The sequence below is a fragment of the Lolium perenne genome, chromosome 3, assembly GCF_019359855.2.
Source record: "Lolium perenne isolate Kyuss_39 chromosome 3, Kyuss_2.0, whole genome shotgun sequence".
Taxonomy (NCBI): domain Eukaryota; kingdom Viridiplantae; phylum Streptophyta; class Magnoliopsida; order Poales; family Poaceae; genus Lolium; species Lolium perenne.
This window is the reverse complement of record NC_067246.2, coordinates 34,558,232-34,630,320: the sequence shown is the minus strand read 5'-3', so window position 1 is coordinate 34,630,320 and position 72,089 is coordinate 34,558,232. Positions and strand designations below refer to the sequence as shown.

At 44.2% G+C, this 72,089-nt stretch overlaps 1 protein-coding gene across 1 annotated transcript; it reads right to left on the bottom strand.

The window, feature by feature from the left end:
• Positions 1-24,984: 24,984 nt before the first annotated feature.
• LOC127340765 (U-box domain-containing protein 9) lies at positions 24,985-28,606 on the bottom strand. Its single transcript, XM_051366514.2, has 2 exons — positions 28,227-28,606; positions 24,985-26,148 (listed from the first exon to the last, which is right to left on the bottom strand). The coding sequence occupies exons 1-2, from the start codon at positions 28,505-28,507 to the stop codon at positions 25,347-25,349; spliced, it is 1,083 nt and encodes a 360-aa protein (XP_051222474.1). The 5' UTR covers positions 28,508-28,606; the 3' UTR covers positions 24,985-25,346.
• Positions 28,607-72,089: the final 43,483 nt, after the last annotated feature.

The following is a 72,089-nucleotide window of genomic DNA, read 5'->3' as shown; positions in this document are numbered from 1 at the left end:
TTTACAAGATTCCTTTTCATAGGAAGTGGGTTAGACTTAAATGTGTTTTGAATTTGCTTTTTGATGCTCTCTTTTGCTTCAACTCTTATTTCTTGGGAGTGCATCATTAAAATTGCTGAGCCCATCTTAATGGCTATAAAGAAAGAACTTCTTTGGAGATAACCCATGTTTTTATTTTTCTACTGTTTTGTTGTGTCTTGGAAGTTGTTACTACTGTAGCAACCTCTCCTTATCTTTATTTTATTGCATTGTTGTGCCAAGTAAAGTCTTTGATAGTAAAGTCAATACTAGATTTGGATTACTGCGCAGAAACAGATTTCTTGCTGTCACGAATCTGGGCAGAATTCTCTGTAGGTAACTCAGAAAAATCTGAAAATTTACGTGCGTGATCCTCAGATACATACGCAACTTTCATTCAATTTGAGCATTTTCATCTGAGAAAGTTAAGTGCCCCTGTAAAATTCGTCTTTACGGGCTGTTCTGTTTTGACAGATTCTGCCTTTTATTTCGCATTGCCTGTTTTGCTATGTTTGATGGATTTCTTTGTTCCATTAACTTTCAGTAGCTTTGTGCAATGTCCAGAAGTGTTAAGAATTATTATGTCACCTCTGAATATATGAATTTTCAATTATGCACTAACCCTCTAATGAGTTTGTTTCGAGTTTGGTGTGGAGGAAGTTTTCAAGGGTCAAGAGAGGAGGATGATACAATATGATCAAGAAGAGTGAAAAGTCTAAGCTTGGGGATGCCCCCGTGGTTCATCCCTGCATATTTCAAGAAGACTCAAGCATCTAAGCTTGGGGATGCCCAAGGCATCCCCTTCTTCATCGACAACATTATCAGGTTCCTCTAGTGAAACTATATTTTTATTCAATCACATCTTATGTGCTTTGCTTGGAGCGTCTGTTTGTTTTTATTTTTGTTTTGTTTGAATAAAGTCGGATCCTAGCATTCTTTGTGTGGGAGAGAGACACGCTCCGCTGTTTCGTATGAACACATGTGTTCTTAGCTTTATTTCTAATGTTCATTGCGAAAGTTGGACTATTTCATTCATTGATATATGGTTGGAAACGGAAAATGCCGCATGTGGTAAATGGTATAATGTCTTGAATAATGTGATACTTGGCAATTGTTGTGCTCATATAGATCATGTTTAAGCTCTTGCATCATGTACCTTGCACCTATTAATGAATAACTGCATAGAGCTTGTTAAAATTTGGTTTGCATGATTGGTCTCCCTAAGTCTAGATATTTTCTGGTTGAGGTGTTTGAACAACAAGGAGACGATGTAAAGTCTTATAATGCTTACAATATGTTCATATGTGAGTCTTGCTGCACCATTTCATACTTGAGTTTGCTTCAAACAACCTTGCTACCCTAGCCTTGTATTGAGAGGGATTCTTCTCGTGCATCCAAATCCTTGAGCCAAATCCATGCCATTTGTGTCCACCATACCTACCTACCACATGGTATTTCTCCGCCATTCCAAAGTACATTACTTGAGTGCTACCTTTAAACTTCCATTCTTTGCCTTTACAATATATAGCTCATGGGACAAATAGCCTTAAAAACTATTGTGGTGAAGAATATGTACTTATGTGTCTTATTTCTTAATAAGTTGCTTGTTGAGCGGTAACCATGTTTCTGGGGACGCCATCAACTTTTACCTTTGTTGAATATCATGTGAGTTGCTATGCATGTTCGTCTTGTCTGAAGTAAGGGAGATTTTCATGATCAAATGGTTTGAGTATGCATATTGTTAGAGAAGAACATTGGGCCGCTAACTAAAGCCATGAATCATGGTGGAAGTTTTAGTTTGGACACTAATCCTCAATCTCTTATATATGAGAATATTCTCTGTTGTTGAATGCTTATGCATTAAAAGAGGAGTCCATTATCTGTTGTCTATGTTGTCCCGGTATGGGTGTCTAAGTTGAGAATGATCAAAAGCGAGAAATCCAATGCGAACCTTCTCCTTAGACTCTTGTACAAAGTGCATAGAGGTACCCCTTTGTGACACTTGGTTGAAACATATGTTATGCAATGATAATCCGTGTTAATCCAAGCTAATTAGGACAAGGTGCGGGCACTATTAGTATACTATGCATGAGGCTTGCAACTTATAAGATATCTTATACATAACTCATATGATTTATTACTACCGTTGACAAAATTGTTTCTTGTTTTCAAAATGAAAAGCTCTAGCACAAAAATAGTAATCCATGCTTCCCACTGCGAAGGGCCATTCTTCTACTTTATTGTTGAGTCAGTTTACCTATTCTTTCTATCTTAGAAGCAAACACTTGTGTAAGCTGTGTGCATTGATTCTTACATGTTTACCTATTTCACTTGTTATATTACTTTGTGTTGACAATTATCCATGAGATATACATGTTGAAGTTGAAAGCAACCGCTGAAACTTATATCTTCCTTTGTGTTGTTTCAAAGCTTTCTACTAAGAACTTATTGCTTATGAGTTAACTGTTATGCAAGTCTTATTGATGCTTGTCTTGAAAGTACTATTCATGAAAAGTCTTTGTTATATGATTCAGTTGTTTACTCATTATCTTCATCATTGCTTCGAATCGCTGCATTCATCTCATGTGCTTTACAATAGTATTGATCAAGATTATGATAGCATGTCACTTCAGAAATTATCTTTGTTATCGTTTACCTACTCGAGGGCGAGTAGGAACTAAGCTTGGGGATGCTTGATACGTCTCAAACGTATCTATAATTTCTTATGTTCCATGCTACTTTTATGATGATACTCACATGTTTTATACACATTATATGTCATTATTATGCATTTTCCGGCACTAACCTATTGACGAGATGCCGAAGAGCCAGTTGTTGTTTTCTGCTGTTTTTGGTTTCAGAAATCCTAGTAAGGAAATATTCTCGGAATTTGACGAAATCAACGCCCAGGGGCCTATTTTTCCACGAAGCTTCCAGAAGTCCGAAGAGGAAACGAAGTGGGGCCACGAGGAGACGCCACACTAGGGCGGCGCGGCCCAAGCCCTGGCCGCGCCGGCCTGTTGTGTGGGGCCCTCGTGTGGCCCCCTGACCTGCCCTTCCGCCTACATATAGTCTTCGTCGCGAAACCCCCAGTACAGAGAGCCACGATACGGAAAACCTTCCAGAGACGCAGCCGCCGCCAATCCCATCTCGGGGGATTCAGGAGATCGCCTCCGGCACCCTGCCGGAGAGGGGAATCATCTCCCGGAGGTCTCTTCATCACCATGATCGCCTCCGGATCGATGTGTGAGTAGTTCACCCCTGGACCATGGGTCCATAGCAGTAGCTAGATGGTCGTCTTCTCCTAATTGTGCTATCATGTTCAATCTTGTGAGCTGCCTATCATGATCAAGATCGTTTATTTGTAATCCTACATGTTGTGTTTGTTGGGATCCGATGGATATTGAATACTATGTCAAGTTGATTATCAATCTATCATATATGAGTTGTTTATGTTCTTGCATGCTCTCCGTTGCTAGTAGAGGCTCTGGCCAAGTTGATACTTGTGACTCCAAGAGGGAGTATTTATGCTTGATAGTGGGTTCATGCCTCCATTAAATCTGGGACAGTGATAGAAAGTTCTAAGGTTGTGGATGTGCTGTTGCCACTAGGGATAAAACATTGATGCTATGTCTAAGGATATTTGTGTTGATTACATTACGCACCATAATTAATGCAATTGTCTGTTGCTTGCAACTTAATACCGGAAGGGGTTCGGATGATAACCTAAAAGTGGACTTTTTAGGCATAGATGCATGCTGGATGGCGGTCTATGTACTTTGTCGTAATGCCCTGATTAAATCTCATAGTACTCATCATGATATATGTATGTGCATTGTTATGCCTTCTTTATTTGTCAATTGCCCAACTGTAATTCGTTCACCCAACATGCTATTTATCTTATGGGAGAGACACCACTAGTGAACTGTGGACCCTGGTCCTATTCTTTACATCTGAAATACAATCTACTGCAATACTTGTTCTTTACTGTTCTTCGCAAACAATCATCTTCCACACAATACGGTTAATCCTTTGTTCACAGCAAGCCGGTGAGATTGACAACCTCACTGTTACGTTGGGGCAAAGTACTTTGGTTGTGTTGTGCAGGTTCCACGTTGGCGCCGGAATCCCTGGTGTTGCGCCGCACTACACTCCGCCACCAACAACCTTCAACGTGCTTCTTGGCTCCTCCTGGTTCGATAAACCTTGGTTTCTTTCTGAGGGAAAACTTGCTACTATCTGCATCACACCTTCCTCTTGGGGTTCACAACGGACGTGTGTTAATTGCACGCATCAGCCACCTTACCCCATCATTAGCCCCTCCTCTGGCCGCCTCTCCCTCCACCATACGCTGCTCCGGCTTAGGCGAAGCCCTGCAGTTTTCTTCCTCCACCTCCACCACCACGCCGTCGTGCTGCTGGAATTTGGAGGAGATCTACCACACCTCCGCTGCCCGCTGGAACGGGAGAGGAAGTTGCTTCATCGACACCGTACGCGCGACCGAGTACGGAAGTGCTGCCGGATTGCAGCACCGGGGACGATCGTCTACACCAACAACGAGATTAATCTCGTAGGCTTTGGAATCTTCAAGGGTTAGTCTCATCTCCATCTCGTTGCTTCGATCTTGTAGATTAGATCTTGGGTGTTCCATAGATTAGATCTGTTGGTTTTATTCGTCTTGCGGTAGGAAATTTTTTGTTTTCTATGCAACGAACCCCATCACTAGCGCAACTCCAAGCTAGCCTCCATAGGACCACATCTCCAACAGATCCCACAATAGGAACCCTAATGTGGTGACCCTGCATACCACTGCATGTTGTAGTATGCCAGTCGTTGATATAACATTCGCGAAGTACCATTCCGCAAATATTACATCCCTCAGAGTAGTACAACAGAACATAGCAAGGTCCATAACTCATTCACATATTATTACAATCAGCATACACAAGTCGTCTCGGAGCTCCTCTTGGGTCCTAAGAGGATAACTCCTGGGTTCGAGGCGAACCCAACTTAACTTACAATACCATTGTCTCATTAAACTAAACATTTATTTAATCGAGCAGCTCTGTAGTAAGAGTTTGTGCTGCTCGGCTACTACTACTCCTCAGAGATCTCTAGGCTTGTTCTCCTCCGGAAGCCTCCCCGGATCCGTAGACGATGATGTAGTCTACGCCTTCCACTCCTCCTGAGAGGTCTGGTTCCTCGTAGCCGATGATCTCGGCTCCATCATTGCTGTCGTAGTCCTCCTCCTCCAGACGGTTCAGACAATCTAAGCATGGGGTTTAAGATTGGTATGAGTACGAGCGTACTCAACAAGTTCATTTTAGATAAGAGGTGTTTTATGCACTAGCTACGATACTAGACCAGAAAGTCTAATACCAACGCAAGTTTTGATAAACATTTCTTCAAGAGATTGCTTTTATTTCAAAGAGCTATGTCCGTCAGCCTTCACCGGTTTACTAGAACTTCATGGAGCTCCTTTCCGGCCGCGTTCGCAGTTCCTCAATCCCGGAACAGGGAGTGACAGGTCACAGTTCTTTACACTCTGCAGAGGTGTGTTGCTTTACCCATAAGAGATCTTAACCTTGGTGCCAACCGGGCAGCTTTCCCGTCCACACTTCCTTTGGTGTGAGGCCCGGTATAAGGTCTAGCCAATCATGTTCCTCCGCTACCTCGCACACCCACCCTTTGTTGCATACCCCGACCCTGGGTCCTCGTCGGTCCTCTTATACCACTTAAGGATGGACCCCGACCACGACAACAGTTTGGGACTCGTTAACCAAACTCCTTCGCCGTAGTCGCAACCCATCATAGACCACTTACCGTGGGGAATTAGAATGGGATCCCCACCCCACCGCTTGCCCAACCTGGGTCAAGTGTCTACGGTAAGCGCATCCGTTGATGTACGAGAGGTGGAAACACTTTTGACTACTCCGTCCCACTCCAGATCTTATGGTTAACACGGGTATTACGGCACAAGAATCACTGGCAACATTTGTTGTTTAATCCTAGATGGATATAAACCCTTGCAATGGAACCTCCACCATATCAACACAATCCATGGTTCCATTGCCCACCACATAGTCATATTCATAGTTATGAAAATAGTGGTTTTGGTTTTTATGCAATAGTGATAATCATAGTACTTTGCAAGTAATTTGATAAAGATACTCAAATGACATGAGCAAGTGATGAACTTGCCTGAACACTGCAAAGTTCTGCAGTTGGAAGGTATGGACTGACCCTTGTCCTCTTGTTCTGAAAAATAGCATCATTGTCCGATAAGGGCAATGGTTAAAGAAGCAATTTATGCATGATCCATTTTTAGGGTTTGTTCCCCCCTTCCGACATCGTTATTAATTCATGTAAGAGGTTAATACTAAGAATGATTTGGGAATACTTGATTTAGGGTAAAATGCAACCTTGAAATGTTGTCAAGGTGTTTTTGAAGTCCAAATGCATTAATGGACTTATTTTCATTATTGAAATTAATATGTGTGATTTAAATGATTATTTAAATCCTCAAATGAGGACTTATTTTTAATTTTCCTCAAAAACTCTCTTTTGTATTTTATTATGATAGATAATTTTATGCTGATCTGTTTTCATATTTTTAATTATTTGTTTAGAGTTTTTATCAATTTTCTATTGAATTTCCAATTTTCTGGTTTTTAATGGAATTTGGAAAAGTCTGTTTGCCCCCGGCCCACCTGTCAGGGGAGCCCAGTGGTTTGGCTAGACCAGCTCGGGTCCAACCGACCCGAGCGGTCGGTCGCTCACTCCCTCGCCACGCGCCGCTCGTCCTAACCCTAATCCTCTCCCGTGCTCTGGCGACCCGTGGTCGCCGCCGCCGGCGCCGACCAATCCGGCCTACTCCGGCCACCGCCGGCGGTGAGATGGGTATCAATCGAACCGCCGTTCGACGGCGCTTCGATTGATCCGCGTCGATCTGCTTTTCCCCGCCGCCGCCGTTCTTCCTCAACGCCCCGGTGGCATGGCCGCGGGCGAATCGCCGCGCTCTCGTCGTTGCCGACGAGCCTGACGCCTTGGCGTGGCCGTGTGCCCCGCCGTGGTGCTGCTGGGGTCCCTGCGCCCTGACGACTGCCTGGCTTGGCCATGGCCTGGCACCGTCGTTCGCCCGACGCGTGCCGCCGTGCCGCCATGGCCGTCTTCCTCCGTTACTGGTAAACTTGCACCGCCTCCCTGCTGCTTTACTTCTTGTTCTTCCTCTCTCCCTTTCCTTCTAAACTAGCTCTGGCCATTGCTTGTGGTTACTGGTGCCCGTGCTGCTCTGCCTGCACGCGCCATGGCTCCTAGCTAGTGTGCTTGCTCTACAATTATGCGTATGCTGCTTACTGTGCTGTGATTACCATGCTTCTGTGTTTCCTAGCTCTTTCTGTTCATTTCCATCTCTGGCTATGGCCCTCCTGTGATTGCTCATGAGCATCCAGTGATGCTCATGGCCTATTGGCATGCTCTTATTCTTTTTACTGTCACTAGGGCATACTGTGTGTGCTTAATCCTGTCCCTGGCTTGATTGTGGTGGTTAATCCTTGCATACTTGCAAGTGCCAGTGCCTCTGAGCTAGTTCCTTTAGTTCAGATTCATGATTATGCTCACTTGAGCATTACTGTTGGCTTAGCAGTGTGATCCAGTGATGAATAGATATGTGTTTTTCTTGTGTAATATGATCCTTTGGTTCATCAAGCCTTTGATGTGCTTCTGGATACAATTATAAAGCCTGATGCCCTTATCTGTGATGCAATTATTCAGTTATTTAATTATCTGTTCATGTGTTAATTGCTTAGAATGAGTTCTAGCATGCAGTAGCATGCTCTATCAAGCTTCTGGTGATCATATGATCACCAGTTGCTTGTAAAAGCTGCTCTTTGGTGTCTGTGGCTCACTGTTGCTCACTCTGTGTTGTGTGTGTATCACACAGGCTTAACCTGGTGTGTATTGTTGTTGGCTTAAGCAACTGCTGTTGCTTGCACTGATCCATTGGATCACTGCAAAGCCCTGGTGCTTTGATTTATTTGTTTTGTTCACTTATCTGTGTTGCCTGAATTTTTCTGAAGTGGATAAGTGATGTGAGCTGCTTTGCAGTTGTGATCATCTAATTAATTGTGTCAGGCTAGATGGATGCCAACCTTCAGTTGTGTACCCTAGCCCTCTACTGAATCCAAATGGATAATGAGGTATAGGTTCTTGTGCTGGCTCAGGGTTGAGGTGGCCCTGGCAGCACTTGTGTTGCTGTCCTGGTTGCTCCCCTATCTGTGATTTGCCATAGTTTGTGTTGGCTGGCTGGAATGGAATAGTTGTTCACTGGCTTGATCCAATCTTGGACTTCCAGTGACCTTTTGGTGTTGACAAAATATATAGACAAGTAATTGTCTATAATCTGATGGCCTAGCTAGCTGTAGGTGCTTAGTGAGTGGTTTAGGCTAGCTATGGTTTCATTCTTGGCTGGATTCCTCTAGTTATGCATGGATTTGCATAACTGTTGTTCCCATAGGATGTTTACCTAGTGGTCTTACCCATCTATGCTTGCACCAAATGGCCTGGTAGCCAGATGATGATACACACAGGGTATTCTACCCTTCTGTGCTTCAGTGATGCATTGTATGCTTATTTATGAGCAAGATATGATCTTGCTCAGGTTCTTGTGTGGTATACCTCACTCCAGCTCCTAGATTTAAATGTTGTTGTAGAGGATTGCTTCTGTGATGCTTGGTTTGCTTGCCCTTCTCCTCCTTACAAGCTTGTGATGCTTTACTCCATTTGGTACTTGCTCACAGCTGACAGTTTTTTGGTGAAACTGTCCCTGGATGGTTTCTGGTGGCTTGTGGTTTTTCCTGTTCTAAGTGTTCTTGGTGTTCTTGATGAACTTACCACTGCTGCTGTCGATGGATGAACAAATGACTAGGGTTTGAGCACTGAAAAGGTTATATATGATGCTCCTCTTCTCTCCCTGGTCGACAGCTTGGGTATATGCACCTGGTGACTCACTGAAGATGTGTGTGTGTGTGCTGTGCCACATGCACAACCAGTGCCTGGGTGTTGAGCATGCACACCTGATGTGTGTGCTGCTTGTGTGTCTGTGTGAACCAGATCCTGTGAATCTGGCCTGGAAGGGATCAGCTCGGCAGAGCTGTGATATTATCCATCATTTTAACTTCTTTGCTAACCTGCCAAGTGGCTTTGCCACTTGGCATAATTTGTTCTTCTTTGAGATTTTGTGCAGGGATCATCCATAGAGCAAAATGGACAAAGAATTCATCAAATACAAGATCAAATGAGGATGACCTTGTAGAATTTAGACTAGGATTATTAACTTGTAATTTTTCTTTATTTTCCTTTCTTCTATTCTGCCCATTTATGTAATGTGTTGTATTATTCTTTTATTTCACTTATGAATATTGTAATGACATTGTAATGTGTGTGATGATCAATAAAGCTCAAAGTTTTCTCTAATGAGCTTTACTTTAATATAATTGTTCATCTTGTTTATTATTGATTATATACTTAATGAATTTCCTCAATTGAATTGTTTAAGGTAATTATTTAATATTTGAATTTGAAATTCAAATTCAACCTTGGTTTGAATTCAACCATGTCATATCATTTAGAATTCAATCAAGCAAACTCTCCTCTCTCTTCTCAAAACCCTAGACTAGTGAAGTGAGATGCAAGTTTGTCGCACTCTCGAAACCCTAACCCTGTAAGGTGTCGAGCGAGAAACTTGTCCCCCTTTGATGCAGTTTTTGTTTAAAAGCGCGAAATTTCCCCAGAATTTACTATGCAATGCACATCCCTTTCTAAAATCTACCCCTCGATCATCTCTAAACCTGGGACATTACAGCCTTTCCCCCTTAAAGAAAACTTCGTCCCGAAGTTGTGGTTGGAATACCTGAACAGCTCGGGGTATGTTTTCCTTAGGTCTTCCTCTTTTTCCCAGGTGGCTTCCCTCTCGGGATGATGCTTCCATTGTATCTTGCAATACTTGATCGCTTTATTTATGAGTTGTTTCCAGCTCTCTTCGAGAATCTTGGCTGGCTTCTCGATGTACGTCAGATCTGGTTGTAACTCAAGCTCCTCATGGGATATTGGTTCATCTGGGGTCTTCAAACATTTCCGAAGTTGTGACACATGGAATACATTGTGAACTTGATCTAGCCTTCCGGGTAAATCCAATTCAAAGGCTAAACCTCGATTCTGACTCAGTATCTTGAAAGGTCCTATATATCTAGGACTGAGCTTTCCTTTTACTCCAAACCTCTGGAGTCCTTTCATCGGGCTTACCTTAAGATAAACCATGTCTCCAACTTGTGGCTCCCATGTTCTTCTCTTCTGATCGGCATAACTCTTTTGCCGACTCTGGGCTATCTTGAGCCTGTCTCTGATAATGTCAATGATTTGTTGTTTTTCCTTGACATAATCAGGGTTGAACTCTTTGCTTGCTCCGGCTTCATACCAACATATTGGTGATCTACACTTCCTCCCATACAGAGCTTCAAATGGTGCCATCTTGATGCTGCTTTGATAACTATTGTTGTATGAAAACTCTGCTAAAGGTAGATGCTACTCCCATGATCCTCCGAAGTCTAGGGCACAAGCCCTAAGCATGTCTTCTAAGATCTGATTGGTTCTCTCAGTTTGTCCGCCTGTTTGTGGGTGATACGCGGTACTATAATCCAACTTGGATCCTAAAGCTTCGTGAAGTTGCTTCCAGAATGCTGATGTGAACACGGATCCTCGATCCGATACGATCTTCTTTGGCACTCCATGCTTACTTACGATCTCTTTGATGTAAAGATCGATAAGTTTCTCTCCTTTATCCTGCTGGTTTACCGCTAAAAAGTGTGCACTTTTCGTCAACCGGTCCACGATTACCCATATCATGTCCTTCTTTTTATTAGTCATGGGTAGTCCGGTGATGAAATCCATCCCGATTTCCTCCCATTTCCACTCTGGAATAGGTAGAGGTTGTAACTTCCCTGCCGGACTCTGATGTTCAGCCTTCACTCGCTGGCAGGTATGGCATTCTGCCACATATTGTGCTATCTCCCTCTTCATGTTATTCCACCAGAATAGTTCCTTTAAGTCCATGTACATCTTTGTACTTCCCGGATGTATTGAATATGGTGTTTGATGAGCTTCCCGGAGTATTACTTCCTTAATTTCAGCAATATCCGGAACGCAAATCCTCTTCTGGAACCACAAAGATCCAGATTCTCCTCGGTGAAATTCTGATGGTCTTCCCTCATCTATTCTCCTCATCTCCTCTACAATGAATGGATCGTCCATCTGACCCATCATTATCTCATTCTTCAAGTTAACATTCAGTTCATCGGCTACTTGCAACGCCGATAATCCTTCATGGGCTTCCTTCTCCCAAAGTTGTATTTGGGCTTGGCTTATTTCCTTCCTCAGCTCCGGTGATATTTCTTGTTCCACTCCTCCGGTACTCTTCCTACTCAGGGCATCTGCTACAACATTAGCCTTCCCTGGTGTGTAATTGATTGTCAGATCATAATCCTTGATCAATTCTAGCCATCTTTTCTGCCTCATGTTGAGTTCCTTCTGAGTGAAGAAATATTTGAGGCTTTTATGGTCTGTATAGAGCTCACACTTAGCTCCATAGAGAAAATGTCTCCAAGTTTTGAGTGCAAAAACGACCGCTGCTAATTCCAAGTCATGTGTTGGATAGTTCACTTCATGAGGTCTGAGTTGCCTCGATCCATAGGATATCACTTTCCGATCTTGCATGAGTACGCAACCCAATCCATGCTTGGATGCGTCACAGTACACGGTGTAGTCCTTGCCGACTTCAGGAACTGCTAACACCGGTGCCGTGGTGAGTTTCTCCTTCAGAGTTTGAAAACTCTTCTCACACTCCTCTGACCACACGAATGGTGTATTCTTCCTTAGCAACTTTGTCATAGGTCCTGCTATCTTAGAGAATCCTTCAATGAATCTCCGATAGTATCCTGCCATTCCAAGGAATCCTCGGATTTCCTTGATGCCTTGGGTGCTTCCCATTCTAGAACTGCTGCTACCTTACTCGGGTTGACAGCGATTCCATCCTTGCTAATGACATGACCAAGAAATTCCACTTGATCTAGCCAAAATTCACACTTACTGAATTTGGCATAAAGTTGGTGTTCCCTTAGTGTTTGCAACACTAACCTCAAATGTTCGGCATGTTCTGCTTTGTTCTTGGAGTATATCAGAATATCATCGATGAATACGATGACAAACTTGTCTAGATATGGCATGAAAATCTTATTCATGAGATTCATGAATATTGCTGGGGCATTGGTTAATCCAAAAGGTACTACAAGGTATTCATGGTGTCCATACCTTGAGACAAAGGCAGTTTTCGGAACGTCCTCCTTCTTGATCTTTATCTGGTGATAACCCGATCTTAGATCAATCTTGGAAAAGACTCCCGCTCCTCTAACCTGATCAAATAGATCTTGTATCCTTGGAAGTGGATACTTGTTCTTGATTGTGACGTTGTTCAGATTCCTGTAGTCTCCGCACATCCTTCTTCCTCCATCCCTTTTATCCACGAAGATCACAGGTGATCCCCATGGTGAAACACTCTCCTGAATGAATCCCTTTTGTTCCAAATCATCCAGTTGTTCCTTGAGTTCTTTCAACTCCTTAGGCCCCATTTTATATGGTGCCTTGGCAATCGGAGCTGTTCCTGGGATTAGGTCGATAGTGAATTCTATCTCCCTATCTGGTGGCATACCAGGTAATTCTGCAGGAAACACATCCTGGAATTCATTTACCACAGGTATATCTTCTAACTTCACCTCCTTCATGCTATTCAGCTGTAGCTCAACTTCAATCTGTGTATGTTTGTCGCCTTGGTAGATTATCCTGCTTCCATCGGGACTTTTTAGTGACACCGTCTTGTTTACACAGTCGATCAATGCTCCATTAGCTTCTAACCAGTTCATACCAAGAATGACATCAATGTCCTTCATCGGTAAAATGAACAGGTCCGCGTCAAACGCGCACTTATTGATCATAATGAATTGTTTTTGTTTGGCATGGGTTACTAATATCGTTCCCCCCGCAGAAAGTATGGTTATGGGTGTATCTAACTTAGTGCAACTAATCCCATGTTTGATGATGAATTGTTGCGAAATGAATGATGTAGTTGCACCAGTATCAAAAAGTACTTTGCCAGGATGAGTGAGTATCTGAAGCGTACCTATCACCTCCTGGTCAGAATTTACCACCTCCTCCAGACTGGTACAATTCAGCTTGCCGAAGGGCTTCTTATTCTTCCAGTTCCCTCCGGTGTTTCCTCGATTTCCTCCTCCTCCACTATTCTTCTTGGGGCAGTCCTTCAGCATGTGCCCCTCCTGACGACACCCAAAGCATATGATCTTGGGTTTCTTACAATCCTTCATGACATGTCCTTTGAAACCACAGGAATGGCATATAATCTGATTTGCAGACTGGTATCCTTGGTTCCTCCTCTGATTGCTGTTGTTGTTGTTGTTGTTGTTATACCGTGGCTTGAAACTCAAGCTGGTATTGGGCTTGTTACTAACAAACCTCTTAGGCTCATACTTGGCCTTCTTCCTCTTCTCTTCTTGCAGTTGTTTGAAGTCATCTTCAAGAGTGATGGCTGCATCCACCAACTCTTGGAATTCCGTTGCTCTCATCATTCGCAGCTGTACTTTGAACTGGGGACTTAACCCCCTCAGAAATCTCTTCTTCTTCTTGTCCTCGGTATTGACTTCCTCAACCGCATACCGGGACAGCTTTGAAAACTCCCTGACATAGGTCGATTGCCTTATCCTTCTGCTCGAGACTCTCGAACTCTCGACGCTTCAGTTCCACGATACTTTCAGGGACATTGGATTCCCTGAACTTCCTTGCGAACTCCTCCCAGGTAAATACCTTTCCTGCCGGATACACGGCTACAATGTTGTCCCACCATGATGCGGCAGGTCCACATAGCAGATGGGTAGCATAACGGACCTTCTCTTGGTCATTGCATCCAACGGTATTGAGCTTGCGCTCAGTATCCATCAGCCAATCTTCCGCGTCCATCGGCTCTGGCGCGTATGCGAAAGATATCGGCTTGGTGTTTTGGAAGTCTGCTAATGTGACTCCCTGGTTCTCAGGTCTCTCCACCCTATTCTGCTGCATTAGATCCTGAAGGAATTTGTTCTGCAGCTCCAGTGTTACACGCTGCCTCTCTTCCGCTTGATTGCATGTAATCGGATAAAGTTTTGCTGCGTCATGGGTGGTGGTGGTGGTGGAAACTGATCTCTGGCTGCACCCTCAGCCTCTTCCTTCTCTTTTGCTTCGCGCTCCATGCGCTGTGCTTCCGTCTCGTTTCCTAACGTTCCCGACATAATCCCCCTAGTTCTGCAACACAAGATGATACTCATAATTACTCCATGCGCAAGTTTTCTGAGCTCAACTTTGTGCACAGAACTAGTCACGCAATGGAAATCAAGAAGCAAATCCAAATCATACAAAACATATACCCTGTATATACATACATAAGTGGTCTTATTACAATACTCAAGTCGATGTGAGTATGCAAACTAACTTATTAAAGTATATGTACAAATTTATACAAATATTACAAACTATAATACACGTGGTACTTGTGTATTATAGCCACGCCTCCCTTGGTGGACTTCTACTCGGTCTTCACTCCCGATACATTCCAGGCTTCCATCCGGTCGAACGTGTCGTCCTCCTAATAGACCCTGGAACATAAGGTCTCCCCGTTGGCTTGTAGTCTGAATCCGATGATGACCCTAAGGAGAAATCAGTGTTGACAAACTAATCGTTGAGTGCATCATAGTCCACCCATCGGGTGTACTCTCCTGTAGCCCCACCATAAGGGTTACCAAAACCCATACCCGACTCAACCTGTGTCGGATATCCTCCATCCACTCCTTCATTACTAGGATAACTCTGGTTCTGGGTTGTTGCATCATCGTGCATCTCTCCATCATAATACTCAGTAGTACTATGGGTTCCAGTATCACTACCCCAACGCCAACCCCTAGAATTCTCGATCGGAGTCTCGGAACGCTGGTTGTTTCCGGATTCCGCTCCGCCTTCGTATCCCCCATAGGAACTATTCAGGTAGTTCCCAGGTGTAGCAGGTGTAGGTTCACGTGCAAGTGGATCAAAGCTGATGTAGTCACCAGCTGAATAAACTGGTGTGTGCACTACATTCTCCATAGGTTCTTTCCCCCTACTCTCCTCCTTGGGTTCGGTAAATTCCTCTAGCATCGTATCAATAGCTCCTATCAGATGATGGTTCAGCTGAAAGAGTAGTGATATGAAGTTACGGCTATTATCCATATATTTTACCGCTGCTATGGGTTTGCGTTTGGCGTATTTGTAGTGGTTGAGCAAGGGATCTTCCTCCTCCTGATTATGGGGAATATGGGAGAACTCGGAATCCATAAGCTCTTTTGTCTTATGTTCCCGTATGTTGGTTATGGCTCTCATAACAGCTATATGATAGGCTGTGTTGGTTGTCCTAGCTTCTCCAGCTGGCATGACTACGCTCATTCCCAAAGATTCGGGAAGTCGCAGTCCTACTCTGCACTTGGCCAACACCGGTCCATCGTAGAACATGTACTTCTTTACTGGAATCTGGGGATCACACCCAAATTCCAGCAACATGGCTCGTAGGATATCAGCAAGTCCTCCTTGGTATTCGTTCAGTGTGGAATCCATAACTTTCACGTTTCTTCCCGGTCGTGCACTTGCCATGTTGGCTGTAGAAATAGAAAGATTATAAGATTAGTAATAATGCATCATAATAGAGATAATAAAGAATTATCGCACTAAAAGATATGATTGTTGTATTCTCAATTGAATATACACCATATTTTTAGAGAATTCTTTACTAATCCTATTTGACTCCTAACGTTTAGTCCCATTTACTAGGTTCCAACCTAAGGTCAAAGCTTTTGCTCTGATACCAACTGTGGTGACCTCGCATACCATCGCATGTTGTAGTATGCCAGTCGTTGATATAACATTCGCGAAGTACCATTCCGCAAATATTACATCCCTCAGAGTAGTACAACAGAACATAGCAAGGTCCATAACTCATTCACATATTATTACAATCATCATACACAAGTCGTCTCGGAGCTCCTCTTGGGTCCTAAGAGGATAACTCCTGGGTTCGAGGCGAACCCAACTTAACTTACAATACCATTGTCTCATTAAACTAAACATTTATTTAATCGAGCAGCTCTGTAGTAAGAGTTTGTGCTGCTCGGCTACTACTACTCCTCAGAGATCTCTAGGCTTGTTCTCCTCCGGAAGCCTCCCCGGATCCGTAGACGATGATGTAGTCTACGCCTTCCACTCCTCCTGAGAGGTCTGGTTCCTCGTAGCCGATGATCTCGGCTCCATCATTGCTGTCGTAGTCCTCCTCCTCCAGACAGTTCAGACAATCTAAGCATGGGGTTTAAGAGTGGTATGAGTACGAGCGTACTCAACAAGTTCATTTTAGATAAGAGGTGTTTTATGCACTAGCTACGATACTAGACCAGAAAGTCTAATACCAATGCAAGTTTTGATAAACATTTCTTCAAGAGATTGCTTTTATTTCAAAGAGCTATGTCCGTCAGCCTTCACCGGTTTACTAGAACTTCATGGAGCTCCTTTCCGGCCGCGTTCGCAGTTCCTCAATCCCGGAACAGGGAGTGACAGGTCACAGTTCTTTACACTCTGCAGAGGTGTGTTGCTTTACCCATAAGAGATCTTAACCTTGGTGCCAACCGGGCAGCTTTCCCGTCCACACTTCCTTTGGTGTGAGGCCCGGTATAAGGTCTAGCCAATCATGTTCCTCCGCTACCTCGCACACCCACCCTTTGTTGCATACCCCGACCCTGGGTCCTCGTCGGTCCTCTTATACCACTTAAGGATGGACCCCGACCACGACAACAGTTTGGGACTCGTTAACCAAACTCCTTCGCCGGTAGCTGCAACCCATCATAGACCACTTACCGTGGGGAATTAGAATGGGATCCCCACCCCACCGCTTGCCCAACCTGGGTCAAGTGTCTACGGTAAGCGCATCCGTTGATGTACGAGAGGTGGAAACACTTTTGACTACTCCGTCCCACTCCAGATCTTATGGTTAACACGGGTATTACGGCACAAGAATCACTGGCGACATTTGTTGTTTAATCTTAGATGGATATAAACCCTTGCAATGGAACCTCCACCATATCAACACAATCCATGGTTCCATTGCCCACCACATAGTCATATTCATAGTTATGAAAATAGTGGTTTTGGTTTTTATGCAATAGTGATAATCATAGTACTTTGCAAGTAATTTGATAAAGATACTCAAATGACATGAGCAAGTGATGAACTTGCCTGAACACTGCAAAGTTCTGCAGTTGGAAGGTATGGACTGACCCTTGTCCTCTTGTTCTGAAAAATAGCATCATTGTCCGATAAGGGCAATGGTTAAAGAAGCAATTTATGCATGATTCCATTTTTAGGGTTTGTTCCCCCCTTCCGACATCGTTATTAATTCATGTAAGAGGTTAATACTAAGAATGATTTGGGAATACTTGATTTAGGGTAAAATGCAACCTTGAAATGTTGTCAAGGTGTTTTTGAAGTCCAAATGCATTAATGGACTTATTTTCATTATTGAAATTAATATGTGTGATTTAAATGATTATTTAAATCCTCAAATGAGGACTTATTTTTAATTGTCCTCAAAAACTCTCTTTTGTATTTTATTATGATAGATAATTTTATGCTGATCTGTTTTCATATTTTTAATTATTTGTTTAGAGTTTTTATCAATTTTCTATTGAATTTCCAATTTTCTGGTTTTTAATGGAATTTGGAAAAGTCTGTTTTGCCCCTGGGCCCACCTGTCAGTGGAGCCCAGTGGTTTGGCTAGACCAGCTCGGGTCCAACCGACCCGAGCGGTCGGTCGCTCACTCCCTCGCCACGCGCCGCTCGTCCTAACCCTAATCCTCTCCCTTGCTCTGGCGACCCGTGGTCGCCGCCGCCGTCGCCGAATTAATCCGGCCTACTCCGGCCACCGCCGGCGGTGAGATGGGTATCAATCGAACCGCCGTTCGACGGCGCTTCGATTGATCCGCGTCGATCTGCTTTTCCCCGCCGCCGCCGTTCTTCCTCAACGCCCCGGTGACATGGCCGCGGGCGGCGCCGTCGCGTCTCGTCGTTGCCGACGAGCCTGACGCCTTGGCGTGGCCGTGTGCCCCGCCGTGGTGCTGCTGGGGTCCCTGCGCCCCAACGACTGCCTGGCTTGGCCATGGCCTGGCGCCGTCGTTCGCCCGACGCGTGCCGCCGTGCCGCCATGGCCGTCTTCCTCCGTTACTGGTAAACTTGCACCGCCTCCCTGCTGCTTTACTTCTTGTTCTTCCTCTCTCCCTTTCCTTCTAAACTAGCTCTGGCCATTGCTTGTGGTTACTGGTGCCCGTGCTACTCTGCCTGCACGCGCCATGGCTCCTAGCTAGTGTGCTTGCTCTACAATTATGCGTATGCTGCTTACTGTGCTGTGATTACCATGCTTCTGTGTTTCCTAGCTCTTTCTGTTCATTTCCATCTCTGGCTGTGGCCCTCCTGTGATTGCTCATGAGCATCCAGTGATGCTCATGGCCTATTGGCATGCTCTTATTCTTTTTACTGTCACTAGGGCATACTGTGTGTGCTTAATCCTGTCCCTGGCTTGATTGTGGTGGTTAATCCTTGCATACTTGCAAGTGCCAGTGCCTCTGAGCTAGTTCCTTTAGTTCAGATTCATGATTATGCTCACTTGAGCATTACTGTTGGCTTAGCAGTGTGATCCAGTGATGAATAGATATGTGTTTTTCTTGTGTAATATGATCCTTTGGTTCATCAAGCCTTTGATGTGCTTCTGGATACAATTATAAAGCCTGATGCCCTTATCTGTGATGCAATTATTCAGTTATTTAATTATCTATTCATGTGTTAATTGCTTAGAATGAGTTCTAGCATGCAGTAGCATGCTCTATCAAGCTTCTGGTGATCATATGATCACCAGTTGCTTGTAAAAGCTGCTCTTTGGTGTCTGTGGCTCACTGTTGCTCACTCTGTGCTGTGTGTGTATCACACAGGCTTAACCTGGTGTGTATTGTTGTTGGCTTAAGCAACTGCTGTTGCTTGCACTGATCCATTGGATCACTGCAAAGCCCTGGTGCTTTGATTTATTTGTTTTGTTCACTTATCTGTGTTGCCTGAATTTTTCTGAAGTGGATAAGTGATGTGAGCTGCTTTGCAGTTGTGATCATCTAATTAATTGTGTCAAAGCTAGATGGATGCCAACCTTCGCTTGTGTACCCTAGCCCTCTACTGAATCCAAATGGATAATGAGGTATAGGTTCTTGTGCTGGCTCAGGGTTGAGGTGGCCCTGGCAGCACTTGTGTTGCTGTCCTGGTTGCTCCCCTATCTGTGATTTGCCATAGTTTGTGTTGGCTGGCTGGAATGGAATAGTTGTTCACTGGCTTGATCTAATCTTGGACTTCCAGTGACCTTTTGGTGTTGACAAAATATATAGACAAGTAATTGTCTATAATCTGATGGCCTAGCTAGCTGTAGGTGCTTAGTGAGTGGTTTAGGCTAGCTATGGTTTCATTCTTGGCTGGATTCCTCTAGTTATGCATGGATTTGCATAACTGTTGTTCCCATAGGATGTTTACCTAGTGGTCTTACCCATCTATGCTTGCACCAAATGGCCCTGGTAGCCGGATGATGATACACACAGGTATTCTACCCATTCATTAGCTTCAGTGATGCATTGTATGCTTATTTATGAGCAAGATATGATCTTGCTCAGGTTCTTGTGTGGTATACCTCACTCCAGCTCCTAGATTTAAATGTTGTTGTAGAGGATTGCTTCTGTGATGCTTGGTTTGCTTGCCCTTCTCCTCCTTACAAGCTTGTGATGCTTTACTCCATTTGGTACTTGCTCACAGCTGACAGTTTTTTGGTGAAACTGTCCCTGGATGGTTTCTGGTGGCTTGTGGTTTTTCCTGTTCTAAGTGTTCTTGGTGTTCTTGATGAACTTACCACTGCTGCTGTCGATGGATGAACAAATGACTAGGGTTTGAGCACTGAAAAGGTTATATATGATGCTCCTCTTCTCTCCCTGGTTGACAGCTTGGGTATGTGCACCTGGTGACTCACTGAAGATGTGTGTGTGTGCTGTGCCACATGCACAACCAGTGCCTGGGTGTTGAGCATGCACACCTGATGTGTGTGCTGCTTGTGTGTCTGTGTGAACCAGATCCTGTGAATCTGGCCTGGAAGGGATCAGCTCGGCAGAGCTGTGATATTATCCATCATTTTAACTTCTTTGCTAACCTGCCAAGTGGCTTTGCCACTTGGCATAATTTGTTCTTCTTTGAGATTTTGTGCAGGGATCATCCATAGAGCAAAATGGACAAAGAATTCATCAAATACAAGATCAAATGAGGATGACCTTGTAGAATTTAGACTAGGATTATTAACTTGTAATTTTTCTTTATTTTCCTTTCTTCTATTCTGCCCATTTATGTAATGTGTTGTATTATTCTTTTATTTCACTTATGAATATTGTAATGACATTGTAATGTGTGTGATGATCAATAAAGCTCAAAGTTTTCTCTAATGAGCTTTACTTTAATATAATTGTTCATCTTGTTTATTATTGATTATATACTTAATGAATTTCCTCAATTGAATTGTTTAAGGTAATTATTTAATATTTGAATTTGAAATTCAAATTCAACCTTGGTTTGAATTCAACCATGTCATATCATTTAGAATTCAATCAAGCAAACTCTCCTCTCTCTTCTCAAAACCCTAGACTAGTGAAGTGAGATGCAAGTTTGTCGCACTCTCGAAACCCTAACCCTGTAAGGTGTCGAGAGAGAAACTTGTCCCCCTTTGATGCAGTTTTTGTTTAAAAGCGCGAAATTTCCCCAGAATTTACTATGCAATGCACATCCCTTTCTAAAATCTACCCCTCGATCGTCTCTAAACCTGGGACATTACACCTAACATCAAGATCCACTAAGGATTAGGTGGTATTGGTGGAAACTTTCTTGGTAGAACTATAGATCGGGGTCTCCTCCACCAATCCTTAAAGTTTGAGCATGATTGGTTGGATGGGGAGGGAGATCCTCAAGGTTTTGAGCTCAGCAACAATGGAGGAAAGAGAGAGAAAGCTTTGATCGAACTAGGGAAGAAGGCCCCCATTTATAGGGCCCCCCAAATCCAGCCGTTATCCTCAGTTCCCGCATGACCGGTATTACCATTCCTGGGAGCGGTACTACCGCTCTGGGTCTGGGACTGGCCTGCAGAGCTGACACGTAGAGCTCAACGGTACTACCGCTTCAGGTACCGCTGAGGTACCGGAAAGGTCTCTGGAAGCTATGGACTCCTCCCGGTACCATAGCGGTACCAGGGCGGAAGTGTCGTATCTTGCATGACCGGTACCAAACCGGTACCTGGTCGAAAGTACCTCTTGGGAGAGGTACTACCGTTCAAGGTACCGTCAAGGTATAGGCATGCCTGTTGCTAGCCATTCCCTCGTGTGATGCAGCGGTACGAGTGACCGGTACCAATAGGGATTGCGGTACTACCGCTCTTGGTACTGGTACTACCGGCCATGTTGGAAGTGTTTTCTATTTTCCTCTCCAACCATGTCGCCTCGCGACACACACACAAAACCAGAAAACCTAACAACTACTCTTGAGTCTTCCGATCCTGAGGTGTTCAGCGAGGGCACTGTGCACCTGCCAATATTTTTAAAGCAACTATGCACACGGTGAAATTCATTCGAGTGTTGTTATCAAACACACAAAACACTAAGGATAGATTTTGCTCTTTCAACGGGCCTGGTGGGTCTTTGCTACCACGTACAGTCGGCTATCGCAAAGACGGTAGAGGTAGTTACCTCCAGCGCGGCTGCGCTGCTGCTACCCTTAACTCAGATTGTAAACGATATCAAAAGATTGGACTAATCATGTTTGATCTGTCCCATTTCCTTCTTCTAGGCCTCAGGACAGTGACCACAGTGAGATGGCGAGGATGGATCCAAGACCGTGGTAGCACGTGCTGGCGGGCAGCATGTTGGATGGAGCACAACGGATCGTCCTGGGTGGTGGTTTTGGATGACCACAGTGATATTTTGGTGTTGCTTGCTATGTGGCGATTAGGTGTGCTAGGAGCGTAGTAAGACTTCTCTGGAGGGTGCAGCAATTGCGAGCCACCTTTGTTTTTCATCGATGCCACTGTTCGCATTTTTTTCTCTTTTCATTATTTGTCTTCTATTGTGGGCTTGGTTGCACCACGGCCCCATTAGATCACAACACTAAATTTCGTACTGACGTTGGCTGGGAAAAGTCCTCAGTGACAACATGCAGTTGGTCACAGATACATAGCAAGCAAATGTCGGTCGTAGATGTGTGTTGGGTATAGTGCTCCAACATGCTAGTTATATCGTATGTTTGCTATATTAATAAAAGGTGGTTCTAGCATTGATAAATGCAAAATGAAAAGAAAGTTGAAGTTGCCAAATGGATCTTCAAGTAGTTTTTGAATTTTGGAACAAATAATGTCGCAAGCTAAGAATTGGAGACCTTTTATTTATTTATATTATTGCATAATATAATAGTAGGCGGAAATTCAATTCGGCTCCCGGGTGCGCATGCTCCCTCTACCAACAAAACATATTTCGAAGTGTGGAAAATTTTTGACAAAATTTTTTACATGTACATCTCCATAATATATGTGTATGCGTCAAGTTTCACGAAAAAATAATATTTTTTGTGGCCTATGTAAAAAAGAGAAAATTTATCCTGTGAAAAGCATTGTTTTCACCACTGAATTTTGTCTTTTTTACACACGTCACATGATAAGTTCATTTTTTATGAAACGACTTTGTGATTGAGTAGCACATGAAGATGTACGTGAGAATTTTTTGTTTCAATTTTTAAAAAATTTAAAATATGTGTAAGATGCATTTTAAAATATAGGGAGCATATGCTCCCATGTTCCAAAACATCACTCCTTAGCCAACGTGATATATTTCTTAGTTGCACGTCATGCCCGAAACTAATTTTGTTTGGATCGTTGACATGTCCAGCACTCGTCTCGCTGAAGCCGCCTGTGTGTCTCTTTGCTGTCTGAGGCCGGCATATTCTCCCATCGGCAAATACGGCGGCGCAGTTAACATAGTCAGCAATGCAGCAGCTGAACAAAACGCCACAGAAAATCAGATACGGACATGAGCGGTGCAAGAAGCTCAAAACGGGAGAAAAAATAAATTCACCAACGTTCTATCGAAGCAACGGATAACGGAAAGGAAAAGCTAACATGATGGGGTCATGACAGGGGGCATCTCCCTTTGAGACGCAAAGAAAGCACAGATAATCAGCAACCTTTCACACGGTCAAGCCAGCCATGATCACTCCCTAAGCTAGGCCAGCCAATGAAACAAAAAAGGAAGATATTGATTCTATATTACCTACACACTTTTCAGACCGAAAGAGATTTATTAGCCGACGAAGAGTCAGAATGTTCAGCTAGGTTGGTTAAATAAGAAGATCCTGTTTCCTGTTGCAGCCTGATCAAATCAAGAAATGACAGATTAATCTATGAACTATACTTGGAGAGTCAGATGAGACGGACAGCTTAATGGTTGAAGTGTTCAACTTCAAGCAAAATACACCATAACACAGCCTGCAGAAACCAAACCAGTAGCATGTCCAATTCACAAATGATGACAGTCATAAGACACAACTAAACAGATCAAACATCCAAAATGTGGTCAGCAGTAAAGTACACCAGATCTGCTCAACGACATCCGGCCAACTATTCTCCTCATCTCCGGAAGATCTGGGACTCTAGAAATGCAAAGGTTTGTAGAGCGACTGAGTATCCTACCTGAGTAAACATTGCTCACATAGTTGACGATTTTTATTAGTTGGGTGTGGCCGGTTTCGATAATCGGATCCGAAGGCACATCCCGGCTTGTGCGAGTGATTATCTATTCTGAGGAATTTCATGACCTTGTAATAATCTCGATATTTTTTTACCAATATAATAAGGTGGGGACTGGGGAGCCTTTCCCCGGTTATTATCTGGGAAGGAAAAGCTACATTATCATACATTATCAGGGACATCTCCCTTTAAGACGCAAAGAAAAGCACAGATAATCAGCAACCTTTCTCTCAGTCAAGCCAGCAATGATCACACTCTAAGGCATTCCACCCAATGAGACAAAAAAGATTTTTAGAGACGGCGAAAGAGACTGAATACACATTATTGATATGCTTTCAGACCGAAAGTGATTTATTAGCTGATAAACAGTCAGAATGTTCAGCTGGGTTGATCGAAACACCAAGATTTTGGTTGTAGTCAGTCCTGGTTGCAGTTACAGCCTAGTCAGATCAAGAAATGATAGATAAATCTTTCATACATGGAGAATGAGATGAGACTGATGGCTGAATGGTCAAGTGTTCAAGCTGAACCCAAAGTACACCATAACAGAGCTCACAAAAAAAAGATGCAATCTACTCCGTATTAAAAACACGCTATTCAAACCAAAAGAGATTTATTAGCGGATGTAAGAATCAGGATGTGCAGCCAGGTTGGTTGACACAAGGAGATCGTAGTTGCTGTTGTAGCCTGATAAATCAAGAAATGATAGATGAACCTTTCATACATTGAGAATGAGATAAGACTGATGGCTGAATAGTCCAAGTGTTAAGTCTGAAGTGTTCAACAATCTGTTAGCAAGTCTAAGTCAGAAATGATGGCATCGTAGATAGAACTAGACAGATCAGACTGCTAAACAAGGCAAGTCATCATCGGGTTAAACATCCAAAATGTGGCTAGAAATGAAGTACTCAGCACATAAGCTACGAAATTAAGACAAAGAACCAAGATTTTCAGGCATGAAGAAAGGGATCTTTACTTTATATCATGTACAATCCTTTCCTCAAAGGAGATATGCCTCTTTTTTTTTGTCTTTTCCTCTTTCTACTCTTTTGCTTTTGATATATGCACAAAACAAGTGACAGGGAAACGATAACAGGAAGAAAATGTGTCCTTTCTCTTTCAAAACAACACGCAAGATCGAAACGGAAAATGGGAACTATGTCAAGAGCTTTAAGTATATGAGCGCTTACACCAGTCACTCGGTCCTGTCGAGGCCTGGACCGGCATCTCCAGCAATCTCGTTATTCCCACTATCTCTTCTACTTCCATCTCAAAATAGAGTGGTGGGCACCTGAGCAAGCAAGGAACATCAAGCGAAGGAAGCCCGGCGCTGCAAGTGCCTCAGGCTCTGCTCCATGCTGACCTTCACCATCTCCGCGAGCATCTTCTTAGCCTTCCCACCACGGTCCTCCCCGTCTATTTGAGATGCAATGTTGCTAACGATGTTCTCTAGTGTGTTTGGCTGCATCTTCGACCTCGAGTAAGGTGAGTTCCGCAGTAAGTCCAGAAGAGCATGAGCCTTGACTCTCGACTTGGGAGTGCCATGCGCTGTGAGCTCGAGAAGGCCAGGGATCACTCCTTCATTTAGGATGGGATCTCTGTATTTACTCCGGTCGCTCTCACACATTGTTAAGAGTGCTCCCACGGCATGCTCTCTACCTTGAAGGGAGCCTTCCTCGAGTACCTCCACGATGGTGAGCACTCCACCTTCTTCGGAAGTTAGGGCCACTCGGCCTTGATCAAAGGCAAGAAGTGATTCCAAAAGAGCGCAGCACTTGTCAACTGTCTTGGAGGACCTTTTGCCACCCCTCATTAGCTCTATCAAAGGGGGAATAGGTTGCACAGAAAGGATGGCTTGAAGGTTGTCTGCAATCGTGGAGAGGTTGTACAGAGCCATCACCGCATCGTTCTTTGCTTGTGGATTCCCCTCTTTGAGGACCTTTACAAGGAGAGGGATTGCTCCTGATGCACTTATCAGAGGTTTATTTGTAGATGAGGCTGAGAGCGTAAGGATAGCAGCAGTTGCATACTCCTGTAGGTTTAGATCGCTCGACTGCAAGTAATCAAGCAGCGGCTCAAGCGCACCAGCATCCAGTATTTTGATCTTATTCCTGCATAGATGAAACAAGACAGGGTCAGGAACAATGTGACCAATTCTACTCTTCTGCAAGCTAAACACTGCTGACAAAGATTGTTAAACCACCATGCACATTTCAGATAATAATCATGTAAACAGAGAACACATTATTTGCTGTACTATGTCTACATGTTCTCAAGGAATTTTACACTACTCCCATGCTAATTGCAAGAAGAAGAAATTTCATCCCAAGATAAGTTTTGGCAGAGACAACTCACATGCAGTACAAGGTCCAAACATGGTGTCTAGTTAAGTACTAGGCTATGACGAAACAGTAAGTCAGTACCCAGTTGACAGTTCAGCCACTAGGCCAGCTACTGCAGAGATCTAAATTAAAGGCTCTGCAACTACTTGGATACTATCCAAGAGGACTGAAAGTTCGAAGGATGAGCACCATGATGAATTATCATATAGCTAGAATTGTTCCAGCTCAAATCTAACTTCACGTTCTGAAAAGAGCACCATAATTGTGGGATATGGGAGGCTACGCATTCTAAAACATCCGGTACAGGGCTTCCATATAATTTAATGTCTTGAAATCCTTATTCATGACGTCTACATGGGTTGAACTAGATCTGATCCCTATAGAACCAAGACAAGAACTTGATTCTCTAACTGTTGGAACAGTTGATCCCACTAGAACCAGTGGCAGTCCATCAATGCTACACAAAAGTAAAGAATCGGCTGAACTCTGAACAAAACAGTGGTGATCAATTGATCACTTGTTTAGCTTCTACTAGTAGTACTTCAGAAAGCAAAGGGATGGATACAGGAAGGATGGGTTCAGAATTCTGGTACATAGCACCATACTTGTGTGACTTGACATCTAAATTCGCAGGTTGGCTCGAGCCCTACCTAACAACCATGAGGTCAACATGTCTGGATATATACCTCAAAGCAAATTGGCTCACGGCATGGGCACAAAATTTCCAAAGGAAGTAGGGGAGGGTAACTGTATCTTGACCACGGCAGTTGGAAAGGAAAGAAATATTAGGCAGGCGGCCCAAGGGAAACCTTTGAGAAAGAAAACACTACTTCCAGGCTCCTGCCGCTAGATTTTTCTGGGAAGCGGCCAAGCAGGATACGGTGGTTGGCGAACTTAGGTCAGCTTCCAAATCAGGCCAACTGTTTCTTCCGGCAGCATCCAAAACCGACCGTTTTCTTCGGTCTTCCACTTACTTGCTGCCATTTCGTAGATATACATAGCACGTTCTAGGGATGGCGGATTGGCTGAAGGGTCAGTAGGACGAAATTAGCAGATGCTATGCGATTCGCTCCCGTGTTTGAAAGAAAGCACGGCGATGCTTTACCAGTTTGGTGATGTTGGTTGGTCACTAATTGACTGAAATCTCCGGGGGTGCGTAGATATCCCATATCTGGGTTTTGGAATATGCTTTGGGAATATATGTGTGAGACAACTACGGGGCAATAATTCAACGAGAGTATGCATCATGGTAACAGTCAGTTACACATGAGGAATTCAGGATGATACAGATTTTACGACCGGTGGCTGAAGAAATAGTTTTATCCAACAACCACCACATGACTCTGCAATCTTTCTTTCTGGTAGTACATAGGAGAGGACCACGGAAGGGGCGATCTTGTTGAGTAGTATATCAGATTTTTCTAGCCGCTAGTATCAGATATTTTCTGAACGGAGGGGGAAAATTGAATTGATAAGCCGCCATGAATAATAAATTGGAAGGAACTGTACGACGAAATCAGAGCACACAATAATTGGGATTAAAACAGAGCCATAGATACAATAGCTACACGATGAAACCGAAGAGGTTTCCTAGGATCCTGCACGGTCGCGCGGAAACAGCCGAGGAATCGAGGAGGAGACCGCCGGGTTCGGGAGTTTGAAATTTTGACAGAAGCAATCCGGGTGGAAGAAGAAGAAGAAGAAGCCCCGTGGCAAATCTATCGGGATTTTGAAGTGGTCTATGCGAAGAACGTGAAAAATTACAATTTTTTGCAACAAGAAACGAATACAGAGACTAGCGGAGCATAGATAGAGGAGCGGATGTGCAAGGGAGGGATGTTCCGCACCTCTCGTCCCTGACGGCGAGGTTGAGCAGCGCGAGGAGCGCCGCCTCGCCGGCGTCGGGCGCGCCGGAGCGGAGCATGGCGACGAGGGGCTCGACCGCGGCGGCGAGCTTCCGGCGGTGCCTGGCGGAGGCGCGGGTGAGGCGCCGCACCTCCCGGGCCGCCTCCACCTCCCCTTTGCGCACCCGGTCCACCAGCGCCCGCAGCGCGGCCAGCTCGGACGGCCGCTCCGCCGCCGCCGGCGAGGCGAGCAGCTGGTCCCCGCACGGGCCCGGCGAGTCCATCTCCTGCTCCTCGTCGGGGTGGGTGGCCGTCTCTCTCTCGCTCCTTCTTGCTCGGTGTGGGGGCGCGCTCGCTCGCTCGCTGGGCGAGGAGGGGTGGGTCAGTCCGTCGTGCTCTACTTATTCAGAGCTCGGATGGCGACGGCGACGGGGAGGCGATTAACGGCGACGAGAGCCGTTACCTGCCTCCACCGTTCCGTTCCATCCGTTTCAGCTGGCTGTAGCTTTCCGTTTCGTGTAGAGTGATTTGTCGGCCGTGGATACGGGGAACTGCGCCCGGCCACATATGCATCCGCGGCCGGGAGTTTAGGGACACGTCGGAGCTGATACTGCAGACACGTCAACCCCATATGTGTGTCCTAAAAATATCTTTCTTCCGTGTTCAGCTCTAGGGGCCAAAAAAATAAAACTCAGGACTTCTAATTCAGCCCTCTAATTTTAGATGTAACAATAAATATGCTGTAAAATTGGTTATTTCTCAGCTTTATCAGATATCTTAAATCTATGGTAGAGAGATTGCTGCTAAGGGATTATCTTCTAATTAAGAGAAGCCAAGACATTTTCAACCCTTTTCTTTCTTTTGCCTTAACTTTTTTTTTCTTACGTGTTAACCCTAACGCTGTGTTTGGATGTAACGAATTGGACCTGGAATTAGGGAATTGGAATTCGGAGCCCAAATTCCGGCGTTTGGATGCACAAAGAATTAAGATGTGGAAACTTAGTACAATTCCAGCCCGCACCCCTCCGAAGCGTTTTTTCTCGCTCTCCAATTCGGAGGGTCAGACCTTCGTATTCCTTGGAATCGTGAAGCGGTACCAGCGACACGAATCCTCTCCCCAGTTCGACCGCCATGTCTCCCTGCTCGAGCCCCGACGGAGCCGGCCCCGCCCTGGAGCTAGCCCGCGGCGGCGCGGCGACTCTCCCCCGAGCTCCGCACTCCTCTCCGTTCTCTTCCGTGTCCTCCCTACCCCTGCCCTCCTCTCCTTCTCCAACCTCCGCATCCGCCCTTCCATGGCCCTGCCCCGAACCCTAGCTGGAGTGGAGGGAGTTGGAGTGGCGCGGGATTGGGCTGCCCCGGCCGTCGGCGTTAAGGATGGTGGCGGGACACGACGCAAAGGGAACCCCTGCTCCCTGAGTCCGTGCAACGGCGGCAGGAGGCAAAGGGATCAGGCGGGCACGAACCTCTCTGTCTCTTCTTAGCAAGAACCAATTCTGTACATGCCTCAGTTATTTGGCCTATTTCAGTATTTTTATGCATGATTTTTGAAGAGTTAGTAGCGCTTGAGGCCTGTTGGAATTATATACTTGATAAACTAAATCCTACTTTGATGTTTGCCTGATGTGAAATACAAATTTATGATAGATACAGTATGTGCTATCATGAAATTGTCTGAAGTTGATCGTGCAAATATGATAAAATGGTTTGTCTACTGTCTATGCTCTGAATAATATATATAGATTCTAATATGCACGTGCTATATTTTTTACGTATACACAAGTCTGTATTATCCAAACTCAAACAATCAAATTCTATGGTTTGTACATCCAAACAGCAAATGGAATTGGATACACCCTTTGATTCCAACAAGCAAAATTCAGGGGCATCCAAACAACGGAATTCGAAATGGAAGTCAATTCATTTCCATCGTAGATTTGGAATTTCTAGTCCAATTCAATTTCATATCTAATTCTATGCATCCAAACACAGCGTAAGATATCATCAATATTGTACTATATGCCTTGACCCTGCTCGAGATCTAGTCGCATTTTTGCTTGTCTCCATCGAGTCGAATGGTGATGAAATTACGTGTGCGTCTTATTCATAGGAAATGATTAAATACATACCTTGATTGGAAAACGAGCTGATCTTAATTCAACACCAGCACGCCCAATTTAGCTCACATGCATAATACTCCTTCTAATGTGGAGTAGTTATGTCATACTCCGTATTTTAAAAGGAAATGTGACAATTTATTAGCTATGTGTAATGGATGGGGTTTATTCCTTTTAATGTGGATGAGATTTACTCAAGCAAATCTACAAGATTAATTTACTGCTTCTATATGTGTGGGTGAGTTTGTTTTTCCATTCTTCGGTATGAAATAAAAAAAACAAAAACTTATTGGTTTTATTAGTAGGTATGCACGTGGATTAAGAAAGTTTGACTAGTAATTTGGTCAATAAAATATGAATTATATGTTACAAACAATATCTTCGAAACTTTGGGTTAAATATCAATGTAATGGTATAGCATTTATGACATATATCTCATATTTTGGCCAAAGTTTTCGAGACTGGATTTTGTACACCTACGCATGGGTGTGGGTAACCGTCCATTGTGCTTTGAGATTCGGACAAAAAGAGGAGAGAGAAAAGAATATTTTTATCTACCATGGTGGGCATGAATCCCGATAATTAAATGGATGGTGACGAAAATACCCACGCACATGCATGAGTGTACAAAAGTATTTCCTCAAAGTTTTCCTTAAATTACGTGCATGCCATATAAACTAAAAAGGATGAACTATTATCTCTCTATTCTTTTATTTACTTCACGTTGTGAGATTAATCGAAATGAAGTTTGACAAAAAAATATACAAAAAATTATAAACTAACATAATATCAAAGGCATATAAGATGAACATACAATTTATGGTGATTCTACTACAATAAATTTTACATTGTAGATGTTAATTTTTTTATGCTAAGGCCGTGATGGACCGTGCTGCAGGTGGAGAGGCAGGCCGCGACCTCAAGGAGAGGGAGCGACATCGCTTCAGGATGTCGACGACAATGGTCAACTGATGGGGAAGACTTGCCAGATCGTCCTTGGCGCTGATCTACGGGTGGAGACGCTGGCGACGACCGCTGCTGGGGTGCGATAACGACTGAGGGGTGCGACCGGGACGAGGATGGGCGGCTCAGTCCGTCGTGCTCTACTTATCCACAGCACGGGAGGGTCTGGATGGATACGCCAACGAGGAGGCAATTAACAGCGACGAAGACGGCGACGTGTGCCGTTACTTGCCTCCACCGTTCCATTCCATCCGTTTCCGATGCCCGTCACTTTTTGTTTCGCACAGACTGATTTGTCGGCCGTGGACGTGGAAAATAAGTCCGGATTTACGGACTGAGCGGCTTGAGATCGATTTTTCTTTTTCAGTTTGGAGAGATATCGACTCGTTTTTTTTTTGCTTGACTGGAGATCGACTCGAAAAGTAATGGACCGAATATAAAATGTATTATAGATCTTAATTGGAAAACAAGGCAACACAAGCTCGCGCACTTTAGCTCAAAGACTCGAAAAAATATACACGTGCATAATAATTGCTTTATATATTAAAAGGAAAATATGACAATTTATTAGCTACATGTAATGGATGGGATTTATTCCTTCTAGTGTGGATGATATTTAATTAGGGAAATCTAGAAGGTTAATTTATTGTTTCAATATGTTGTCGACGTGTTTTTTCTTTCTCAGGTATGCAATAAATTTTGAAAATGTATTTTTTTATTAGCTGAAAATTAGGTTGGAATTGACTCGAGGTCGTTACAAGCTAAGTTCGAAATAACTTTTATAGCCTGATATTTACTCGATTCGGTCTATTCGGTTAGCTAGCAGTATGAGTTAAGACAAGCCTTGCCTTGCCTAAATCACTCGAACTTGAGTTCCTCTTGCTCCAAAGCATAAGGTAGAAAAATTGTCTTGCATGAAGAGTCCAGCAGTTTCTTAATCCAACCCTAACAGGTAAAATAAGCACGTCAACGCCACATTTAAGCATGGTTTTAGTCCAAAAGAAAAAAGAATCATAAATCCATAAGCAGCCGAACAATGCAAGGCTGACAGAGCACAACCCGAGAGAACGGTCTGGGTAGCTGTGGTATAGTCGCTCACTCGCTTGGACTTGAAGAGAAACAGAGCAAGTGAGCACCCTCTGGATGCAAACACCGACCCAACGGAGGAAAGCAGAGGCGTGCACGAGATTATCCATGACCTGATACATCTCTATCTTTTCAAGCTGCGACGCGTTCGGCTCCCTTCCACGAAGTACATGTCCCGTCGTCGGCCGCTCGAGATAAGCGGGTGAAATTCACGATCAAAACGACGCATGATGGAGCTATAACAGTCGACTATATCATTAACAGCTTCCGCGTATCCTAGCCCATACGCAGGCCGACCGGTTCAATGGATCATTATCGTTGGCAACAAGTGCTCATAACAGATCAATCCACGTTCGATTGACACGTACGTCGCTTGGTAGGAGCATCATGGATCACGGTCACGCATAGTGGCAGCTAACCTCGTCAGCAAACATTTGCAGATATCGACCCATCGATCGCAAAGTTTGTAATGATGCTAGGACGTACGAATGCTTCAGTGTAGTCCTCAACTCATCACCGACGATTAACTTGGTTAACCTGATTGCTAGGATTTATAGGTGGAGGCCGGCTGGACCCGCTTCGGTTGATGAATAAACCAAGCATGGCAAGACTGAGTACAGCCAGTCGTCTCTGATTGTACTGCGATGAAGAACTGCAGAGACTCTTTGTTTCAGGCCATCAGCTGAGCGAGATCGATATACTACTACCTAACCTGTTCTACTGATTGTTATGTGCCTGCCATCTCAGCATGCTTAAAGCAGCAAGAACTGCATTTTGCTTTCCTTCTTGAAAATATTGGTTGGTATATACGCTTCGATGCTAGAAGTGTGGTGGTACTTTTCCAGAGGCGCAGCGGTTATTGGTCACCGTCATTTAGTTGATCCGCCTTAGTCTTCATTTCATTTTTTTCTGTTCTTTTTCGTTGTATGGTGTTGTTGCCATATTAGTATATCGATGTAAAAGTGTGTTTCGAGCAGCAGCAGCAAGCCCATCATGCTTCAGCTAGCCCTGCATTTACATGCACGTAATCCAATTCGATCCTCCTAATTAAATCCAAATCGCATCGATCGATCTATGTATCACCACCAATTACACCTGCAAGCATTGGCATTAGATATTCATGAGAGAAAGAATTGGTTCCACACAAGACAAGACCATAGTCTTCCTTTTCGGTTTGAAATTTATTTTTGCGTAGTGTTAACTAAAACAAGCATAACTTGCTCTCATAGAGTCCATTTAACGTATCACTAATCAAATTGGAAAAAAACCACCTGCATCTAAAATGTTACACCAAAACATTAAGATCCTATTGGGAGCTTTGCCCTACGTCAACCCCATGTCTGGAGTGTGTGGTTAGCACTAGGGTTGAAAAGAAATCCAAACTTAGTGAGTTAGAGACTCGTGAGATCAGCTCATTTTCTAGTTTTACTCAAAATGGACTAGTTTTTAGCTTGACTCCAGACCGACTCGAAAAGTAATGAGCCACGAATGAATGTCTTGTAAAGCTTGATTGGAAAACATGTCAACATGTACCAGCTCGACAACTTGAAAAATATGCACATGCACAACAATTGCGTTATATATTAGAAGAAAATATGAAAAATTATTAGCTGTATGTAATGGATGGGATTTATTCCTTCTAATGCGGATGATCTTTAATTAAGAAAATCTAGAAGGTGAATATATTGTTTCGATATGTTGTAGATTAAAAAGTTCAATATGCAAGAAATAAAAAATTATTTTTATTAGCTCAAAGCTAGTCCAAGATTAACTAATCGTTACAAGCTGAGTATGAACCAGCTTTAATATCTCGGCATTTACTCGACTCGGTTTGAGCTCCTTTTACTGTTAGTATGAGTTAAGCCGGGCCTAGTCCAACTCACTTGAACTTGACTTCTTCTTCCTCCAAAGCATAAGGTAGAAAAATTATCTTGCATGAGTTCAACACTTTTTAGATCCAACAATAACAAGGCAAATGATCTCGTCAAAACACCTCGTTTAAGCATGGATTTACTATACCAAGTTTTGTCTGACTCTTGTGATAGAGGGCATGGATGGTGGCGTACCTTCGGCTCAAGCTGGTATTTGTAGTCATCACTACGTGGTTCAGAGATCTTTTTATAATTTCATTACGTTTTGGAGCACTTCATACAACTATTGGTAACTATTAATAAATTGGTGACATTTCGCAAAAAAATCTATAAGCAACCGAACAATGCTGGCAGAACGATCTCTTAGCTGTGGTATAGTCTCTCATCCAATCGCTTGGACTGCAAGAGAAACAAAGGAAACCTGTGGATGCAAACACCGACCCATAGGAGAGGAAACAGAGACGTGCACATGATCATCCCACGACCCTGATGCATCTCTATCTTTTCCTTGGGCGCGCCACGAGCCCACGACGCAACTGTCGCTCCTCCGCGAAGAACACGTCCCGTCGCCCTAGATGAGCGGGTGAAATTCCCGATCAAATCACTGCATGATGGAGCTATTTCAGTCGACTCCGTCCAATTCGATAACAGCTTCCGTGTATCCTAGCCCATACGCACGCCGACCGGTTCAATGGATCGTTCTCGTTGCCCGATTGGCAACAAGTGCCCGTAACAGATCGTTCGAGAGATGGCGAGCTAGCTTGCGCCACGATCGATTCACACGCACGCCAATCGGTTGGAGCAGCATGGATCACGCAAAGTGCCAGCAGAGCTCCATCGTCAGCAAACGTTTAGATATGGATTGAGGATCGATCGCAGAGTTCGCAATGATGCTAGAAAGTATGCTGGCGGTGCTGTCATCGACAACCTGATTGCTACTACTTGCTAGGTAGCTCGGGAACTTGCAAGACTGATCAGTGTCAATCTGAATGACTAAACGAAACAAAGCAGAGCATGAATGATGCATCCTAATCGTTATTTTCTTGTCAAATGCGGGCTACTAATTGTATAAAACTTGTGTCGATCATGCTACGTTTGGTCTAAATCAGGCCAGCCAGATCCGTTGCTGCTGCAGGATTCAGGGGTGCCGCGCGTGCAGTGTAGTGCGGTGCAAGCCTGTTCATGTGCTCTCAACAGTATGTGACCAGTTCTAGTGACTGTTATGTGCCACATCAGCATGCTTACAGCAAACCGACTACATACCTGCATCAGAATGCAGGATCCAGCTAGCCCCGCATCTGCAGGCCGGCACGTGCGCCACACCTAAATCCTGCGCGACCCAATTCGATCCTCCTAATTAAATCACATCGATCCATGTATCACCAAGGTACTCCCTCCATTCGGATTAAATTGAACGCACGCTGTACATACTACAAAGTAGCTTATGTATACGCGTCGATAAAATAAGGACAGAGCTAGTAGCATCTTGTTACCCACTCGATCAGCACTGTATAAGCTCGAGCGTTTGCTTCTTCAGGAGATCCAAAGGTTTGATAGTGCAGTAGTGCACAAGCGCTATACAAAACAAATGAGATTTCGCCAGCTAAGGCATGTAGCCTTGATTGCCGATCGCAGATTAAAAATGGTTAATCCTGCAGGTCCTAGCTATCTCTTGAGCCGATTAACAATGTGAGCACGAGTGCAGGATGGATCGATCGATGTATAAATAAGTTACATGGGAGCTTTCATTTTGTCGGTCGGTCGATATACTTTGGCATGCTAGCCCTGCACATCACCACTGTAGTTTGATCGAGATGGAAAGCGACAGATAAGATGTGGTGGCAGATTAGTGGCACATGTATGCGCCATCAATGAAATACCGAATCGCCAATCTCTAGTTCTTCACACGTTTGTGTCGGTTAGATAATATGGGCCGTACTTCCTCTCCTTCGTATTACTCAGCATATAAGATATAAAATTACGTTAAAGTTACAGTTTGCCAGACGAATCATATGTAAAATTATATAATTATCTAAAAATAGAAATAAAATGATTAGTACCGTAATGTAATGTATTATCATATCATCTATTTTTTTCGATAATGAGCATTTATTACTTAAAAATGTTTAAATATTACATTCGGTCTCTGCATAACTAAGATGCATGAAGAATTGGTATCTATTTATAGAGTTCTCTACACAGTTGAACGAAACACCACGAAGGATTATATTATTCAAAATTGGATGGCAGCATAAACTGACAATTGGTCCTTAGTCATATTTGGATATCATATACCTTCAGGCTGTTTTCATTTCATTTTTGTTTATTTCGAACTTGTAAACTTTTGATGTTTCCTTTGTGCGGTTGTGTATGCGCTGAAGAGATGACCATGTACGAAGCAAAGTTCTGCACCAGTAGGTAACCTGCATAAGAGAAATTTTTTTATCATCAATCACTTTATCATTATTTAACTAAGTACATTCAAATGATAGTTCCACAAGCTAATTAGTAACAAGCTATAGTCGTGAGCCACCATGATCTGCCGATTTCTTCCTGGTGGCACCATCAATACATGTTTAGGTAATCACATCGATTAATCTCCACACAAGATCAGTACTAATCAGTATAGTACTGTGAAGAATCGAAACCTCATCAGATTGTTTAATCGCTACGGGATTCTAATTAGTAATAGGACTATTTACTCGTACGGCTCAAGATCGACTGCAGAATAGTTTAGTTTCGAAGGATCAGGAGTATAGTCAAGTGATGCAGGTGTCTTATATATTAGTGTGAGGCCTAGCTCAGAATATTCCGCGCACGAGGTACTACTCGACAATTCCACCACTGAGAGCTAGATAGCGATGACTACATTAGAAGTAGATGGCATCGGCCAGCTAATATTAAAAACCAATCGGGTTATGAAATTGATAATCGAAGTAGTTTGATGTTGGCTGCTAGATCGATCCATCATCACACGTAGCTGTATGCGTACCAACGGCGTCAGAGCAGATGAAAGAAGTTTAGTTCGTGAATAATCAACTGTCACCGTACGTAGAGTCTGAGAGAGCGAGAGTTGTATTGTACGTACGTTGGGTAATTGCAGAGCGAATAACAAAGTCGTCTTTGAGTCGCTTGACATGACAGATACAGTTTTTTTTTCTCCAAAGTGGACTAAGTAGTTAAGCTGGTTGGGACAGTTTTATTTTACCGTGGAATGAAACTACGAGCAGTGCTAGCTGATCGTCCATTCGATCGTATCCAACATGCTAAGCAGAGAAAAACGCTAATTAAGTACTACATAGGTAGATTCCGTTTTAACAGAGGGAGAATTTCTTTGTCGGCCTAGTTGGAGCTGACGTGTGAATATTTTAACAATTGGATGTGTCGATCAGTCACCAGCTGTCGTATCACGACGGTATAAATCCCTTTATAATTCATCCACTAAAATAACAGGATTAGAGGTGTTATTACAAGTTTTTAGCACTAATTTGACTGTGACTAAGACTAGCCATAATAGGAGTACCATAGGTAATATAATGCATGCCATGTAGGTAGTAAAAATCTTATGTGACACATCAATTAATGAGGAGAGAGGTGAGAGTAGTACTATCATAGATAGATATTGTATCATAGCACTTAAAACTAAAAAAATTAGTAAGTAGCAAACACATCATGTACACATAATTGCATTAAGATTCTACAAAACATTAAATAAAATGGAACTATGATAATTCATGATACTATGCATTATAAGGGACCTTGCATGTTACCGATCTGGTCGACTCGTCGGTGTGAGGCCGTCAGCTAACGGCCTGAACCGTTGTTGTTCGCTGCCGTGAGGAGAAACTGAATGGAACGGAGGTGCGATGGTGTCAGGCTGGTTCGCGTGGTCGTTAAGCCAAAGGGAGTCTGAAAAGCTGATATATATGCTTTTGATCCATTGGCTTGGCTTGAGAGTTATCCATGGATCATCGTCCAATGCATCCATGCTTTGCCTCATCAGACTCCAAGAACAATCTTACATTATATACTAATAGTCTGGTCGACCCCACTAGCCGCTTAAATTATCCAAATCTTGATTGGTTGTAAGTTGTAGCCAAAGATAGCTTTCTTTCGTACTTGCTTTTCCTGCCACACGCAGCAAGTTTCAGCGAACTTTAGCCGACATGCATGCGCACAGTTAAACATATTTATTTACTTGCAGTGTACATATTCGGATGGAAATGTTAACATGATTATTACGTCGCATCACTACTCTGTTCAACCATTTTCTTGCTCAATGTTTCACGCTAGAGAATAGAGATCAATGTATTCAACACTTTGGAGTTCTGGTGGCGAAGTAGCTATCAGAAGACTCCCTATTGAAGAAACCTCATCAAGATTCCAGAGTCGTGCCTAATCACACCTAACCTTAAGTCGAAATTCAGAAGGTGGGTAAGCAAATCTAGCTAGCCCTGATCAACACACTTAAATTAAGATAACCGACCCGTCCATTGGGTTGGCCAACGTTCCTCCGTGTAAAATACCACTAGTGAATTACAACTAATCAGTCAACATGAGCCCGGCCGGGTAAAATTGTGGACCTATTGTCTACATGGATCACTAGCCCAGAATCGAACGAGGTCGACATCGGTCGGTGCTTAACACATCGGCAGACCGTGTACAAGATCAAACAGAATCGATTCACCTATGTTGTGAGCCATAAAACCATTTACAAGTAATTAACTGCTAGCTAACCTATCAAGCGCACAAAGTGCAACGGAAAGAGATCGGATAAAAAAAAAGGAAAAATAAAGAAGGAAATAAAGTGGCTAGAGTACGTCTGGTCGTCGTCACCATCATAGTGAACTTTACTTGCTTAAGTGAGACACCAGAGAGGGCCCCATTATTAAGATCCACATGTTCATGTACGTGCGATCGATGAGGTACATGTCCCACTTCCCTCCGCTACCTTCAGGGGAAACCTAATCCCATCGATCAGATTGATGTCACTACTCTGATGTCATTTCCCCCTTGGGGGTATTGATCTTGGAGGTGTGCATCGGTCCGTGAGACCAGTTGATGGTCTATGATGGAGCAATGTTGTTTCTAGCGCATCGACGGCAACGAGTCTCGGTGGCTTGGCGTAGCGGGATGTCAGCAGCCTATGAGTGATGTTGGACAGTAGAGGACAATGATGCGTTGTGGTGGTGTCGATTGGAGGCTTGACAAGATCAATGAGTAAAGAATGTCCTGGAGATGTGTTCACCAAAGACGGCGGTGACAACTATTGTAGCGTGCGGTGCGCATAGAGGGTCTGCTGGTTCACCGGTTTTAGATGCTATGTATTGGTGAGAGGTTAGGGCACACGCTCTTGATCATTGCCACCCTCTTCATTGTTGTAGAGACTCTTGTCGCTAAATAGGTGGATTGGGTGCATTATTTTGATGCAAAAAATGGGATATACCTTTGTTTCGGAAAAGAAGAGATAGATGCACTTGCCCACATCCAAAGGTTGGTACTGCACTAGTTCTACAAAATAGGGGATATTTGGCCAGCTATGGCATTTAGCCGCATGATTATCGATCGCATATTTAAAATGGTTAATCCTGGTCGTTGCTATCTTCGATTGACGGTGTGAGCACAAGTGCAGGATCGATATACTTCCTCCATCTCATCAAAAATGTGTCAACTTTGTTAAAATTTAAATGTATTAAAATACTATTTAGTAGGTAGATATATCTAAATTTTGATAAACTTAAGACACTTTTGGGGGGATGGAGAGAGTAATACTCCGTAATAAGTTACGTGTTAGCTTCCGTTTTGTCGGTCTCGACTCCATATATTTTGGCACGCGCGGCTCTGCATATCACCACTCGAGTTTGAGCGAGACGGAAAGCGACCGATAAAAGAGGCGCGTGCTGGCCATGGCAGGTTGTTGGCACATGCGTTGTCAATGAAATACCGAATCACCAATCCTGACACGTTTGGGATCTGTTCGATCGATAGCCAACTGTGTCCTGTGTCATGTGGTATACACGTACAAGTTCCACGAGCTAATTAACCAGCTATATAGTTGTCGTGACTCGTGAGCCACAAGGATCCGCTAACTTTTCGTGGTTGCATCATACAATGTGTTTAGGTAATTTACATGGTTTTGCTATGTTTTTTGGATCCAAACAAATGCAACCACATTTAAAAAGTGCAACTGGAGGTGCACTTTTTTTTCCATTTTATTCATTATATATTGCTCTTTTAGTTCGTTAGAGTTAATTTATGGTAGTGCTATGGTTTGATTTAAAAAGTCTCTCCTTATCGGAATACCACCTGATAAGACATTTTGCAACAAGAAAAAAAACTGGAAATAAAGGACAATAATGCCGATGTTCTAAGAAACACGACTTATCCAATGCATATGAACACATATGATAAGATTTCTCTACACAAGATTAGTACTAATCAATATAGTGATACTCCATCCATCCGGAAATCAGTGACTCAAAAAAAATTATTCGCATGTTCAAGTAACTTATTTTCAAGTGGAGAAAGTCCTAAGAATCAAATCCCGGTAGACTGTTTAATATCTACCGGATTAACCAGTTAGTAGTACTAACTTATTTCTACACGACTAAGTTACATAAAGCTAGCACATTTAAGGCTAGGTTATCAGCTTAGTACCTATTTTGGTAACTTATGGACACAAAAAAAAGCTACTAAAAGGCGTGGCGTTACAAATCAAGCTAATTCGCATCCAAAACCATTTTGATAGAATCCCTAATAATGGGGACCGTTTATAAAGGCTTGGTTGGCAACCATTAGTAGAAAAAGGAGCTTGCGTCCAACCTTTTAGTACCGGTTTCCTTACGAATCGGTACTAAAGGGTGCATTAGTACTAGTTGCACTGCCCAGGCCGCCTATAACCTTTAATACCAGTTTGTGAAGGACCTTTAGTACCGGTTCGTGTCACGAACCGGTATATTAAAGGGTTGGCGTCAGCCAGAAAACCTTTAGTACCGGTTCGTGACGCGAACCGGTACTAAAGGGTAGACCTTTTGTACCGGTTCGTGTCACGAACTGGTACTAAAGGTTTTCCTGCTCCCCACGCACCTCCACATCCCCATGGATCTTTTTTTTTTCTTTGTAAAATACAAATGAAAATGATAGAAAATTCAAAAAATAAAATATTTTCAGTTTCTTGTATGTTATGCAATCTACTATTCGATGAAATTAAGAAATTCGAATTTAACTTTTTTTGTAAAAAAAGTTTGAAAAATGGTAAAACCGCATTAACTTTTGCATACGACGTTGGGAAAAAAACGTATAATATATCAAAATCATCGTGGGAAAAATTTACATCCGAATTCACCTGGGTTTACCCGGTTAGCCAATTTTTAGATTCTCAAAACTTCAAATGAAAATATGAAAGCATGAAGATTTTAGGTTTTTTCCAAAAAATTAGAATTTTATATATTTTTTATTTTTAAAAATTTAAATTAATAATTATAAGATTTTTTAAATCCTAGAACATTACTATTACTTATAGCAAATTATAAGATTTTCAAATCTTTAGGTTTTAGGTTTGGCAAAAAAATATTAAAAATTTAAAAAATAATATAAATTAAAAAAGTTAATTTTATTTATTTATTCAACATTATTATTACATCATTACTTTTGTTCATTAAAAGAATTATTTGCAATACAAATATTAAAGAAGTGTGACATCGACCAACATGTTAATAGAATTGATATGATACTACTATCAACAACATGCGCGCGAAGCACTTGGAAGTGGGACGGAAAGGAACTTGGAAGTTAAGCGTGCTAGTGTTGGAGTAGTGTGAGGATGTGTGACCGACTGGGAAGTTTGACCACGGGTAAGTAATTTGACTAGATATTAAGTGTAGTTAGAGACTCAGTTAGAGACTAATGGAAATATTAGAAATTCTACAAAAAAAAGAGGGAGTGAAAAATAATTGGAACAAAATGGATAAAAAAATTAAACGAAATAGCCTTTAGTACCGGTTCGTGTTACGAACCGGTACCAAAGGTCTTCAACCCCGCGGGCTCCTCTGTGCCCACGTGGAGGCACCTTTAGTACCGGTTCGTAAGGAACCGGTACTAAAGGTGGGAGGCTTTAGTACCGGATCTTTAGTACCGGTTCCAAAACCGGTACTAAAGGCCCTTTGGAACCGGTACTAAAGGAGGTTTCTCTACTAGTGAACCCACATGGAGGGTAGGTCAGGTGGGCATGGGCCCACCCTGTCAGTCCCCATCTTTTCCCCCTCTCTTCTTCTTCCACAGTCTCTCTCTCCGGCCAGATCTGTAGCGGCACACGACACAAACCCCGGTTGGCTTTCGACAGGGTGCAGCTGGCGTGCGGGAAGCATCCGACACTGCCACCTTCGCCAAGCTCCAGTGCGCCTCCAACCACGACCCGAAGGTACTCGCGCCATTTTCCAATGCGGGCGATATTGCCTACCTCGCACCCCATCTCACGCCGTCCTCGCTCGCCTCCGATGAGGACGTCTTAGCGACTCTTCTCTACATATCCATCTTAGCGCACACAACCACCTGAGATGAAAGCAGCGAGGAGAGCCTGTTTTGTGCCGGCGATGGGGCGATAGGTCTCAACACAGAGGAGGTTGGTGAGAGTGGATGCGGCGTGGTATGTGGTGTTGGGGGTTCACCTTGTTTCCCCTCCCGCCTCCGAACGCGCTGGAGGCACCACACCATTGCGCGCTCACAGCAGATGGTCGTGCCGCCTAGCAAATGGGCCCTGACAAATGGACCCTAGCAGTCAGAATTGTCCGCCGGTGGAATTGAGGTGAATCCACCGAGAGAGAGGGAGGGAGAGAGAGAGAGAGAGAGAGAGAGAGAGAGAGAGAGAGAGAGAGAGAGAGAGAGAGAGAGAGAGAGATGGGATTGCAGGTGGGCCTCTCAACCACATCAGATCATGTGCTGCCAATTTAGCCCTGGCAAATGGGCGTCAGAAAAACTGTTAAAACAAGATTAGACAAGAATCGGCGCGATTTGTAACACCATTCTCCAAATCTGGTAGTTTATATAAAAATTATCAGAACAGTTACTAACATATTAACCTACTCCTAAACGTGGTAAGTTTTTGTAATTTACTCTTGTAGGCCGCTCATGAGGTACTACTCGACAAGTACTACATGCATGGCATCGGCCAACTAAGAGAAGCTAGCATGTTAAGAAGTGATAATTATGGCGTTGATGTTAGAGGGAATGGCCTTGTTGTATACTAGGAAGTTGTGCCGCGGCGACACGCCGCGCCCGTAGGGATATGTTAGCCGATCAATGTAATAATGTAGCAATAGTTTTCTGAGTGCGAGAGACGATCAATGAGGAACTATTTCTTAGAAGTAGGTAGTAGAATTTTTATCAAGTAAAACATGAGATGAACCATCCAACAACTTCTTTTCCGAAGTAATGAAAAAGGCACTATTGGTGACTGTTCAACATTTTTTTCCCGATCGAAGTATTGAAGCCACACCGCATCAAAGCAGTGTAGTCCCGAAGCACTGAATCAAAACACCGTTGCCCTGATAGTGAAGCAATCAAGAAAAGAAGATGATAATATTTTAGCGAATAAGAGAGGCGAGGAATAATGGAGTGTTTGTTTCTAGAAGCTATGTAGGCATGGGGCGATCGTGATGCGACTAAGAAAAGAAGATAGTTATAGCGCAGCGACACACCGTGACTTAGGGTTATCGTTAGGCGATCAATAAGAAAATTGAGAAATATTTTCTTATATAAAAGAGGCGAAAAAATAGAAGATCTTTTTTCTAAAGTCACCGTAAAAGAAGGCAGTAGTACCTTTTCCAAATAAAATAGGCGACCAACAATGCAACAATTTCCTTTCCGAAATTACTGCGAAAGGAACGTCATGGTAGACATAAGGAGGTCATGAGAAGATCAACATAAGAAGTAGTAACAGGATCGTGAGACAATCAACATAAGAAGGTAGTAATATTTTCATGAATAAAAGATGTGACAAATAATGGAAATGTTTTTAGGAAGTTAACGCAAAAGAAGACAGTACTTTGTTCCAAATGAAATAGGCATTTTCTCCGAAGTTATCGCAAAACATATTGTTGATGAACTATGGATTTGGAATTTTTCCCAAAATTCCTTACATGGTATTATTTATTTTGCAGCTGGTAATGCTTATTTGCAATTTTCAAAATTAATGCTAATTTGGTTACTACAGCAGTGGTGCTATTCATGTACATAGGCAGTGAGCAAGCGCAATGTGAAGCCAGCAAACCCGTTCATGTTTAATGTATAATTGTATAATGTATATTTGATATTCAAGATTTCTAGGTAGAAATTATTTTTGGCAAAACTATAGATAGCTAGTTAACACGGAAAATTAGAATCACACTTGAAGAATTAAGAAAAACTATGTTCAAAAATCTCAAAAAATTACTGTCAATTTTTTAAAATGAAGGGAAAAATAAAAAGTGGGCACTGTTTATGTGCACCATGAACAGTGCTCCAGTGTAATATATAACCTGCTAGATCCATCATCGTACGTAGATGCATGCGTACCAACGATATCAGAGACTCGGAGTTGATGAAGGAAGTTTAGTGTTACTCCCTCTGGCCCGGTTTACTTGCCATGGATGTGTTAAGTTTTTGTGTCTAGTATGGCCAATTTGCCATCGGCCATCGTCAACTAATTAAGGTTCCATGAATAATTAATTATCACCATACATAATCTCAGAGAGTGAGAGTTGTACATACCTACGTAATTGCATTTTCTTTTTTTGCACGCGTCCATCACCATCGATAAACAAAGTCATCTTTGAGTCGCTTGACATATACAATTTATTTTTTCCTTGTGCCGTGCAGCTAATTTGTAAAATTAATTATTACTCCAATGTTGACTAAGTACATAAAAAAATTGAGAGAGTTTATTTTACCAGCAGTTCATCGACGATCCGTATCCAAGTTGTGTGAGTTTTTTTAAACGAGACAATGGTAATTAATTATGTAGTATAAGATTCCGTTTTAATAGAGAGACGATTTCGTGATCGGCCTAGTTGGAGCTGAGGTGTGAATATCAAAACAATTCGAGCATGTAGACCAATCGCAATGGAAGAACCTCCAATTTGTTCCCTAAAATATAAGCTTGGAGCTGTAATTACAAGTTATATAGACATATTTAGCGTGTCATATCGCCACGAAAAACGCCCCGTCATTTCGTCCCATGAAATATAATTAACTATTAGTAATTAGAGCCGTAATTAATTCAAAGTTCTATATACTATTTAGCACTAGTTTGACTGTGACTAAACTATTGCAACTTACTATGTATCATATATACTTATATTTTGCAACATACCATATCTATAGTCCCAGGTGATTAATTTGAACACCGTCTGCCGCCGTCACCTAACGGCTGGAATCCGTTGATGCCTGCTGCCTTGACTCCTTGAGGAACTGAACGGAACAGGGTTGTGATGGTGTCAGTCTCACGTCGTGGTCAAGCCAAAGGGAAGAAAAAGCTGATGCTACAATGCCTTTGATCCCTTGGCTTGGCTTCAGAGTTATCCACAGATCGTCGTCTCACCGATGCTTGGCCTCATCAGACTCCAAGAACACATCGTCTCATTATATATCAATCCGATAGACCCACTAGCCGTTAAATTATCCGAATCTTGATTGGTTGTAACTAAAGCTAGCTTTCTCTCTTTCTCGCTTTTCCTGCCAAACGCAGCAAGTTTCATGCGACGGCTAACTTTAGCCGACATGCACGTACGCATATATTCCGAACATCATTATCTCGCTGAAACAAAACGAACCCATGCAACACAAGATTTTGCCTCTGTTTCAAAAAGAAAAATCATGCAACACGATAATTGATAATTAATTACATGCCCAACACTTTGTCAAATCATTTTATCACAACAATATTATTTGTTAATGTTGTACTAAATCAGCGATAATTAATATGTAACAGAGAGTAATGGAGATTAGTTTAGACCTTTTGAATTTCTGTTTATGGCAAAGTACATACGTAGCAAATCACTAGGTAGCTAGAAATTGCCATGGATATGAAGCCATCAGAGTCGTGTCTAATAGCACACCTAACCTTGGGTAAACAAAACTTGCTAGTCCTGACCAGTGACGAGTACGGTTGAATCAACGGAATTAACCCTTTCCATCGGCTGGGCAACGTTCTTCCCTATAAGATTAGAAGTAACCAGTCAGCTAGCACCCGAACTGAACAAGATTGAGGTCACTAGTCGAGGTGCTTGACACGTCGATCGATCGTGTACACAATATCAGGTAGAAGCGATCAAGATGTGTTGTTAGCCGTAAAACATTTTCGACTTCATTTATTAAGTGCATCATAAAACATAAAGAGAAATTAACGGAAAAAAAGATGGGATAAAAAAGGTACTCCCTCCGTTTAGAAATGTAAGACGTTGAACTATACATTACTTTCTTTGATTCACCCATTTTAGTTTGTATCTAGTCTATTCTTTGTATGTAGGTTCACTTACTTTATTTTATGTCTATCCTATTTTATAAGCATCTAAAACATCTTACATCTTTAAACGGAGGAAGTATAAAATAGAAAGACAAAGGAGGAGAACGCCCGGTCGATCACTGTCAAATATGCTTACTTTTTTTGCTCACGTGAGACAGCTGAGAGAGCCACACAATCGGGCATCACGTGTCAGGGTGTAATCGACGGTTTGAGAGAGTGCGTGCACTGTCAAGTATGCTTCGCCTATTTTCATTCATCAGGCTCATGCATATAACTGTGCCTACTATTTAAAGCTTCCTAGAGAAATGAGAAACTTATGAACATGACAATATATAAGTGTACACATAAGGTACAAAAAGTTTAGTCGGGAAAACTATCTAGGGTAGCTGTCCAACCCTCTTCATTACATTCTTGGTTGGGACGACCAGTAATCTAATCCAAGGATTGATGTCACTGGCGATTGCTAGGTCCAAGGTGACTTCTTTAACGAAGACGTCTATAACGATTACCGTTGCAAAAAGTGGGTGATTCAGAGATCTAGATGTGGCACTGAGCTTTACTCACACCGCAACACCATCGAATGCACGAGGGAAACAACGTCAATTTACCCAAGGACTTTCACAGTTTCACGTCATTCTTTTTTTTAAGGGTGGTCTTTAAGTGTTGGATAACCTAATTAGCAAAAGACTAATTTGGCCGCGGTTTCAAAAAGAATTTTGTGATTTCTAGTTCAAAGATATGAAAGAAAAAATTAACTAGAAGTTGTCACACTTGCATCTCTACTCTGGATGTAAGTAACCATGAAAACGCTGATCCCACGGACAGGAAACATAGACGCGGACAGGATCATCCACGAACTAATAATGTCTTTGTGTATGGTGAAGCTACGTGTGTCTGACACTCCACGAGATGCACACGTCCTGTCGCCCTAGATAAGCGGGCAAAACTCCTGATCAGAGCATTACGTGATGGACTGATGGAGCTATATGGCAGTCAACTTCATCCAACTCGGTCGACAATACATAGCTTGTTCCCATACGCACGCGACACGCCGACTAGTTCTATGGATCATGCTCGTTGATTACCAGATACTAGGTAACAAGTGTCCACCATACGCATCAGGTGGAGAGATCGTCACGACAGTGAGGTCGTTGCACTGCAGAGTGTAGAAACAGGACACGCGGCGCTAGCTTGCTTGATGGATCATGCAATGTGTGGCAGCTGACCTCGTCAGGATACATTTCCGATATCGACCGATGGACCGCAGTGTTTGCAATAATGATGGTAGAACGTACCGGAGTATGCTCCTCTGGTTTTTTTTTTTTTTGACATGTATGCTCTTCTGGTGTTGTCAATGTCATCATTATCGGTTAGCTTTTAGTTTAACCTGATAACCGGGACTGCTTTGTTGGAGGTCAGCCGGACCAGGATTGATCAACAAAACAATCTACACAAGGCTAATTATCAGGCTCCCGGACTACCACGTACTCCATTCGTATCGTTTTGTTAGTCTTACGCGTAATCTTAATTTATCAATTTGACCAACTAGATAGCCATATTTTATTGTGCAGATACATACAAAATTTAGACATCCTTTTCAGAATGGAGGAAATACACTTCAAATGTTATATTTTCTAAAGGTATAATTTTATGTTACTCCCTCCGGACAAGATTAACCGGCGTACTAGCAAATTCTCTGGGACCAAGGCAATCTCTGATTGGAAGATAAAACAGAGGCGTGCGCTTAATTTTTCATCGTAAGCCGTGGGTATTAATCAGCGGGCGGAGAAAAAACTGCAATGCATGCAGCGTTCACACTTGCATGCACCATCAGCCAGCTTCCGTTCACACTTGCATGCTCACATTTACACGGCGGAGAGGAAGCGGAAGGGACTATGGGAGAAAGGAGATTAAACGGCAATCAATGCCATGGCGCCTAAACGAGCTAGAGAAAAGAAACTGCATGGTTTGCCAAGCGCGCCGGTTAATCCGATCCGGAGGAAGTATGTAATTTATATTATGTAAATCAAAGCAACAATCTAGGTACACGTGCATGACTTATAAACAAATATGAAGGAGGTACATCATACAAGAAACACACAGTACACTAGTGGAAAATAGGGCTTCCGTGGGAGCCATTTGTCGCGGGCGCGCCTGCACCCGCGACAAATGGGGTGGCCACGTCGCTCCGAATCCGGCAGAGGCTTTTGTCGCGGCCTTTTGTCGCGGGCCGTATTACGACCCACGACAAAAGGGGTCGGCACCCCTTTTGTCGCGGGTCGTAATACGGCCCGCGACAAAATGACCATGCATATATATATAGACAAGCAGCCAGCTACCCCCACCTCATTTTTTCCTTGGTGGTGAAGGTGGAGGTGTATGCTAGCTCATTTTTTCTACATGTGCACAAGAGGTGTTTGATGGAATGCTTGTGAGAGGGATGCCACTTGGTTTTATTTGATAAGATTTCTCCTCATTTTGATCCTAAAAGGTTAGCAACTATTTTCTCGACTATATATGCATAGTCCGTACAATACTAATTTTAGCAAGGTGATTGCATCTGATACATATATAATTGTACTTATGATGCAGATGAGTCATCCATGGATGTACGGTAACCGATGTGCTCCCGCTTTCAGAGAGGGCGTGAATTCTTTCCTGCTTGTGGCCGAGGCCAACAAGTCGAAGTAAGGTTTTATGTGCTGTCCATGTCTAAAATGTAAGAACGAGAAGGATTGCTCTTGCTCAAGAGACATTAAGAGCCACCTGCTTCGGTTTGGATTCATGTCCAGCTATAATGTTTGGACCAAGTACGGAGAAGAGGGGGTTATGATGGAAGACGGCGATGAAGAAGAAGATAATGATGACCAGTACCGATCTATGTTCTCTGAATGCGATGATACCGTAATGGACGACAATGAAGAAGAAGGAGGTGAAGAACAGACATCAGATGATCCTGTTGATGATGATCTTCGTCGGGCCATTTCTGATGCAAGAAGAGACTGTGGCACGGATAAGGAGAGGTTGCCGTTCGACAAGATGTTAGAGGACCACCACAAATTGTTGTACCCAGGTTGTGAAGATGGGCATAGAAAGCTGGGTAGCATATTGGAATTGCTGAAATGGAAGGCAGAGGTCGGTGTGACTGACTCGGGATTTGAGAAATTGATGATAATATTAAAGAAGCTGTTTCCAAGAAATAATGAATTGCCCGTCAGTACATATGAAGCAAAGAAGCTTGTCTGCCCTCTAGGATTAGATGTGCAGAAGATACATGCATGCATTAATGACTGTATCCTCTACCGCGGTGAGAAGTACGAGAATTTGAATAAATGTCCGATATGTGGTGCATTGCGGTATAAGATCAGAAAAGATGATCCTGGTGATGTTGAGGGCGAGCCACCCAGGAAGAGGGTTCCTGCGAAGGTGGTGTGGTATGCTCCAATAATACCACGGTTGAAACGTTTGTTCAAAAACAAAGAGCATGCCAAGTTGTTGCGATGGCACATGGAAGAACGTAAGAAAGACGCGATGTTGAGGCACCTCGCTGATGGTCGGCAGTGGAGAAACATCGGGAGAGAGTTCCCGGATTTTGCAGGTGAGGCAAGGAACTTATACTTTGGTCTAAGTAAAGATGGCATGAATCCTTTTGGGGAGCAGAGCTGCAGTCACAGCACCTGGCCCGTGACTCTATGTATGTACAACCTTCCTCCTTGGTTGTGCATGAAGCGGATGTTCATTATGATGCCAGGGCTTATCCAAGGCCCAAAGCAACCGGGCAACGACATTGATGTGTACCTAAGGCCATTAGTCGATGAACTTTTGGAGTTGTGGGCCAAACCAGATGTACGTGTGTGGGATGAGCACACGGAGCAAGAATTTGACCTACGAGCGTTGCTATTCGTAACCATCAATGATTGGCCTGCTCTCAGTAACATTTTAGGACAGACGAACAAAGGATACAATGCATGCACACACTGTTTAGATGAGACTGAAAGTAAATATTTGGGAAAAAGCAGAAAAGTTGTGTACCCGTTCAATCGTCGTTTCCTTCCGCGCAAGCATCCCTTAAGGAAAAAAGGCAAGCATTTCGATGGCGAGGCAGACCGCCGTCCAAAGCCTGTCCCCCGTAGTGGTGCTGATATATTTGACATGGTCAAGGATTTAAATGTTATCTTTGGAAAGGGTCCAGGCAGTCGACCTGTTCCGAAAGACGATGACAGACACGCGCCCATGTGGAAGAAGAAATCTATTTTTTGGGAGCTAGAATATTGGAAAGTCCTGGAAGTCCGCTCTGCAATCGACGTGATGCACCTGACCAAGAATCTTTGTGTGAATATTCTAGGTTTTCTGGGCGTGTATGGAAAGACAAAAGATACACCAGAAGCACGGGAGGACCAGGAACTTCATAAAGGACGGAACGGCAATCATCCAGGGTAGTTTCTAGGGCCTGCCAGCTACGCTCTTACCAAATAAGAGAAGGAGATCTTTTTTGAAGCCCTATTCAGTATCAAGGTTCCGTCTGGTTTCTCGTCGAATATAAAGGGGATAGTAAATATGAAGGAGAAAAAATTCCAGAACCTGAAGTCCCATGACTGTCACGTGCTTATGACACAATTGCTTCCGGTTGCATTGAGGGGACTTCTACCAGAAAATGTTTGACTAGCCATTGTGAAGATATGTGCATTCCTCAACGCAATTTCTCAGAAGGTAATGGATCCAGAAACTTTGTCAGGATTACAGGAAGATGTGGTCGAATGTCTTGTCAGCTTCGAGTTGTTGTTCCCACCATCCTTCTTCAATATTATGACGCACCTCCTCGTTCACCTAGTTGAAGAGATTAGAATTCTCGGTCCTGTATTTCTACACAATATGTTCCCCTTCGAGAGGTTCATGGGAGTCTTAAAGAAATATGTTCATAACCGAGCTAGGCCGGAAGGAAGTATCTCAAAGGGCTACGGAACTGAGGAGGTCATTGAGTTTTGTGTTGACTTTCTTCCTGACCTTAAGCCGATTGATGTTCCTGAATCTCGGTATGAGGGGAGGCTGACTGGAAAAGGCACACTAGGAAGGAAAGCAACGGTGTGCAGGGACAAGATTTCTTTCAATCAAGCACACTACACAGTTCTATACAATTCCAGCTTGGTGGCTCCGTACATCGAGAAACATAAGAATGTTTTACGAGAAATAAACCCGGGCCAGCCCGAGTCCTTGATTACACGTCAACACATGAATACCTTCGGCAGTTGGTTGCAAAGACATCTCATTAATGACCCATATGTTGTGGAGCAGCTGTACTTGTTGGCCAGGTTACCATCTTCAAACATATGTACATTCCAATGGTACGAGATAAATGGGAATATATTTTACACGATCAACCAAGATAAAAAGAGCACCAACCAAAACAGCGGTGTCCGCTTCGATGCAAAAGACGAGAATGGGCAGACCACCACATATTATGGATACATAGAGGAGATATGGGAACTTGACTATGGTCCCACTTTTAAGGTCCCTTTGTTTCAGTGCAAATGGGTGAAGCTCAGCGCTATACATATTGACGATAAGTACGGTATGATAACAGTGGATCCCAACAATCTGGCGTACCTGGACGAGCCTTTTGTCCTAGCCAGCGAGGTGGCTCAAGTTTTCTACGTGAAGGACATGTCTAGCAAATCAAGAAAAAGAAATCAACAAAAGAATACATCAACCGAGGAGCCAAAGCGCCACATAGTTTTTTCGGGGAAAAGAAACATCGTGGGAGTGGATGACAAGACAGACATGTCAGAAGATTATAATAAGTTTAAAGAAATTCCGCCCTTCACGGTGAAAATTGACCCAAGCATCTTGCTAAATGATGAAGATTCTCCATGGCTACGGCGTAGAAGATCACAACACTAGATGGCGATGTAATAATGTATTCTTCATATATAGTTCCCAAGACAATCTCTACATTTATGTAATAATGAGAACCCTTTCCCCAACACTGTTAGAGGAGACGGAGTCTTTCACGGGATTGCATGGAAATTTTTCCGAGGAGCAGCTTCCAAAGATGCCGTAGGGCGTGTGCACCAACGACATCTTCGAGAAGCTGCGCCACGGGAGATTTCCCAACCCTTTCCTTCATCCATGGGAATGAAACTGTGCTTGGCTTGTTGATCTGCTTGGCAAGGCATATCGATGCTCCTTTTATAGGCACGGCACCGCTTCTACTTCGTCTTATTCCTTCGACAGGGCGTTGTGCGCTACATGCTTTATCTCATCGAGCAGTGCGTCCACCCACGCGTCCTTATCCTGCCGACAGCTTTAGTCGCGGTTGCAGCCACCAACAGTGACAAAAGGTTACCGACACATCCTTATCCTGCCGACAGCTTTAGTCGCGGTTGTAGCCACCAACCGTGACAAAAGGCCCTCCTAGATAAGCCTCCCCCAGTCTTTTGTCCCGGTTTGAGCCTCCACCCGGGATGAAAGTTTCGCGCGCCACTTCGTTAATTCCCGCCTATTTTCTTCCCGCATTCCCGCCATTTTTCCACTATATATATGTAGTCTTGGACTCATATCTGCAAACCTCATCACTCCTCCCATGGCTTCCATCGTATGTCTAACACCCCGGGAGGCGGAGGCGCTTTGCGCCTCGAACTACCCCTGCCCGCCCGGCTACCGCGTCCCGACCGGCTGGTTGCTGAGCGTCGGAGGCGTCACTAGTAGGAAAAGCCTCATCAGTGGCGCACCAAAAACACATTCTGTGGCGCATGGGTGGTGTGCCACAGAATTCTCGCCACAAAAATAAGGCTTCTGTGGCGCACCAGCCAATGCGCCACAGAAAGCTTATTTCTGTGGCGCACCGGGCAGTGGTGCGCCACAGAAACAGGAAGTCTTATTTCTGTGGCGCACCACCGCCGGTGCGCCACAGAATTTTTTTTAAAATTTCAAAAAAAGTGGCGGCCAGATCTAGATCTAGATCTAGATCTGGGGCCGCCGAATTTTTTTTTTAAATTTTTCTGGAAGGTCGCCGGAGGTGGGTGATTGGTTGCGTGGGTGGGGTGGGTGGGTGGAGGATGAGGCCGGCCGGAGGAGGTGGTGGTGGTGGAATAGGAGGAGGTGGAGGTGGAGGTGGTGGTGGTGGTAGAGGAGGAGGAGGTGGAGGTGGTGGTGGTGGTAGAGGAGGAGGAGGTGGTGGTGGTGGTAGAGGAGGAGGAGGTGGTGGTAGAGGAGGTGGTGGTGGTGGTTGTTGTTGTTGTCGCCGGAGGAGGAGGAGGAGAAGGTGGTTGTTGTGGATTTTGTGGTCGCCGGAGGAGGTGTTGGTCGTGGTCGCCGTAGTAGGTCGCCGGAGTAGGTCGCCGGAGTTGTTGGTCGCCGGAGTAGGTCGCCGGAGTTGGTCGCCGGTGTAGGAGAGGAGAGAGGAGAAGTGGAGAAGTGGAGGAGAGGAAGAGAAGAGGAGAGGAGGAGAAGGGGAGAAGTGGAGAAGTGGAGGAGAGGAAGAGAAGAGGGGAGGAGAAGGGGAGAAGTGGAGAATGGGAGAAGGGGAGAAGGGGAGAAGTGGAGAAATGGAGGAGAGAAGGAGAAGTGGGCGCCAGAAATTTCAAATTTCGAACGTTATTTCTGTGGCGCATGGGCACTTGGTGCGCCACAGAATTTTTTTTTCTTTTTTTTGTATTTTGCAGCAAAAAATCTTTAACTGCCCGTAACTTTTTACTCTTTTCGAATTTGTAGATTCTAAAAAAATTTCGTGGGAACATTTTGATATATTATGCGTTTTTTTCCGAGTTCGTATGCAACCAGAAATCCAGTTTGATGATTTTCCCACGCAATTTTGCAAAAAAAGTCAAAATTCATGTTTGTTAAATTTTAGTGGTGCTAGATGACATAATACATAGGAATCTCGAAGGATTTTATTTTTTGAAATTTCTATCTATTTCTTTTATTTTTTACAGAGGTTAAAAAGGCGATCCACGGGGGGGTGGAGTTGCATGGAACTCATGTGCGCCACGAAATAAGGCTTTACGTGGCGCACCATCCCACGTGCGCCACGAAAGTCTTAATTCAGTGGCGCACCAGGACCAGTGCGCCACAGAAAGTCTTAATTCAGTGGCGCACCAGGCCAGTGCGCCACAGAATGTCTTATTTCTGTGGCGCACGTGATCCTGTGCGCCACAGAAATAGTGAAACCAATGATTGGGGCTGACCCCACCAAATTTCTGTGACGCATGGATCCCTAGTGCGCCACAAAATTAAGCTATTTCTGTGGCGCACCGTGTCTGGTGCGCCACAAAATAACTTTCTGTGGCGCATTTTTGGTGGTGCGCCACAGAAATAAGCTCCGCCTATAAGGGTTTTCCTACTAGTGCGTACCGGTCCCTCCTATCCCTCTTGGTGTGCCACGCGAGATGGCCATCACGAACCACTACTATTTCGAGCTCACGCCTGAGCAGCGGAGGAATCCCTAGTGGCATCCCGACTACAGCCCGACTTGGGACAGCTTCTTCATCAATCGGCGTGAGAGGGCGGTTGCCAGGTACGAGGAGGACGGCCCGCCTCCTTCGAACTTCAACGAGGCCGGCCGTCGGATGTGGTGGCGCGGCCGGACTCTCCAGAGCGTCATGGCCTATCGTGGCCCCTGCCTGCGCTACCCTCAATCCCAGCCCACGCGTGCTCACCCGCCGAGGTTCGACAACCGCGACCCCGATGCTAGCGACGATGACGTCGGTGATTATGATGACTACAGTGGCGACTATTATAGGGCTAGGCACGACTATGATTGAATGGCTCCAACATTCGAATCTGGCCATGTATCTTAATTTTCAGTTGAGCTCTGTACTTTAATTTCAGTTCAGTCGTAATAAATTTCGTGTCAACCACTTTATTAAACAAAAACAACCGTCAACGACTTTATAAACTAAATTTAAACTAATAGAACCGACAACGACTTTATTGAAATTACAATAAAATAAATAAATTACTAGTCTAGTCTCTATTCGTCGTCGGAGGTTGTCTCCGTCCAAATGTCATCCCACCGAGGGTCGTTTTCGGTCCAAGTTGTATTCGGGTTCTCGAGCTCGAAGGTGGCGACGGCCCGACGGTGGCGCCTGTTGGACCTGCGTTGTGCCCTAAGGATAGCGAAGAACGCGTCGGTGTTGTCGACGTCGTTGGGGAACTGTGCCCTCCACTGGCGCATCAACTCCTCGTCGTGCTCGGCGATGGCGATCCTGCGCTGCACCTGGCGGTGCCGGCGACGGTCCTCGTCGTCGACGAGGCACGGCGGTGGCGCGAGGAACTCTGCCTCCTCTAGCGATTCAACATCCGGGAAGTTCATGTCACGTCGTGGCCGCCGAAAACGCCACGCCGCCGCGTCGTAAGCGCGCGCCGCCAGCTCCGGCGTGTTGTACGTGCCGAGGGTGAGGCGAAAGCCACCGGCGCGTATCTCAGCGTAGAACCTACCGCTCGGACGCACTCGAACGCCACGGAAACTGGACGCCCCTCGACGACGTCGAGGCATCCTGGAGATGAATGAGCGGAGGAGGCGGTGGCGACGTGTGGTTGCGCCCGCACTCGTCGCTCTATATAGCGCACGCGGGGCATGGCACGTGTAAGCCATGGCTACACACGTCGCACGCCGGTGTCGGCGGGGCGAGGCACGTGGAAGCGGTGGCGACACGTCACACGACGGCGTCGACGGGACGCGACACGTGGTACGGGGACGCGACACGTGTGGCACGGTGGCGGTGCACAGGGGTGAAACATACACGACTATAAGGATGTCATATTCATGTTCATTGTATTTTTCTGACAAATTTTCATATATAACACTTTTCTATTTGATTTACCATTTAAAAGTTATTGAAATAACACTTTTTATTAAGTTAAAATAGATAAACATACACTTTTTATAAAACAGAAAACAGAAAATGGCTGATCCGCGTCCAATGGCTCCATGCCGTTGGATTCCAATGGCCGGAGCCGTTGGATGAAGTCGCCGCGGATCAGCCCCAACCCCCTTTTGTCGCGGGTCGTGCCACGGCCCGCGATAAAAGACCCCCCTGGCACGACCCGCGACAAAAGGGGGTAGCTATAAAACCCGCGCGTCGCGGGCCGACCGCCCATCCGCAACACCGGAGGCCAACCCTAGCTCGCATCGCGCCGCCAGGCTGCCCGATTTACGCGCCGCCGCCGTCTTCCTCGCCTCCGGCCACCACCTTCTGCGCCGCCCCCGCCTCTGCGCGCGATGGCCGCGCCCTCTGCGCCGCCTCCGGCCGCGACATCTGCGCCGCCCTACGGGCGCCGCGCCCTCTGCGCCGCCTCCGGCCGTGCCCTCTGCGCCCGCCTCCGGCCGCGCCACCACTGCGCCGTCTCCGGCCACCTCTGCGCCACCTCCACCAACTCCGGCCGCCGCCTCGTCAGGTAGCTACGCGCGGCCGCCGGCACCGGCCGGCCCGGCCATTTTTTTTTGGTTAATTATTTTGTATTTAGTTTAATTATTTAGTTATAGTTAGTTGTTAGCAATTAGTTCAATTAGTTTGTATTTAGTTTAATTATTTTGTATTTAGTTTAATTATTTTGTATTTATTTTGTATATAGTTAGTACATATAGTTAGTATATTTAGTTTAGTTATTTAGTTTAGTTATTTAGTTTAGTTTAATTATTTAGTTTAGTTATTTAGTTTAGTTATTTAGTTTAGTTTAATTTAGTTAATATAGTACCGACGCCGACGCCGACGCCGACACCGGCGGTGTTACTAATTTTGTAGTTAGTTAATGCAAATTTTGTATTAATTCAAATTTTGTTGTAGCCGCAAACCCCTCTCGCAAACACTAGATGGTGATGTAATAATGTATTCTCGCAAACACCGCCGATACCCCTCTCGCAAACAACCGACGTCGACTCCCTTCCCCCTCGCAAAAACCCGTCGCCGACACCCTCCCCCTCTCGCAAACACGTGCCCTCTCCCTCTCGCAAACACGCGCCGACACCCCTCTCCCTCTCGCAAACACGCGCACTCTCCCTCTCGCAAACACGCGCACTCTTTCTCTCGCAAACACGCGCCGACACCCCTCTCCCTCTCGCAAACACGCGCACTCTCTCTCTCTCGCAAACACGCGCCGACACCCCTCTCCCTCTCGCAAACACGCGCCGCCGAGACCCTCTCCCTCTCGCAAACACGCGTCGCCGACACCCTCTCCCTCTCGCAAACACGTGAGCCTACCCCATCTGTGGTTAGGGTTAGGGTTTGGTTAGTGTTTGATTAGGGTTAGGGTTAGAACATGTACTTGATACGTCTCCGATGTATCGATAATTTCTTGTGTTCCATGCCACATTATTGATGATATCTACATGTTTTATGCACACTTTATGTCATATTCGTGCATTTTCTGGAACTAACCTATTAACAAGATGCCGAAGTGCCGATTCTTTGTTTTCTGCTGTTTTTGGTTTCAGAAATCCTAGTAACGAAATATTCTCGGAATTGGACGAAATCAACGCCCAGGGTCCTATTTTGCCACGAAGCTTCCAGAAGACCGAAGAGGAGACGAAGTGGGGCCACGAGGTGGCCACACCCTAGGGCGGCGCGGCCTGCCCCTTGGCCGCGCCGACCTGTAGTGTGGGGCCCTCGTGTGGCCCCCTGACCTGCCCTTCCGCCTACTTAAAGCCTCCGTCGCGAAACCCCCAGTACCGAGAGCCACGATACGGAAAACCTTACTGAGACGCCGCCGCCGCCAATCCCATCTCGGGGGATTCAGGAGATCGCCTCCGGCACCCTGCCGGAGAGGGGAATCATCTCCCGGAGGACTCTACGCCGCCATGGTCGCCTCCGGAGTGATGTGTGAGTAGTCTACCCCTGGACTATGGGTCCATAGCAGTAGCTAGATGGTTGTCTTCTCCCCATTGTGCTTAATTGTCGGGTCTTGTGAGCTGCCTAACATGATCAAGATCATCTATCTGTAATTCTATATGTTGCGTTTGTTGGGATCCGATGAATAGAGAATACTTGTTATGTTGATTATCAAAGTTATGTCTATGTGTTGTTTATGATCTTGCATGCTCTCCGTTACTAGTAGATGCTCTGGCCAAGTAGATGCTTGTAACTCCAAGAGGGAGTATTTATGCTCGATAGTGGGTTCATGTCTCCGTGAATCTGGGGAAGTGACAGAAATCTCTAAGATTATGGATGTGTTGTTGCCACTAGGGATAAAACATTGGTGCTATGTTCGAGGACGTAGTTATTGATTACATTACGCGCAATACTTAATGCAATTGTCTGTTGTTAGCAACTTAATACTGGAGGGGGTTCGGATGATAACCTGAAGGTGGACTTTTTAGGCATAGATGCATGCTGGATAGCGGTCTATGTACTTTGTCGTAATGCCCAATTAAATCTCACAGTACTCATCATAATATGTATGTGCATGGTCATGCCCTCTTTATTTGTCAATTGCCCAACTGTAATTTGTTCACCCAACATGTTGTTTATCTTATGGGAGAGACACCTCTAGTGAACTGTGGACCCCGGTCCAATTCTCTATACTGAAATACAATCTACTGCAATACTTGTTCTACTGTTTTTCTGCAAACAATCATCATCCACACTATACATCTAATCCTTTGTTACAGCAAGCCGGTGAGATTGACAACCTCGCTGTGTCGTTGGGGCAAAGTACTTTGGTTGTGTTGTGTAGGTTCCACGTTGGCGCCGGAATCTCTGGTGTTGCGCCGCACTACATCCCGCCGCCATCAACCTTCAACGTGCTTCATGGCTCCTACTGGTTCGATAAACCTTGGTTTCATACTGAGGGAAAACTTGCCGCTGTACGCATCACACCTTCCTCTTGGGGTTCCCAACGGACGCGTGCTGAACGCGTATCAAGCTCTTTTTCTGGCGCCGTTGCCGGGGAGATCAAGACACGCTGCAAGGGGAGTCTCCACTTCCCAATCTCTTTACTTTGTTTTTGTCTTGCTTAGTTTTATTTACTACTTTGTTTGCTGCACTAAATCAAAACACACAAAAAATTAGTTGCTAGTTTTACTTTATTTGCTATCTTGCACTCTATATCAAAAAACATAAAAAAATTAGTTACTTGTATTTACATTACTTATTTCATTATGTTTCCTTTTAATTTTACCGTAAAAAACATGCCGGTAGGACGCGGGTCTATAGTTGGGAGAAATAATATAGAAGAATTCTTCAACCATGTTAGTACTGTTGACAATTTTGAAGATAGACACTTGGTAGATCTTGCTCCTACTTATGAAATTGCTGCCGCTGCTCTAGTTCGCATGTTGGAAACTAAATTTGTTAATCTCAATCCTATAATCCAACACATGTTTCTTACACTCGGTGATATGGAAGAGGGGGAAAAGAAAGATTTTGTCTTAGAAACCCTTCTTAGAGAATTTGGTGGTCTAGCAAGGGAGGCTAGAAAGGTCTTTGCTAAATATAATATGCTTGGTTCTTACACCAATTTTGTTAGTCTCCTTGAAAAAATGGATATGGATAGAATAAAGTACACCAATAATATTAATGATGGTGGGGAGATCAAAACACCAATACCATGTAAGCTCCTAGCAATGAATGATGCACTAGAAAATAACTATGCTTGGCTTGTTCCTGAAAATTTGTTTGATGAGAGTAGCAAGCCTAAGAGTAATGAAAAGGGAGATGCTAAAACTTATGTATCTAATATACTATGCCTGGTTGAGAAAACTCCACACCCCGCTGAAGATGCACCACCCTTTGATAATACTTGATACACACTTTCTACGCCTAGCTGAAAGGCGTTAAAGAAAAGCGCTTATGGGAGACAACCCATGATTTTTACTACAGTACTTTATTTTTATTTTGAGTCTTGGAAGTTGTTTAATACTGTAGCAACCTCTCCTTATCTTAGTTTAGTGTTTTGTTGTGCCAAGTAAAGTCGTTGATAGAAAAGTTCATACTAGATTTGGATTACTGCGCAGAAACAGATTTCTTTGCTGTCACGAATCTGGGCTGTTTTCTCTGTAGGTAACTCAGAAAATTATGCCAATTTACGTGAGTGATCCTCAGATATTTACGCAACTTTCATTCAATTTGAGCATTTTCATTTGAGCAAGTCTGGTGCCTCGATAAAATTCGTCAATACGAACTGTTCTGTTTTGACAGATTCTGCCTTTTATTTCGCATTGCCTCTTTTGCTATGTTGGATGAATTTCTTTGATCCATTAATGTCCAGTAGCTTTATGCAATGTCCAGAAGTGTTAAGAATGATTATGTCACCTCTGAACATGTTAATTTTTATTGTCCACTAATCCTCTAATGAGTTGTTCTAAGTTTGGTGTGGAGGAAGTTTTCAAGGATCAAGAGAGGGAGATGATACAACATGATCAAGGTGAGTGAAAGCTCTAAGCTTGGGGATGCCCCGGTGGTTCACCCCTGCATATATCAAGAAGACTCAAGCGTCTAAGCTTGGGGATGCCCAAGGCATCCCCTTCTTCATCGACAACATTATCAGGTTCCTCCCCTGAAACTATATTTTTATTCCATCACATCTTATGTGCTTTTCTTGGAGCGTCGGTTTGTTTTTGTTTTTGTTTTGTTTGAATAAAATGGATCCTAGCATTCACTTTGTGGGAGAGAGACACGCTCCGCTGTAGCATATGGACAAGTATGTCCTTAGGCTCTACTCATAGTATTCATGGCGAAGTTTCTTCTTCGTTAAATTGTTATATTGTTGGAATTGGAAAATGATACATGTAGTAAATTGCTATAATGTCTTGGATAATGTGATACTTGGCAATTGTTGTGCTCATGTTTAAGCTCTTGCATCATATACTTTGCACCCATTAATGAAGAAATACATAGAGCATGCTAAAATTTGGTTTGCATATTTGGTCTCTCTAAAGTCTAGATAATTTCTAGTATTGAGTTTGAACAACAAGGAAGACGGTGTAGATTCTTATAATGTTTACAATATGTCTTTTATGTGAGTTTTCCTGCACCGGTTCATCCTTGTGTTTGTTTCAAATAGCCTTGCTAGCCTAAAACTTGTATCGAGAGGGATTACTTCTCATGCATCCAAAATCCTTGAGCCAACCACTATGCCATTTGTGTCCACCATACCTACCTACTACATGGTATTTCTCCGCCATTCCAAAGTAAATTGCTTGAGTGCTACCTTTAAAATTCCATCATTCACCTTTGCAATATATAGCTCATGGGACAAATAGCTTAAAAACTATTGTGGTATTGAATATGTACTTATGCACTTTATCTCTTATTAAGTTGCTTGTTGTGCGATAACCATGTTCACTGGGGACGCCATCAACTACTCTTTGTTGAATTTCATGTGAGTTGCTATGCATGTTCGTCTTGTCTGAAGTAAGAGAGATCTACCACCTTATAGTTAAGCATGCATATTGTTAGAGAAGAACATTGGTCCGCTAACTAAAGCCATGATCCATGGTGGAAGTTTCAGTTTTGGACATATATCCTCAATCTCATATGAGAAAATTATTAATTGTTGTTACATACTTATGCATAAAAGAGGAGTCCATTATCTGTTGTCTATGTTGTCCCGGTATGGATGTCTAAGTTGAGAATAATCAATAGCGAGAAATCCAATGCGAGCTTTCTCCTTAGACCTTTGTACAGGCGGCATAGAGGTACCCCTTTGTGACACTTGGTTAAAACATGTGCATTGCGATGATCCGGTAGTCCAAGCTAATTAGGACAAGGTGCGGGCACTATTAGTATACTATGCATGAGGCTTGCAACTTGTAAGATATAATTTACATGATACATATGCTTTATTACTACCGTTGACAAAATTGTTTCATGTTTTCAAAATCAAAGCTCTAGCACAAATATAGCAATCGATGCTTTCCTCTTTGAAGGACCATTCTTTTACTTTTATGTTGAGTCAGTTCACCTATTTCTCTCCACCTCAAGAAGCAAACACTTGTGTGAACTGTGCATTGATTCCTACATACTTGCATATTGCACTTATTATATTACTCTATGTTGACAATATCCATGAGATATACATGTTATAAGTTGAAAGCAACCGCTGAAACTTAATCTTCCTTTGTGTTGCTTCAATACCTTTACTTTGATTTATTGTTTTATGAGTTAACTCTTATGCACGACTTATTGATGCTTGTCTTGAAGTGCTATTCATGAAAAGTCTTTGCTATATGATTCACTTGTTTACTCATGTCATTTACATTGTTTTGATCGCTGCATTCACTACATATGCTTTACAAATAGTATGATCAAGGTTATGATGGCATGTCACTCCAGAAATTATCTTTGTTATCGTTTTACCTGCTCGGGACGAGCAGAACTAAGCTTGGGGATGCTGATACGTCTCCGACGTATCGATAATTTCTTGTGTTCCATGCCACATTATTGATGATATCTACATGTTTTATGCACACTTTATGTCATATTCGTGCATTTTCTGGAACTAACCTATTAACAAGATGCCGAAGTGCCGATTCTTTGTTTTCTGCTGTTTTTGGTTTCAGAAATCCTAGTAACGAAATATTCTCGGAATTGGACGAAATCAACGCCCAGGGTCCTATTTTGCTACGAAGCTTCCAGAAGACCGAAGAGGAGACGAAGTGGGGCCACGAGGTGGCCACACCCTAGGGCGGCGCGGCCTGCCCCTTGGCCGCGCCGACCTGTAGTGTGGGGCCCTCGTATGGCCCCCTGACCTGCCCTTCCGCCTACTTAAAGCCTCCGTCGTGAAACCCCCAGTACGGAGAGCCACGATACGGAAAACCTTACTGAGACGCTGCCGCCGCCAATCCCATCTCGGGGGATTCAGGAGATCGCCTCCGGCACCCTGCCGGAGAGGGGAATCATCTCCCGGAGGACTCTACGCCGCCATGGTCGCCTCCGGAGTGATGTGTGAGTAGTCTACCCCTGGACTATGGGTCCATAGCAGTAGCTAGATGGTTGTCTTCTCCCCATTGTGCTTAATTGTCGGGTCTTGTGAGCTGCCTAACATGATCAAGATCATCTATCTGTAATTCTATATGTTGCGTTTGTTGGGATCCGATGAATAGAGAATACTTGTTATGTTGATTATCAAAGTTATGTCTATGTGTTGTTTATGATCTTGCATGCTCTCCGTTACTAGTAGATGCTCTGGCCAAGTAGATGCTTGTAACTCCAAGAGGGAGTATTTATGCTCGATAGTGGGTTCATGTCTCCGTGAATGCAGGGAAGTGACAGAAATCTCTAAGATTATGGATGTGCTGTTGCCACTAGGGATAAAACATTGGTGCTATGTTCGAGGACGTAGTTATTGATTACATTACGTGCAATACTTAATGCAATTGTCTGTTGTTAGCAACTTAATACTGGAGGGGGTTCGGATGATAACCTGAAGGTGGACTTTTTAGGCATAGATGGATGCTGGATAGCGGTCTATGTACTTTGTCGTAATGCCCAATTAAATCTCACAGTACTCATCATAATATGTATGTGCATGGTCATGCCCTCTTTATTTGTCAATTGCCCAACTGTAATTTGTTCACCCAACATGCTGTTTATCTTATGGGAGAGACACCTCTAGTGAACTGTGGACCCCGGTCCAATTCTCTATACTGAAATACAATCTACTGCAATACTTGTTCTACTGTTTTTCTGCAAACAATCATCATCCACACTATACATCTAATCCTTTGTTACAGCAAACCGGTGAGATTGACAACCTCGCTTTTTCGTTGGGGCAAAGTACTTTGGTTGTGTTGTGCAGGTTCCACGTTGGCGCCGGAATCTCTGGTGTTGCGCCGCACTACATCCCGCCGCCATCAACCTTCAACGTGCTTCTTGGCTCCTACTGGTTCGATAAACCTTGGTTTCATACTGAGGGAAAACTTGCCGCTGTACGCATCACACCTTCCTCTTGGGGTTCCCAACGGACGCGTGCTGAACGCGTATCAGTACTTATCGATTTAATTCTTTTGCAGAAACAATGGATCCATTCGAACGGGACTTGGAACAGGAAGACATTTTCGCGAACATAATCCGCGATGGTACAGAAGCCGACCGAGAAGAGCGCGACTCCGGTGATGGAGAAGCCCGCGACTCCGGTGATGGAGAAGCCCGCGGCTCCGGTCATGGAGAAGACGACGGCTCCGGTCATGGAGAAGCCGACGGCTCCGGTGACGGAGAAGCCGATGGCTCCGGTCATGACGAGGTATACGATTAGTATAGAGGCATTAATGGAATTCTATATGTACATATGTATAGAGGCATTAATGGAATTCTATATGTATTCTCTTAGGCCTCCGAAGATAAGTTTGAGAAACGAGGCCCGGCAAAGAAGTTGGGCAAAAAAGACCACTTCACAATTGAAGCTATATCACTGGAAGGCCAACCGGTGGTACCCGCGAATGTCGGAGTGACATTTAAAAATCAGTGCGGAGTTGTGGTTAGAGATCGTCTCCCGATCACTATCAGAGAATGGAACAAGACCAAGAATGTGTCCGAAAATCAGGTTGCCGATAGGTACAAAGACACACTTTTCGGTGACCTCATGGCACATTTCACTTTGCCAGATTTGGGATCGGAGTCTGAGAATGCTAAGCAGAGGGCGCTAGTGAAGAAATGGGCTCTTAAGAAGATGGGGGAACTTTTCCGGGCGTATAAGAACCGGTTATGGAAAAATTATAAGAAAGAGAAGAAGCCTCCATTATTCGAGAACTATCTAGCGAAGCAGGAGCATCATTGGGAAGAATTTGTGGAGTACAAAGAATCAGAGGAGGCTGTGAACCTGTCCAAGAAAAACAAGAAGAATGCAAGCGAAAAGAAATATCACCATCATACGGGGCGAGGGGGCTACGGAGTAGCCATGCCTAAGTGGGAAGCACAAGAGGCTGAGATGGAGCTGAATGGGATCACTCCAGAACCCACGCGAGAAGGATGGGACATTAGGGCTCGAAATTGGTTCCTCGCGCATGGTTGTGAGTATGACATGAAGACAGGGAACATTGTTGAAAGTGACAGCAGGGTTAGGGTACCCAGGAAAAAATTGATTGAAGTGACGACAGATATAAAGGCGGGAAAACTAAAGTTTGCTCCCGATAGAGAGAAAGACTTGCTGACGCTTGTCCTCGGTAATCCTGAGAAGGGAGGACGAACAAGAGGCTTCGGCCCTAGTGTTCCGTGGTCGCTTGGGTTTCCGGCCGACGCGAAGACTTATAGAAGCCGAGCGAGAGCTAAACAACGCCAGCTGGAGGTGCAGAATGACCGGATGGCCGAGTTCCAACACCGACTTGACCAGCAGCAGCGGGAGCTTCAGCAGCAGCAGCGGGGGATAAATGAACTAAAAGGACAGCGCCCGCCAGATAATACCGCTGGCATATCTCAGCGACGAGTCAGCAGCGTGGCCGACTCGGAGGCCCCTCCTACACGGATGATGATAGATGCCGGTCCTGGCGACCCCTTGGATGGAATCAAGGAGCAAACACCTTGTGATCTCCATGAGGTGTTCAGGAAGGTGTCTGAGGTGGCGGTCGGCTATGTCTTACCGGCATTTGGACCTGAAGGTGAGCCGGCAACATGGCATGGCAATCTGATTCTAGCTGGGTATGCTCGTGTCGGGGTGGATTCAGTTGTCCCGTCGTGGGAGACATTGGAGCTCGAAATCCCTGGAGGTGATGGGGGGCTTACACTCAGAGAGGTGCTGGGAGAAATCATTCTCTGGGAAAAGAAGAACATCAGGCTGCCAGGCTGGGTAGCCCCTAGTACCAGTCGTCCCAGCACGTCACCATCACCTCCTCCAGGTGATCGCAGGCCACCATCACCTCCTCCTACTGATCACATGTCGCCACCATCACCCCGTGGGTACGACGTCGACCACGACATCTGTAGTCCATCTCCATCTCCAGCGCCGCCGCCTCCGCCCACTAAGACTCGGAATGCACCCAGCCGGAAGCGTTTCAAGAGTCCTGTCCGCAAGATGTCGCCCCTCCCAAAAGTACCAAAGGTTCCTCCCCCCCCCCCCCCCCCCGTCCTTACGATCGTACTGAGGAGGAAAATGATGCCATTGTTAAGAAATACAATTATGATTTTTTCATAAGCCAAAACCTCCAGCGCCAGAGCCATACACAGAGAAGCAAATAGAATATGCTACTAGTTTTCTGAACACACCATCGCAATATGACTTACACGAGAAGAAGGATGACTATACACGCACTCTTGCGAAGGTAATTGACAAGAAGAAGGATGAAAAGGCTAAGGAGAAGGCCATTGCTGGCACGAGCAAATCATCAGCTAGAAGTGCAACCGAGAAAAAGTCAAGTTCAACAAGTGCACCCCTCAAGGCCAAGCAAACGACAAAAGGCAAAAAGAGAAAGGAAGTTCCCCTCCTCGGAGATCAGCCCAAACAATCGATCCCAGCACTCAAAGTGTTTAATGTTCCCAAGGTGTACCAGGAACATGGTGGTCTCGATATGGAAGAAGCTGCAAGGCTAGCGGCTTCCTGTTCAGTTACCGTGGAGGAATTGCTGTCTGCAGCAGATGCTGCACTACCCACTGCTGATATAGCTCCTAAATTTGTCTACGGGGCCGACTTGATCAGCAGAGAGCAGCTGCATAAACTGCCAACACATATGCGGAATTTGCATCAGTGGTACCTTGATGCATGCAAGGAGAACATAAGGTACATCGTGGCGAGTATACCATGGGAATATTACTACCGAAAGGAGGAGATCCATATTGAGATGAATGAACTCTGGCAGTTATTCAATCTAGATGCCCTCGACAAATCTCTCATGAGTTGCTATTGCTTGTAAGTTGTTAACTACATATAAGTTCATTTTCATTCAGTTCATGTTCGTTTTCATTGCATATACTCATTATATCTTATGTGTTCTCTTATGCAGACTGAAGATCAGTGAATGCAAAAGTAATAACATTATCAATGTTGGGTTTATTGACCCAGATAAAATACATGTTGAAACGGTAAAGCATAAACACGAAGAAACAGGGGGAAACCTACTTAGGTTTTTGGGGGAGCAATATTTCTATGATTCAATATTGTTTCCTTACAACTACGAGTGAGAGTCTTAATGATCTTTTATGCACATTCAATTTTTCTTACTCGATGTTAAGTGTAATTCCCGACGTATATGCATAACATGTGCAGCTTCCACTGGATTCTACTAGACATTCAACCTGATAAGGGAATAGTTGAAGTAAGAGACCCACTGAGTAGTGGCGTGGACGGGTTCCACGACTTGCAGAAGTTGCTCCAAGTGTAATTTCCTTCATCGCCGCGCTTTATCTTTCGTGAGATATCAATTAATTATCCACTCATTCAATCATTCTTTTGCCTGGCAGGGCTTGACAAGCTTTGAAGAATCATCATAAGGAGATTACCTAGGCAAAGAAGCTAACATTTACTCATGTACCGTGCCCCCAGCAGCCACAAGGGACGAATCTATGTGGATACTACGTTTGCGAGTCCATTCGCATGTTAACCACTGAGAAGCAGAACAAAAATAAATTTGAAGTAAGCAATAACATTCACAACTTCATTTATTATCATCAATATTTCGTTATCAAGATTGATATAGTCATACTCATCTCATTTTCGTATATAGGTCGACTACATGCGGGACATACTCCAACCAAAGGAACACCTACTAGGAATCGCCGAGGAACTGGCGGGACTTTTGGTTAGAGAAGTATTAAACAACAAAGGCTTGTTTAGTCCGAATAGATGCTCTACCTCCAAATAGACGGTCGTTAGTACCGCTTGTCTGTCGATAGTGAGCTCCATGTATATATATATATATATATATGTAAGGGAAGAATATGTAAGGGGAATCGACTTTTGCTTCCAATATTTGTTTGATCGATATATATAATGAATGAACGTGTACAACTTCTAGTAGCGTACAAATATATGCAACTTTTATTTTCGAATGAAAAAAATGAAATAACAGGCGGTCGGTGGCGGGGGGGGGTGCTGCACCCCTCAAACCCTAAAGCAGCAGCGTTGTGCGCGCGCCACGTAGAGGGCCTTTTGTCGCGGGTGGTAATACCGCCCACGACAAAAGGGCATGTCCCCTGCGCGCCAGACGCCTGCCACGTGGTGGACTATATGTCGCGGGTGGTAAGCGACCCGCGACAAAAGGTGGACCCTTTTATCGCGCCTCTTTTGTCGCGGATGGCCACCCGCGACAAAAGGCCCTTACCACCCGGAACAAAAGCCCTATTTTCCACTAGTGGTAGCTAATCATTCAAGTTGTTCATGCTGCTTTGTTTGACACTGTGCTAACTCTGTTTTAATTAAAGAAGCCCTCAACGCTCCAAACCAACTAAGTTCATACGATCGTTGAGTTTGATCGATCCAGCTGGATCCTGGATGCATCCACTGTGCTAACTCTGTTTTAATTAAAGAAGCCCTCAACGCTCCAAACCAACTAAGTTCATACGATCTGAGTTTGATCGATCCAGCTGGATCCTGGATGCATCGTCATCGCTAGCTCCTTGTCCAAATTGATGCAAGTCTAAACTAGGCCACCGGATCCGTGGTGTGCGGTGCGGTGCAAGCCTCTGTGACAGCTGCGATTGCAATGGGCCACATCAGCACACTTGCTATCCAAGGAGAGTATAGATGCAGTCTTCAACCACTGGTGGAAAAAGGGGCTTTGGTCGCGGTTGGCAACTGCCATTAGTCGCGGTGGCGCAACCGCGACCAAAGTAGCGCGACTAAAGGCCCCCCCCCCTTTAGTCGCGGTTCCTTACGAACCGCGACTAAAGGCCCATCCACGTGGGCCGCAGGCGAGCGCCAGGGCGGAGGACCTTTAGTCGCGGTTCTTCTGGCCAACCGCGACTAAAGGCCTCCGCAGGGTTTAGGGTTTTAGCCCCCCTCCCCCTAAATCTGGTTTCTTTTTAATTTGTATTGTTTTATTTCTTTTGGGTTTTAATTTTGAAGGAGTTTCACATATTCTACGGTACTACATACATGCATATGAATGTACAATTTCAAACAAATTTGAAATTAGAACCAAAAAGAATTCAAGAGGAATATACAATATATATTCAATATCGGATGACCACATACAATATATATTCAATATCGGATGACCATATACAATTTTGAACAAGTTTCCATCCATAATTTAGTGCATAAAAAGTTCTACGTCATCGTAATGGTGTTCTCCTCTAGGATCGATGACTTCCCTCGCCAACCATCCAGCTAGTTCCTCTTGAAGTGGTCGGAAGCGAGCTTCTGGACTAAGCGTCTTCCGGAGGTTATTCCTCAGGATGTTGTTCTCACACTGCTGGTCCCGCTCATTGCAGTATCTCCGGATCCTCTCACAAACATAGTATCCACATAGATTGGTCCCCGGTGGCTGAATATCCCCAGTCGTCCGCACTGCCATTTTAAAATGTAGCTCTTTTTGAATTCACCGACCTTGGTATCTACGAACCGTCTCCAAACCCTACGAGGCAAAGAAAATTAAATGAACAAGAGAGTTATTAATTAGTTACTTGATATTAGGAAATGATGAACGAAATAGGCCGATCGATATAGAGCGCAAATGAATGAAAATAATTACTTTTGCATCATTTTTCTCATGTCGCCCCAAAGCGCCGGATCCATATTCAGAGAGTCGTGGACGAGAACTGAGGAGGTCTGAACTTGAATTACCATAAGAATCCAGTGGAACCTGCGGACACGATACATGCACGATCATGCATAACTCATCGATTAGCCACATACCATGCATGGAGTAAACAAAAGAGAATGTGCTCAAGACAGAAACACTCACCCAAAATGGTAAGGAAATAGAATATCACTTTTGAGTTTCTGTTTTCTAATAAACCGCCACAGGTCATCCTCCACGTCGGCGGGGTGGTGTTCTAACACATATGAATTAACGATTTGTGGGTCAATGAACCCAACATCATGGATGTTCCTTATTCGCATTTCCCGCTTCTTCATTCTGCATAATAGCGTACACAACAAGATAGTTAGGACAATATATATATATATAGTGCAGGCAATGAACGAGATGGGGTAGAAATTAATAAATCACTTACAGAACGTAGCAACTGATGATAGATTTGTCGAGGTCGCGCAGATTGAACAGCTGGAACAATTCACTCAGATGAATTTGCACATAGTAATGTTTGAAGTGATGCTCATGTCTAACTTCCGCATAGATATAGTCTTTGGCGTTTTTATGTTTTATGTAACCCTTGTACCAATTTAGCAGACCTTTCATTTGTCGAGGTAGATCCTCTTCCTGCGCAGGCTCGACGAGAGGGCCATTCTTCACATATGTAAATACTACGTCCTTCATTGGCGCCTCATCAAGGCCTAACAGTGCACGAAGAGTGATACCTAAGTCGGCCGCTTGTTCTCTGGCACTCGTTACAGTCAATCCATGTTCTGCCGCAGCTGCTATGATATCGGGGGCATCCGGACCGGCGGCTTGCACTATGAGCGGGGCGATCGATTGTTTACTTTGTTCCCCGAGCTGGGCAACTTCTTTCCCCCTTTCTAATTTTTTCTCGGCCTCCTCCTCCAAGGCTTTCTTCTCCGCCAACTCTTGGTTCCTCTTGAACGCGAGTGCTTGCCTACGAAGTTCACGTAAATAGTCGTCAGGCAGATTCTTCGCGGCTTGGGACGGTGTGTTCAAAAATGACTTAGCCCAGCTCTTTTCCTTGTCAGAAAATACTTGCTTGGGCTCGGGCTCTCTTTTCTTCTTGCAGTCCGCCTTCCATTTCTCATATTCAGCAGCCGCGCGTGAGTCGACTTCCTCGGCACTACGTTCCCAAGGCCTTGTGGGGAGAGGCTTCAGTGATGGCTCTGGTATCTTTGTGGTTCTAGGTACATAAGGGTCCGGGTTAATAACCCAGGACTGCATCTGCTTCTTCGCCGGAGGTGGATTGGGGGGCGGTGTCTGCTGATCACCCGCCGGACGAGGACTGGGGGGCGGCGTCTGCTTACCCGCCGGAGGTGAATTGGGGGGCGGCGTCGGCTGACGTGAAGGAGGTGTAGGTGAAGCACCACCACCACCGCCGCCACCGCCACCGTCACCGCCACCGCCACCGCCACCGCCACCACCACCACCGTACGGGGGTGGACTTGTTGGCGCCTCGCCTGGAAACTTGATAAATTTCTTCTGCCATAGAATGAACTGGCGCTTGACATCTCCAAGTCTTTTCACCCCTTCAGGTGTAGCAATGTCAATGTCCAGGTCCTCAAACCCTTGGACTATCTCCTCCACCGTGACACGAGCATAGCCATCTTGAATGGGGTTGTTGTGGTGGAGTGCTCCAGGTGGTAAAGCACTGCCGATGGCTACCTTCATGGACATGTTCCCGATAGG

What these genes read in the sequence shown, in the direction of transcription:
- LOC127340765 (XM_051366514.2), bottom strand. Translation starts at nt 28,507, where the DNA reads ATGGACTCGCCGGGCCCGTGCGGGGACCAGCTGCTCGCCTCGCCGGCG. An exon ending in CTCGCCGTCAGGGACGAGAG is followed by an intron (nt 26,149 to 28,226) that starts GTGCGGAACATC and finishes TCATCTATGCAG; the next exon opens with GAATAAGATCAAAATACTGG.